General features: G+C 32.3%; 5 protein-coding genes across 5 annotated transcripts; 3 read left to right on the top strand and 2 right to left on the bottom strand.

The window, feature by feature from the left end:
- Positions 1–37671: 37671 nt before the first annotated feature.
- Positions 37672–38746, top strand: LOC112720834 (14 kDa proline-rich protein DC2.15). The gene has a single exon (XM_025771929.3). The coding sequence runs from the start codon at positions 37746–37748 to the stop codon at positions 38262–38264; it is 519 nt and encodes a 172-aa protein (XP_025627714.1). The 5' UTR covers positions 37672–37745; the 3' UTR covers positions 38265–38746.
- Positions 38747–50475: 11729 nt separating this feature from the next.
- On the bottom strand, positions 50476–52435 carry LOC112721346 (uncharacterized). The gene is made up of 6 exons (XM_025772414.1): positions 52169–52435; positions 51494–52088; positions 51142–51401; positions 50861–50932; positions 50651–50740; positions 50476–50562 (listed from the first exon to the last, which is right to left on the bottom strand). Exons 1-6 carry the CDS (start codon positions 52433–52435, stop codon positions 50476–50478), a joined length of 1371 nt encoding a protein of 456 aa, XP_025628199.1.
- Positions 52436–58419: 5984 nt separating this feature from the next.
- Positions 58420–59216, top strand: LOC112720833 (putative lipid-binding protein AIR1B). Its single transcript, XM_025771928.3, has one exon. It carries the CDS (start codon positions 58512–58514, stop codon positions 58959–58961), a length of 450 nt encoding a protein of 149 aa, XP_025627713.1. The 5' UTR covers positions 58420–58511; the 3' UTR covers positions 58962–59216.
- A 4118-nt stretch (positions 59217–63334) lies between these two features.
- Positions 63335–65831, bottom strand: LOC112721345 (uncharacterized). Its single transcript, XM_025772413.1, has 3 exons — positions 64058–65831; positions 63576–63947; positions 63335–63486 (listed from the first exon to the last, which is right to left on the bottom strand). Exons 1-3 carry the CDS (start codon positions 65829–65831, stop codon positions 63335–63337), a joined length of 2298 nt encoding a protein of 765 aa, XP_025628198.1.
- A 3126-nt stretch (positions 65832–68957) lies between these two features.
- LOC112720832 (lipid transfer protein EARLI 1) lies at positions 68958–69768 on the top strand. The gene has a single exon (XM_025771927.3). It carries the CDS (start codon positions 69070–69072, stop codon positions 69481–69483), a length of 414 nt encoding a protein of 137 aa, XP_025627712.1. The 5' UTR covers positions 68958–69069; the 3' UTR covers positions 69484–69768.
- Positions 69769–72089: the final 2321 nt, after the last annotated feature.

Raw genomic sequence — 72089 nt, 5'->3', positions numbered from 1 at the left:
GTAATCTCTGCCTAGTCAAGTCATCTAGTTCTTTGGTGAGCAAGGGAGGTTCATCCTCCCAAGTCTCATTACCAAATAACTTGGCATTTAGCTTCATGATTACTTCAAGGTACTTGGCAACTTGCTCTTCAGTAACATCTTCATCCTCTTCAGAGGAAGAATACTCATCAAAGCTCATGAATGACAGAAGTAAATTCAATGGAATCTCTATGGTCTCAGTGTGAGCCTCAGATTCCCATGGTTCCTCATTAGGGAACTCCTTGGAGGCCAGTGGACATCCATTGAGGTCTTCCTCAGTGGAAATCACTGCCTTTCCCTCCTCTATGCATTCGGCCATGTGGGACATGTGTATGGCCTTGCATTCTCTCTTTGGGTTCTCTTCTGTATTGCTTGGGAGAGTACTAGGAGGGAGTTTAGTAACTTTCTTACTCAGCTAACCCACTTGTGCCTCCAAATTTCTAATGGAGGATCTTGTTTCAGTCATGAAACTTTGAGTGGTTTTAATTATATTAGAGACTACAGTTGCTAAGTCAGAGTGGCTCTACTTAGAATTCTCTGTCTGTTGCTGAGCAGATGATGGAAAAGGCTTGCTATTGCTAAACCTATTTCTTCCACCATTACTGTTGTTGAAGCCTTGTTGAGGCCTCTGTTGGTCCTTCCATGAGAGATTTGGGTGATTTCTCCATGAAGGATTATAGGTGTTTCCATAGGGTTCTGCCATGTAATTCATCTCTTCCATTGCTGGGTTCTCAGGAAGAAGAAGCTTCTTTGGTACTGCCTGTTGCTACTTGCATGCCAGACAGACTCTGAGAAATCATATTGACTTGCTAAGTCAATATTTTATTCTGAGCCAATATGGCATTCAGAGTATCAATATCAAGAACTCCTTTCTTCTGATTTGTCCCATTATTCACAGGATTCCTTTCAGAAGTGTACATGAATTGGTTATTTGCAACCATTTCAATGAGTTCCTGAGCTTCTGCAAGCATCTTCTTCAGATGAAGAGATCCTCCAGCAGAGCTGTCCAATGACATCTTGGACAGTTCAGACAAACCATCATAGAAGATACCTATGATGCTCCATTCAAAAAGTATGTCAGAAGGACACCTTCTGATCAATTGCTTGTATCTTTCCCAAGCTTCATAGAGGGATTCACCTTTCTTCTGTCTGAAGGTCTGGACTTCCACTCTAAGCTTACTCAATTTTTGAGGTGGAAAGAACTTTGCCAAGAAGGTATTGACTAGCTTTTTCTAAGAGTTCAGGCTTTCTTTAGGTTGTGAGTCCAACCATGTCCTAGCTCTGTCTCTCACAGCAAAAGGGAAGAGCATAAGTCTGTAGACCTCAGGGTCAACCCCATTGGTCTTAACAGTATCACATATTTGCAAGAATTTAGCTAAGAACTGATGAGGATCTTCTAATGGAATTCCATGAAACTTACAATAATTCTGTTGCATTAGAGAAACTAATTGAGGCTTAAGCTCAAAGTTGTTTGCTCCAATGGCAGGGATAGAGATGCTTCTCCCATAGAAATCGGGAGTAGGTGCAGTAAAGTCACCAAGCACCTTCCTTGCATTGTTGGCATTGTTGTTGTTTTCGGCTGCCATGGCTTCTTCTTGTTTGAAAATTTCTGTTAGGTCCTCTACAGAGAGTTGTACTTTAGCTTCTCTTAGCTTTCTCTTCAAGGTCCTTTCAGGTTCAGGATCAGCTTCAACAAGAATGCCTTTGTCCTTGCTCCTGCTCATATGAAAGAGAGGAGAAGAAAGTATGGAATCCTCTATGTCACAGTATAGAGATTCCTTGAGGTGTCAGAGGAAAAGAAGAATAGAAGGAGGAGGTAGAGAGGAGGCAATTCGAACTTATAGAGAGAGAGTCCGAATTACTGATAGTGGAGGAGTGTTAGTCCTTAAATAGAAGGATGTGAGAAGAAGGGAAGAATTTTCGAAATTAAATTTAAAAATATTTTGAAATAATTAAAAGAAATTTTGAAAATTTGGTTGATGATTTTCAAAAATTAAAATTGAAAAAGTAATTAAGTGATTTTAAAAAAGATTTTGAAATTAGAAATCAAAAGATATGATTGAAAATTATTTTAAAAAAGATGTAATTGAGAAGATATGATTGAAAAAGATATGATTGAAAATCAAATAAAAAAAAGAAAGTTTTTAAAATCAAAGTTGATTACTTGACTAACAAGAAATTAGAAGATATGATTCTAGAATTTAAAATTTGATCCTTTCTTAATAGGCAAGTAACAACTTGAAAATTTTGAATTAAATCATTAATTGTAGCAAGGATTTTCGAAAATTAAAAAAGTGGAAAGAAATTGATTTTGAAAAGATATGACTGAAAAGATATGATTTGAAAAAGATTTGATTTTGAAAAAGTATGAAAATTTGAAAAAGATTTGAATCAAAAACAATATCTTCCTTCTTGTGCCATCCTGGCGTTAAACGCCAAGAATGGTATCCATTCTGGCGTTTAACACCCAAAATACTACCCTTTTGGGCGTTTAACGCCCAGCCAGGGTACCTGGCTGGCGTTTAAACGCTAGTTTTCCTTCCATACTGGGCTCTGAATCTTCAATTCTCTGTATTATTGACTTGAAAAGACATAATTTTGAAAATTTTTTTGAATTTTTTTTTATGATGATGAGAAACAATCAAAATGCAACTAATCATGGAAAACTAAGATCAAACAATGCATGCAAGACACCAAACTTAAAAATTCATATTAGAGACACTAACAAATTGAAATTGCATATGAAGAACAACAAAACACACAAAACAAGAGAATTTAAAGATCAGAGCAAGGAAATCATCAAGAACAACTTGAAGATTAATGAAGAACATAATTCATACAGTCGAAAAATGCAGGGAATTAAATAAAACATGCAGGACACCAAACTTAAAAATTGACATTAGACGTAAACAAGAAACACAAATTATTTTTGTTTTTAAGATTTTATAAAAAAAATTTGTAAATTTTTTTTTTCGAAAATTAATTGGAAGAAGATAAAGTAAGGAATTCAAAATTTTTAATGAGAATTCCAGGAATCATGCAATGTTAGTCTAAAACTTCGGTCCAGGAATTAGACATGGCTTACTAGCCAGCCAAGTCTTCAATGAAAGCTTCGGTCCAAAACACTAGACATGGCCAATGGCCAGCCAAGCTTTAGCAGATCATTACTTTCAATAGCAAGATTGGTAGAAATCATCAAGCTCTTGTGATGATAAGTTGAAACCTCGGTCCAAAAGATTAGACATGGCTTCACAGCCAGCCAGACTTCAACAGATCATCCAAACTCGAACAATCCCCGGCAACGGTGCCAAAAACTTGGTGCACAAAATTGTGATCATCAATAGCGCCAACAACTTGGTACGCACAATTGTAATCTCAACTCTTTGTCACAACTCCGCACAACTAACCAGCAAGTGTAATGGGTCGTCCAAGTAATAAACCTTACGTGAGTAAGGGTCGATCCCACGGAGATTGTCGGCTTGAAGCAAGCAATGGTCATCTTGTAAATCTTAGTCAGGCGGATTCAAATGGTTATGGAGAATTGATAATTAAAAGATGAATAAAATATAAAATAAGGTAGAGATACTTATGTAATTCATTGGTAAGAATTTCAGATAAGCGTATGAAGATGCTTTGTTCCTTCTGAACCTCTGCTTCCCTATTGCCCTCTTCCAATCATTCATACTCCTTTCCATGGCAAGCTTATGTTGGGTTTCACCGTTGTCAATGGCTACCTCCCGTCCTCTCAGTGAAAATGGTCCAAATGCGCTGTCACTGCACGGCTAATCATCTGTCGGTTCTCGATCATGTTGGAATAAGATCCGTTGATCCTTTTACGTCTATCACACGCCCAACACTCGCGAGTTTGAAGCTCGTCACAGTCATCCCTTCCCAGATCCTACTCAGAATACCACAGACAAGGTTTAGACTTTTCGGATCTCAGGAATGCTGCCAATAATTCTAGCCTATACCACGAAGACTTTGATCTCATGGAATGGAAGGCTCGGTTGTCAGGCGAGGCAACCATGCGTCATGAACCAGGAGGCTAAGAGATACGCACTCAAGCTATTGCAAGTAGAACGGAAGTGGTTGTCAGGCACGCGTTTATAGGTGAGAATGATGATAAGTGTCACGGATCATCACCTTCTTCAGGTTGAAGAACGAGTGTATATCTTAGAGAAAAAATAGGCTTGAGTTGAATAGAAAAATAATAGTACTTTGCATTAATTCATGAGGATCAGCAGAGCTCCACACCTTAATCTATGGTGTGTAGAAACTCCACCGTTGAAAATACATAAGAGCAAAAGGTCTAGGCATGGCCGTGAGGCCAGCCCCCCAAAACATGAACATACAAGTTCGAAAGATTATATGAGTAAAGTATGAAAATACAATAGCAAAAGGTCCTATTTATAGAAAACTAGTAGCCTAGGGTTTACAGAAATAGGTAATTAATGCAGAAATCTTCTTCCGGGCCCACTTGGTGTGTGCTTGGGCTGAGTATTGAAGCTTTCACATGTAGAGACTTTTCTTGGAGTTAAACGCCAGCTTTTGTGCCAGTTTGGGTGTTTAACTCCAGCTTTTATGCCAGTTCTGGCGTTTTAACGCCAGAATTTTTATGCTAACTTGGGACGCCGGTTTAGGCCATCAAATCTCGAGCAAAGTATGGACTATTATATATTGCTGGAAAGCCCATAATGTCTAATTTCCAACGAAATTGAGAGCGCGCCAATTGGGCTTCTTTAGCTCCAGAAAATTCACTTTGAGTGCAGGGAGGTCAGAATCCAATAGCATCTGCAGTCCTTTTTCAGCTTCTGAATCAGATTTTTGCTCAGGTCCCTCAATTTCAGCCAGAAAATACCTGAAATCACAGAAAAATACACAAACTCATAGTAAAGTCCAGAAATATGATTTTTATTTAAAAACTAATAAAAACATAATAAAAACTAACTAAAATATACTAAAAACATACTAAAAACAATGCCAAAAAGCGTACAAATTATCCGCTCATCACTAAGCCATGATTCTTTGCTTGCTTGAGGACAAGCAAGAGCTTAAGTTTGATCTTGTGATGCATGAGCATCTTAAGCACTTTATTGGCATTTATTATAGAAAAGTTATGACTTTTGCTTGATAATTATTAATTTTCAAGGTTATTTTATTAGTAGTTTGATTTTCTTGGTTTCATGATTCTTGTAGAAAAAAGTTAAGAAAAAAGAAGCATAAGAACAAGGAGGAACCAAGAATTGAAAATAAGTGCAAAGAGAATTCGTGAATACTGTCAACCATGACCTCCTCACATTTCAATGAGTCTAACGTGAGCTATAGAAGTCCAAATGACGCAATTCCAACGGTATTAGAAAGCCAACTTCTAGAGTTTCCAATAATATATAATAGTCTATGCTTTCTCTCTGGCATCACGGTGCTAAACGCCGTGACATTGGTGTTTAACGCCAAACCGCATCCAGCATCACCATTCCATGCGAGAGTCTCGGCGCCAAATGCTAGAAACTGATGCTAAATGCCAGATAGGCAGCAAGGAGTGCGTGAATTGCATCAAAAGTGGTGCTAAATGCCACTAACCCGACATTTAGCGGCAGTGACCAGATTTGCAGCCCAAGATCCAATTTTCTTACATTAATACGGAGGATTTCTTTTGGATTTTTAAACAATTAGGTTTTACTATAAAAAGGGAGAGATTGGCTCTTTTTTTTTTCCTTTTTCTCCCCCCTTTCTACACACTCCCTCTTCCATTCTCTCATTCATTAGTTTTAGATTTTATGCATTAGATTAGGATTTCAATTTTTTGCACTATAAGGATTTCAATTTTCTGTATTATGGGGAACTAAACCTCCATTGTTAAGGTTAGGAGCTTTGTTTACTTTAATAGATTAATAATTATATATTCTTCTACTCTTGATTAATGCATTGATTATTGTTTAAGAATTGATTTCGTTCTTCATCCTACGGATCAGTGAGTATTGGAAAATAACTCTAATCTAACTTGAATTCTGTTGAATCTTGGAAAAGCTATATCATTAGAATTACGGCTTGAAACCACTTTCTCACAAATTCTTAATTATCTGGGTTTAATGTAGTATGTGATATATAACTGCATCATTCTTGGGATTATAGGGTTTGTGTGGCTTTTAAATCAGAAATTGGACTTAACCCTCTAATACAACTGATTGATCAAGGAATTGACGGTTGATTGGATTAGAGGAGATTGGGTTGCCTAGGAAAAAGGAATTCAAGCACCTAGGGTTTGCCATAAACTCAATCTTTGCATGATCAAAGTAGATAGCAATAATTTTTAATCCTAAAATTTGAATATCTCTGACACCTTAACTATCTTTAACATATTATTTTTCTTAACCTATTTTAGTTTGATTTTATTTATTTCTTTGTTTTCATGTTATTTACTATTGAAACACTTAATTTTGGTTGTCTGACTAGAATAATCAATTGACCATTGTTTGTTTAATCCGTGAATCTTTGTGAGATCGACATTCACTCACTGTGAGTTTATTACTTGGTACGACCTAGTGCATTTGCCAGTAAGTTGTGGTTTGAAATTTCACACCAACGAACCACCATCCACACAACAATTTCATCTGGTTAATCAAGTTTTTATCTGGGAATATATCAATTTAATTCATTATATTCCCCAATATATTCAAAGATTAAAAATGGATTATTCAACTCCATATAAAGGTTACAAAGGGTTATAAACATACCAGAAAGGCTAAACAGTTGAAATTCAATATTTTGTAAAATTCTGCATAGTGGTGCGTACGCGCACCTCGTGCATACGTACGAAACCAGGCACTGCCCATTTGGATTTGTCAAACGATGTGTACACTCGCATGGTGCATACGTGCAACTCTTTCTTCATGCATACGCATGAGGGCTACCGGCTACGTACACGCAAAAAACTTGTCACTGCCCCCTTCAAAGTGATGTGTATGCACGATAGGTGTGTACGTACAGAACTTGGGTATGCCCTAATTTTGCAGAATCTGTACATTTTTAGTTTTAAACACCAATCTTTAAACTTTCATAACTTTTGCTGCAAATTTAATTTTTCCTCTATTCTTCGATGGTTTGAAAGTATTCATTTCTAGTTTTGATTCAAGATAAGTTTCATTAAATTCTGAGCTCCGAGTACCAAGTTATGGCCTATCAAATTTGGTCAAAATTCTAATTTTACCCAAAATTCTGCATAATTCAGTTTCTTGCCATATCCCAAACCCTTATCTTTTAACACTCATATGAATCAAACCTTATTCATTATTAACACTCCACCCATTCATCAAATACTCCATTCTTCCCCAAACTTAAGTCTTTACTATCAAAACCACATCATTTCTCTTTAAAAATCAAAACCCACAATTTAATCATCCAAACCAATTTCATACCTCAATAACACATCACAACATATCATTACCACCAAACTTACCATCACTTATCCAATTGTAGCCTCCGCCCCAATTTTCATTCAATAGCCATTAATCAATCAAATTCACACATTCCAACAATCATTCTCATCCAAAACTCAAAACCAATAAAATTCTCATCAATATCTCAACTTTACCTCCTCATTAATTCTCTTTTCATATATCTCCCAAACAAACATAAATCAACAATCCAATTTTATACTTCATTAATAACAATCCAATCTCATCAATATACCATAACAATTTAACACATACCAAAGCACATAATTCAATCCATCAAGACCTCCGGCCACAAATTCACTCAACAATTAACAATTAACTAACTTCAACATTGACCCTAAGCCAATGCCATCAACAACACCAACCATATCAATTCAACACTATCTTAAGGTCATCTAGTCTAGGTTTTCACATAACATTTATATGATGTTTACTTGGAACCAAAATTTGTACCTTTGTTGATAGCAATTTCCAACCTCGTGAACCTTTCTCCGGTCACCCAAGCCTCCACCAAATCCTCACCAATCGATCCACGCAATCAACCTGAACCAAAATCAAGCCAAGCAATCTATTCCACTCCAAATTCAAGCCAAACAATCCTATTCAATCTAATTATATCCAATTTTAATTATTTATACTAGGATTTTCACACAAAATTGAGAAAAATAGGGAGAAATAGTTCCCTTACCTTGTTCTACATTATCTTGAGTCAAAATCCCGCTAAAAGTTAAGATTGAGCTTCCCCTAAAATATCAAAATCACAAACTTCAATAACCACTCTAACCAAAATGCGATTTTAGTGGGAAAAAGGAAAATAGGATAGAATTTTCGTGAGTACTCATCGCAAAAGCTATATAGATCATGTTTGTGAGAAAAGTGGATTTGAAGATGGAAGTAAATAGTGACAATTGGGGTTTCCTCTTTTTCTCTCTCTCACTCTCATGCTTCCTCTATTTCTTTTTCCAAATGCGGGTAAAAATTAGGGATTGAGTCACTTTTAAAGCTAGTTAAATGAGGGATATTTTCGTTCTTTCGTCCATTAGCTCTATCTAAGGCCAAATTTTTAAGGATAAGTGTTTTGTTTTGGGAGGATCTAGAGAGTTTGGTTCAAGGCATACTTTTGGGAGATAAGATTTTCTTAAGAGGAGATTTAAATGGCCATGTTGGGAGAGAAGTGACTGGATATGGGAGTATTCACGGAGGCCATGGTTTCGGGGTGATCAATGCCGAGGGTAAAACTATTTTGGACTTTTTCTCAACCTTTGATCTTCTCATCGCAAATACATGTTTTAAAAAGAGAGACGAACATCTTATAACCTATAAGAGTGGCATGACAAGCTCTCAAATTGACTTCTTCTTGTTGAGGAGAGTCGACCGGAAATTTTACATTAACTGTAAAATTATCCCGGGAGAGAGTTTGACAACACAACATAGGGTGCTCGTCATGGATTTTCGTGTTGAGCAAAAGTTGAGGAAAAGACATCATACGAAGAACCCAAGGATGAGGTGGTGGCGGATGAAAGGTGAGGAACAAAGAAGCTTCCTAAGACGGGTAGGAGAAGAGGCAAAGTGGGATTGGAATGGAAGCGCGGAAGAGATGTGGAGGGAGATGGCAGAAGTTATTAGAAGAACAACAAAAGAAAGTTTTGGTGAATCTAAAGGAATAGGACCAAGAGACAAGGAGTCCTGGTGATGGAATGCGAGTATACAAGAAAAGATAAAGATAAAAAGGGAATGCTTTAAAGAGTGGTCTTTATGCCGCAATGCAGATAATTGGAAAAAATATAAGGCAGCTAAGAAAGAGCAAAAGTGGCTGTAAGTGAAGCAAGAACAAGAGCATATGAGGGTCTCCACTAGTCTTTGGGCACAAAAGAAGGAGAAAAAGGTATATATAGAATCTCAATGAGCCGAGGAAGAAGAACGAGAGATTTGGATCAGGTTAAGTGCATAAAGGATAAGGATGGAGAGGTATTGGCTCAAGAGGAGAAGATTAATGAAAGGTGGAAGAGCTACTTCTACGAGTTATTTAATGAGGGACAGAAGACTCTTCCGAACCTTGGTCGATTATGCACAAGGGAAGAAGATCAAAACTTTGACTACTATCGAAGGATTCGAGACTTCGAGGTAAAAGAGGCTCTAAAGTAGATGAAAAATGGCAGGGCAGTAGGACCTGATAATATTCCGATTGAGGTTTGGAAGGGTCTTGGAGAAAAAGGCATCAACTGGTTAACCATGCTTTTTAATAAGATTTTAAGGTCAAAGAAGATGTCTGATGAGTGGAGAAAGAGCACCTTGGTACTTATCTACAAGAATAACGGGGATATACAAAGTTGCGGAAACTATAGAGGGATTAAGCTTATGAGTCATACTATGAAGTTATGGGAAAGGGTGATAGAACGGAGGTTGAGAAAAGAGACACAAGTAACAGAGAACCAATTTGGATTTATGCCAGGCAGATCTACCACTGAAGCGATATACCTATTAAAAAGGATGATGGAGAGGTATCGTACTAATAAAAGGGATTTACATATGGTGTTTATTGATTTGGAAAAAGCGTATGATAGGGTACCAAGGGAGGTCTTATGGAAGGTTTTAGAAAAGAGGAGAGTAAGGATCGCATATATTCGGGCAATTAAAGACATGTATGATGGGGCCACAACTAGTGTGAAGACTCAAGGTGGTGTGACAGAGGAATTCCCTATTGGTATAGGATTACACCAGGGATCATCCTTAAATCCATACCTTTTCACATTAGTCTTGGAAGTACTCACAGAGCACATCCAAGAGCCTGTGCGATGGTGCATACTTTTTGCCGATGATATCGTCCTTATGGGAGAGTCAAGGGAAGACCTAAATAAGAAGTTGGAGTTATAGAGAGAAGCTCTAGAAGTGTATGGTCTGTGCATAAGCCGTAGCAAGACGGAATATATGGAGTGTAAGTTCAGTCTGAGAAGGGAAAACCCCAATATAGAGGTGAAGATTGGAAAAAATTAAACATCCTACGAAAAGTTAAAAGTTTTAAATATCTTGGGTGCATCATATAGGATAATGGAGAGATTGAACAAGATGTAAATCATAGGATCCAAGCAGGTTGGTCAAAATGGCGGAATGCATCTGGTTTTATATGCGACAAAAAAGTGCATTTAAAACTTAAAGGTAAATTCTATCGCACCGCTATAAGACCGGCTATGCTGTATGGTACAGAGTGTTGGGCGGCTAAAGGGGAGCACGAACATAAGCTGAGTGTGGCAGAGATGAAGATGTTGAGATGGATGAGTGGTCATACGCAATTGGATAAAATAAGGAATGAAGATATAAGGGAGAGAGTTGGAGTAGCACCCATTGTGGAAAAGATGGTTGAATCGCGTCTCAGGTGGTTTGGACATGTGAGAAGAAGACCGATAGAACATCCAGTCAGGAGGATGGATGAGATGGAAGATGGACAAAGGGCGAAAGGCAGAGGAAGACCTAAGAAGACCATCCATGAGGTGATCAAACGAGATCTACATGTAAACAGTCTTTCTATAGATATGATACATGACAGAGCACAATGGCATTGTTTGATTCATGTAGCCGACCCCACTTTGTGGAATAAGGCTTTGTTGTTGTTGTTGTCGTAAGTGTTTTGGTTTGTATTCTAAATATTTTTCTGATTATTTTTATATTTCTAAATATTTTAAATATTATTTTGGATAGTCCCAAACGTATACAGTTAATTACAACACTGATATATATTTTTCTGTAAATAATTATATTTTTGCACTCTAAATAATTTTCTGAGTTTAATTTTTATCTATAAATTTTTTAATTATGAATTCTAATTAATTTTTAACTCAAATCATACAATTTAAATCTCTTTTAATTAAATTTTAATTACATAATTAATTAGTTAATATTTTTTCGAATTTTATAATCTACACATAATGCAGACTGTCAACCCTTCCTTTCACCATCAATTGAAAACTGTAACAACTTGTGATGAGTAGCGTGTACTATTTGAAATGATTATAGACGCAAGCTGTTGGGTCAGAGAGATACAAAATATAGAGTTGGCCATCGTGCATGTGAAAGATATTCCCTTTGTATTCATGGTATGTTAGTTACAATTTATGCATATGTATATCTAGTAGAGGTCAAAGTCAAGATAAATCAATAATTTCGTTATGATAGAGATATATAGAGGGGTACACATATTATTTCTTTACATTAAAATAGCATATATTATTAAATAAAATTGTATGATTATACTACCGTAAATAGCGTTGTTGACATGAATATTATCTTGTAATTGTAGTTCAACTTATATATATAAATCAGATATTAAAAATGTATACTTTTTAGTTCTAACTTTGATGATTTAGATGATGCAAAAGTGTTTGGGTAGTGTGGTGTTTCATTGTTTGATGTTGTTACCTACTACTTTTTATCTTCAAGTTACACCTTGTACTTTTTATTTTTATTCCGCTTGACTGTGTCTCTGTTTATTGGATGCTCAATGCTTACTTGGCTGATTCACATTAATAAAGAGAAAACAATATAGAAATGAGTAAAAAGAAGAGTAAATCATATCGATTCACCAAATTTCAATTGTCCTTTAATCAATTGTTTAATAAAATTTTAAACACAATTAATGTCTATTTGAACTTCTTTTATCTGTAGAAATACATTTTGGATCTGTCCATTATATTATAAACAAAGTCCTAATCATAAAAATTTAGTAAAATTAAGCGAAGCTGTAGATATTATTGCGAACTAATCAATTAAAGAATTTAGTATTCAATTAACATTAAAAACTTATTTTATAATATTCACATGAAGTATTTTTTGAAATAAAAAATAACTCTACACAATAAGGTGGACCATAAAATAAAAGATAGAAACAAAAATAAAAATAAAAGAGTAAAATAATAACTCTAATTTTTTTGTTATCTCTGACATTATCATCAACAATAAAAAGAATCAAGACAACTCCATTTTTCATAGCGTTTAAAAGAGTCAATAACAACTACTACAATCTCTGTAGTTTTTTGTGAAAAATCGTTATTTTCTCTCCAGCCAAACACACCAATAGTGGAAAAGAATTCAATCAACCATTTCTTTCGCTAATCCTTGTTCAATGGCATTTCAAACCAACTTTTGAAGTACTCTTTTATTGTTTCTTGTATTATGCAAAGGCGTCTAGCATCAGTTATCTAAGCACAATATACTTGTCAGAAAAACTCACACATAATAAATAAGTGGTATATACTTTTAATTTCACAACACACATACAGTGTTATTTTGTTCAATTATACTCAATCTATTCAATCTGTACTTAGTATTAACTCTATTCACTAAGACAAACCAAGTAAATAATTCAACTCGTGGCAAAACCAATCCTCTCCATATATCTTTAGTGAATCTAAAACTTGACATGTCTTCCAGTACTATCTTTTCCTACAATACCTGTACAAAGGAGTGAGTAATAAAAATATAGTTTTTATCAAATTTTCACACCACAATATCATCTTTTTCTCTTACCAGTTTTGTCAATTGCAAGACACTATGTAGTTGATTTAATAGTTCTAGCTAACTCTATTGGTATAATTCTCTTCTCCAACCGAAGTTCCAAACCCACTCTATTCCATCCCAAAATTCACATTCCCTTATGATGGATCTTTTTTTGTTTGAAACCGAAAAAAGTCTTAAAAAGATGCCTTTCAAATTACTACTATGTAGCCATGTATTCTTCAAAAATCTAATATACTCACCATCTCTAAATTTTATTCACTATCTCTAAATTTTATTCACAATCCACTGATCATTTTTTTCCTCACCCATTGCTCCTTAATCTAAAATTGACAAATATCTTTTCATTAACCACCTCTAAGAGAAAGTATCTGAGTCAATAATATCTCATGAGCAAACAACAGTACATTTTTTCATAAAAGACCTCCACCTTAGAGAATCTCCACCACCACTTAAACAAAAGTGCAGAATTTTAAACTATAGCATCTCCCACTCCTAGACCTCCAAACTTTTTAAGAATCTATGCTATGTCCCATCTAATCTAAGTAATCCCAAATTTTTCATCCTCCTTATTACTGCAGAAAAATCTTTGTTGTAAAGTAATCAATTTTTCTACAACTACATTTGACATCTTATACAGACTCAAATAATAAATTGACACTATTGAGAACAAACTTAATGAGAACTAACTTATCTTCTCTATTTAAAATCTTCGCTTTCCATAGAAGCAATTTCTCTTCTACCTCGTTAATGACTGATAAAAAAATTCATATTAAAATAGCTCTCTTTTCTTGTAATATACTAAAATAATTAAAGATTTCACAACAGAATAATCAAATCTATTCCAAAAAAATAATCAACCTGTATTATAGCAACATGATTATAAACATATTTTTTTCTAGGGTGATCAAATTTTTGTGTGCATATAATATGATTGGACCTAATATAATATCTAATACTAATATTACTCACATAGGCAGATACAAGAGATCAGCTTCGGCAATTAGTGTCCATCTTTTTACCTTACTTCTCTCAATAACTCACTCATAATCTCAAACGTTCACGTAAAAAGGTTAAATTTTAGGTCCATTATTGTATCAATTTAATTCAATCCTTATGAATTGGAAGGTACCAGATTGTAGTAAGAACATAACAGGTGAACTAGTGAGGCAGCACAACGTATTCTTCAACCTTTTTCTTCTCCCTTTTTGTATAAATTAAAAGAGAGTCAAAACCTTAGGGCATTGAGATCTTTGGCCTTATGCATGCGCTAGCTGCCATTGATTTCTTAATTGAAATGAGGATAATTCGTTGTGGGACCCCCCTTTTTGCTAATCGAAGCCCGTGACTCCCTCATTAGTTGTTATATATATATATATATATATATATATATATATATATATATATCACCGTATTATTATTATTATTATTATTATTATTATTATTATTATTATTATTATTATTATTATTAGACAAATTAGGTATAATTTAAAAGCTAAATTTTAGTTAGTCAATTTTAACATTTAAGATTTAGAATTTAGAGTATATGATTAAGAATTTATGATATAAAGTCTAAATTTTAAAACAAACAAAAAAATTTTAAAAAGTTAACTAATATTAATTGAAAAAAAAAAAATTTAATATTACTCTTAAAATTTAAATTTGCTGCTATGTTAATGAGCAACGTGCCAATGTGCCATGGCCCAACACGCGTAGAAAACTTTCATTTGCTTTTAATTGTTATTAGCAATGCCAATCACATTCACAACCTAATCCGATCCGGATAGATTTCTTTTGAGTAAACTTAAGCTCAATAATTTAGAGGGTTCAGGTACAACTTAAAATTATAAAGAGCTGACGGATATATTTACTTTAATGTTTTTAATTCTTATATATATATATATATATATATATATATATATATATATATATATATATATATATATATATATATAGGACGTAATATTATTAGAACAAGAGTCACAATATTCACCTTTATTTTTTCAAAAAAAAAAAAAACTTAAGTTAAGAGAAATATTGTGCTTTATTTTTAAGCTAGCATTACCTAGATTGAAATGAAAAGTATTTTTATAAATAGTCTATTTTTTATATTGTCTATCTAAATAAAAGATAATTTTTCCTTACAAAATAATATAAGATCCAACAAAAAATTTAAATAATAATATATTTTGTTTGATGACTATCATATATAAAGATGGTTGGAGTAATTTTTATGAGTAGATAATATCTAAAATCCATGGATGAATTTACATGTTTGACAAAATTATTTAGTGTAACGTGTGTTTATCTATTAACAATCATCTTCACCTAAAGATTATATGACCATCTTCATATAGCTAGTCAACTTATTTTAGAGCTAGTTTGAACACATATTAAAAGACTTTATTAAAAATGTAACTATTTATGCGATTTTATCTATTATTAGTATAAATTTTTGAAATAAATAACTTTATAACATGGTGTTAAAGTTTTTATATATGACTATAAAGTATAAAGTTTGATATTATATATTATTAGAGATATAATTATTTATGTATCTCTTCTTATATATCAATTTAAATTTTTGAAAGTAACATATCATGACATAGTATCAGAATTTCTATGATCAAAAAGCCTAGAATTCAATTCTTATTATCGCCCTAAAAAAATAGTATAAGACACATAAAAAAAACTTATAATAAATTCAAACAAACATAAAAGAATCTTTTGTTTGAAGGGGGTATAATAATAAAAATATAATCATTGATCAATCTTTCTTTGTCAACTTAAAATTTTAAGAGAAATTAGATCATGATATATATATATGAGACAAACTAGAAAAATAGATTTATCTATCATGTGCCTAGGAAACATATTAAGATTATAAAAAAAAAAAAAAACATTTATTAAAAATAGAGAAAATTATACTTTCCTCTCCTACGAGATAATAAAATGACATTCTCGTCCATTCTATTTATAAAATATACATTTCCCTCTCTTATAACTTTTAAAAAACCTCATCTCTAATCTATTTTAAATTTTTTGTGTTAACTAATATTAACTTTATCTATTTTTCAAAAAAAATTATTTTTTACAAAAATATCCTTTAACAAAAATTATATTTTTTATCATTAAATTTTACTTACCAAAATACCATTTAATAAATTATTATTTATTGATTAAATTGTATTTTTATCAAAATATTTTTTAAAAAATTTCATAATTAAATTATTTTTTTTCTAAAATATCCTTCAATAATTTTTTAATTATTAAATTATGATTTTACCAAAATTTTTATTAATAATTTTTTTATATTTTACTATTAATTTTTCGATATCAATGTATATTATTTTAACATTAAAAAAAATCTTATCATTATTAACATGTATAAAAATTAATATATATTGATATTGAAAAATAATCTTACTAAGATTTTTTAATATTAAAATAATATAAATTGATATAAAAAAATTAATAGTAAAATATAAAAAAATTGTTAACAAAAATTTTGGTAAAATTATAATTTAATAATTAAAAAATTATTGAAAAGTATCTTAAAAAAAATAATTTAATTATTAAATTTTTTTAAAAAATATTTTGATAAAAATACAATTTAATTAATAAAAAAATAATTTATTAAAGGGTATTTTGGTAAGCAAAATTTAATGACAAAAAAATAAAATTTTTGTTAAAGGGTATTTTTATAAAAAATAATTTATTTTTTTAAAATGGATAAAGTTAATATTAGTTAATACAAAAAACTTAAAATAGATTAAAGAAGAGGTTTTTTAAAATTATAAGAGAGAAAAATGTACATTTTATAAATAGAAACTAAGAGAGTAGAATGTCATTTTAGCATCTCGCAAGAAAAAAGAGTAAAATTTTCTCTTAAAAATATAAAAAATTTAAATTTTTAATATATTTATTTTGTATTCATTAAATAAAAATATTTAACTCCTACGTTAAACCCAAAAAAAAAAAAAAGCTAATGCACAATAATCACACTCCAAGTAAAAAAAAGGCTCCTGAGTGAGATAAAAAAGTGTGTTAAAGTTTTAACTATCTATGTATTTCTTTTCGTTGGTATAAGTAGTTTTGTGATAGATTTGTGTAGAGAAAATTCTATGGGATTACATATAAACATTAAAAAGATTGAAATGTATTTCATATGACGTGATTTGAATAATCCTTCTTTTTGTTATGAGCTGTCCGTTCATAAAAGGTTGTAAATATTTCTTTAGTATTTATTTATTACACATTGTTCCTGTCAGCCTGTCTCGTAAGTTAATTAGTGCCAAAACACTTACACATTGTTTGGATCTGTGGAAAATGAAAGGATAGAAAACCTTTGAACGGAAAATGAATGAAAACTTGATTTTACCTCGTTTGGATAGAAGAGAAAAGGGGATGGAAAAGAAAAAAGTTGCATGGGACCCGTTTAATTTTTTTTCACCCCTGACCTGCGAAGAAAACTAGAGAAGGAAGGAGAATATAGCAAAATGACTTATATACCCTTTGAGTTGTTTATTATTGTATAGTTTTTGACAAAAAAAATAGAGTTAGTTTTTTTTGTTATATCATTTAAAAATCATTGAACAAGAAAGACAATAAAAAAATATTTATAAAAATAATATATTAAAATGTTGAACGTTAAATTGAATAACTCATTTTTTTTTTTGAAAAAATAACTTAAATACATTAGTAATGTATAATTTATATATAATATAAAAGGGTATTAACGTAAATTTACTCTACTTTCATTTTCTCTCTTCTTATTTTTCTTTTCATTCAAACAAATAAAAAATTTATCTCTTTTTTCTTTTCATTCATTTTCCCTTCATCCAAACAACATACAAAAAAATCTATTTTTCCTTCTATTTTCTTTCCTCTCATTTTCTTTCCTCTCATTTTCTTTCCTTTCATTTTCCATCCTATATCCAAACACACTCTTACAGCAATTACTTTAGGAAAAAGTCTAGAGTCAGGAACTTTTTCAAATTTTGATCAGCATGTAACTAGTAAGAAAAAGTGAGTTATTGGATAAAATATCACATTAATCTCACACTATTAAAATAATAATCATTATTGATGACTATTTGATGGCTACAAATACCAAGAGTTACTGACTTCTAGCACTCTTCATTACTTTATTCCTTTTAACTTAAATGCTACTTTTATTTTTTTTACGTTAACTAGAAATTAATGTATTTAAATATAATATTTTGTTAAAACTAAAAATTGAAAGAAATAATTAATTTATGAAGAAAAAAGAGTAAATATAAAAGAAAAAAACAGTTGTCCAAAAAAGATTGTAAGACGTAATAACTTAGCATTAAAAATAATAAACATTTAAATTGATGTTCAAAAAATTTAGACTAAATACTTTAATTTATAATAAATTTTTATTCTTTAAAATTTTTTGAGAATTATTATCTTTGGATAGATTGGTTTTTCTATTGCTTTCAATCAAATTTTTAATATACATGCAAATAAACAAATTTTTAATAAATTTTATTATAAGATAATTAGATTCTAAAAATATATATTCTAAGACAAATTAAACCCTTTTTAAAACGATAGAAGATATTATATATTCGACTAAAGTAATTTTTTTACAAAAATAAAAATTTATTGCAAAACAAAGTGTTAGTCCAAAATTTCTCGTGGGACAAAAATCACAAAACATAGCGTTCGATCAAATCAACGCGGTGCCCCTAATTTCAGTGCCTTCCGGGATTCAGTTTGTTATAGACTTCTATTAGTAGGCTCCTAATATATACAACGATTCCTATATATTTGATTATTTGTTTCTTTACCAATGCGTAAGATATATTATCATGATGATAATGAAAACAAGGAACCAAGTGAGAACCAACAAAATGATGATAATAATGTAGTTGTGGTTCCACCTGTCCATGCTTCCAGATTTCCAGTTACATTAAACGGAGTTTGATGCATATATATTACCTATCATGAAAGGAACTGGTCAATTAAAAATAATTAATTAACATTAACCCTAAAGGATTGAACTAATTTCAGTACTATACCGAAACAAACACTATCTTCGATATGAGGTCACTACTAAACTTTTAATCAAGATTTTTTAAGTTTAATTTCCGTAATATATAGGATGTGACAAGAACGAATTTGATCACGGATCATATTACTTAAGATGAAAATTACATCTTATAATATCTCAAGATAAGGTTGACCTATATATGGTAATTAAGAGTATCATATTACTTAAAAATAAAGTCTAAAATCTTTTATAATTTCTTGGGTAAACTCTGAAGCTAAGAGCTAGTTTTCGCGGTAGAATTACCTTCACGCAAGTTGTGGTTCATATAAGAAAAAAAATTAAAGATAAATGTCATTGTATTCATATTGTTGGAAAGGTTTTGGCTTCAAAATTATTAGAAAGGATTATTATTGATTGTCTCTATTATTATTATACTTCTGTTGAGAAGATTATTTAATTTAGAGTTTTAACTTTTGAAAAGATTTCTATAACGTATTTGCTTTATTTTTATCCATGGATATCGAAGAGTCATGTGTTTTTTTTTTTTTTTTTTGGGACCCAATTATGAAAATTTATTAATGAGTGATGTGCATTATATATTCAACAATGCTAGGGAATCAAAAGGGTATTAGCCAAAAATCAGCCAAAATATCTTTTGGTGAATCTAAAATCTCTACGAGTTAATATATATGGATGTTTCTTCTGCTAAGTATCAGAATGTTTCTTTTTCATACTAAATGGATGTTCTTTTATATATTTTTCGAATTTTTTTGTATTCTAAATGTGAATGTCTCTATTTCTTTAAGAATTTCATATTTTTACTTTTCCTTATACAACAATGCTAGGGGACCAAAAGGATATTAGCCAAAAATCAGACAAAATATCTTTGGGTGAATCCAAAATCTCTACGAATTAATATATATGGATGTTTCTTCTGCTAAGTATCAGAATATTTCTTTTTCATCCTAAATGGATGTTCTTTTATATATTTTTCGAATTTTTTTGTATTCTAAATGTGAATGTCTCTATTTCTTTAAGAATTTCATATTTTTTTTTTAATTTTATAGACATTTAATTATTTTTGCTAAAATATAACTGGATATTTCTTTTGTTAAGTATTAGGATGCTTTTTTTCATATTAAATGAATGTTTTTTTTATATTTCTGTAATTCTGTAGTTTGCAGTCTCTTTAATCATCAAAACGGCACCTAATATCCCAAAATGCAGAGAACAACATCGTGATGATGCTGTTACCGTGCAACTACTGTGAAAGCCATTGGCAATTCAAACTTCACATGATCACCTGCATCATAGTACCCTCCACTCAATTTCACCTTCAAAAGCAAGAAAAGAAAAGAAACTACTAGGCCATTTGTGTTGACGTGGAATCTAGTTTCTCGAAAGATGAACTCCAAATCTTTATCTTGAGATTCTGGTTTGTCAAAGTCAAAAGATTTGACTTTCTACTTGGAAAAATGACTATCAAATGGTACCAAAATGAGTGGCGCGTTTTTACCTGCAACCACCGTTTACGTGTTACCATAGATGACGTTCTCCATTGAAATCTGTGCATAACCAAACCAAACCAAATTACCGATATCTCTCTCTCATTCGTTGCAGTGTAGCTCTCATATCTGCAAATGGCCAATGCTCTACTTGTAATTGTCAGTGATAGAAGAGGAGTGGGTTGCGGTGGGGAGGAAAAGAGAGCCTGACAGTGAGAGAGAGATCTGTGTGTGTGATTGTTGGAGGTGGGTAGGTTAATGTGAGAGAGAAGAGGAAGGTTTTTATAAGTTTTAATTAGGTTTACTTAATCAATTTTAAATTTTTTAAATTTTGAATTTAAAAATTTAAAATTAATTATTAATATAAATTAATGTGGTTTTGTTTAGTTTTTGGCTGGTAACCTCTTGGTTACATATACTTTTCCTTATATATTTGATTGGGAGATAGAAATTGACTTAGTTACTCTCAGCACGTTAATCATCAGCTTAATTATATAACACCCTAAGTTTTATCCTATCTTGAGGGTCTTTAAAATAAGGTACCACACTCGACAAAGAAAAAGAATGACTTAATGGTTACGCAAGGAGGGAGAAAGTGCACGCATAGAGGAAAATGAGTAGCATTAAAACGTTGGAAATGAATAAATATGAAATAATATCTTAACCACGAGTATGGTTCAAAATAAAATACTTAGAGGAAATTATAGCAAGAAAAGAAACTAATTACGTCCTAACTAATCTCGTCGAAGAGGCTCCCATACTTGTATCCTATCCTATCCTTGATCAGGACCCTTCAGTTATTCACGAATCGAGGTACCAGGGGTCTTCCTCCAACACCTTTTTGCGCAGTGAAGATCTGGTTCCATTGTGTGGGATGAAACAAAACTCGACGGGGTGCCGAAGTGGGGAATAGGGCACGTATTCCACCTTTGGACTTCCGCAAGGGTTCAACTCCTCCTCTGGATCCTCCTCCATGGTGTCTTCCTCCTGGCCAGGGTTGTCGGATTCCTCTCCCTCGGTCTCGGAGTCTGACTCGAGGTGTATCACCTTAGATGACCGATTCCTAGATGCTGAAGCATTCCTATCTAGGAAGGTTACGACGGGCAGTTGGGGTTCTTCTTCCACGAACTCTTGACCTAAGTAGATAGTTTGGAGCACGATAGTAGTGGTCGCAACTACCGACGCGTGCTTCGAGGGGTCATACTCAGAAGTTACCTTCGGGGACATTGCGTCGTCTCTATCCGCTGTGCCATGTTCCTCTGGAGACAGTATGGGAAAAGAAAAGGAATGAGAACCTAACGTCTCAGTAGGAGTGCTATGCAACACCTCCATATCCATCTCCAGTCCACGTGCGGGATTTTTAAAAAGGGGCGTATGATATGGCATGTAATATGAACCTCTTGTAAAGCGTAAAACATATAGGTAAAAAGGAAAGAACATAGAAAGAAAATAAAAGGATAACATCTTAAGTAACATCAACATAATCATAAATAAATCTTAAAAAAAACATAAAAATCAAACTTTCATTCATGCTTTCTCCTTTCTTAACTTATAACTTTTATGGAAGGTATTGAGCTCAAACCGGTATAAAAGGTGGGAGTCCCCTTCCCTTACCGAAGGTTCTTATCCCAAACATTTTGGCGATCACCTTCCCTTACCGAAGGATCATCTCGATCGATCACCTTCCCTTACCGAAGGATCATATCGATACCTTGTCTTTGGGGGTCACCTTCCCTTACCAAAGGATCATTCCCTCAGTTCAATTTACAATCAATGTTATTTTAAACATACATAAAAGAGGGTCATACAAGAAGCATTCATGAAGATGGATAAAATTAGGATATACTAAATAATTAAATGTAATATGGTAAAAAGGTATGTACTCTCAACATTAAAGGAACATAAATGATATAATGATGTGAAAAGTCATGTAAATGCACAGGATAAAATTAGGATATACTAAATAATTAAATAAAACATGGTAGAAAGGTATGTACTCTCAACATTAAAAAAACATTAATGATATAATGATATGAAAAGTCATGTAAATGCATTGGATAAAATTAGGATATACTAAATAATTAAATGTAACATGGTAAAAGGTATGTACTCTCAACATTAAAGAAACATTAATGATATAATGATATAAAAAGTCATGTAAATGCATCGGATAAAATTAGGACATACTAAATAATTAAACAAAACATGGTAGAAAGGTATGTACTCATGAGTCAAGAGATTATGAATGACAAAAATAGATAGACATGGTCAATATGGATAAGGGATGAGAAAAAGGTACTTAATGTCATGAGACGCATGAAAGATAGTAACCATGCATGAATGGAAGAAAAATAACTAGAGCATACTACATGCGAACATAAAGTGAGAAAGGCATAATTTCCTACTCTTTTTCCTAACGCTTCTTCGAGCTTGCCTCTTGTGTTTGCACACGGAATATTATTTCTTTGTAGAGAGAGAAGGGAGAGGATTAATATTTGAGAGGAGTGATTTTCTACCTATGGGTGTGATAAACCACTATTTTATGGTTTATATTGTGTTTAATTGTGTGGTTTTATCATGATCTTTACCCACTTATTCATATGATTAGCATGCATTTATATTTCCTTCCTAAATTTGTTACATGATTGAAAACTTGCTTCCTATAGACTTTTAATTATGTATTTTATCTCTCCTTTATTCCATTCGATGCCGTGATATGTGCGTTAAGTGTTTCAGGCTTTATAAGGCATGAATGAGTTGGAGATTAGAAAGGAAGCTTGCAAAAATGGAAGGAACAAAAGAAATTGAGGAGATGACCAGCGAGAAGCGACGCAGCCGCATGGATGACGCGACCGCGCGAAAGAGAGGAAATCACAGTGACGCGGCCGCATGGATGACGCGACATGGAATAGCACGAGTGACGCGGCCACATGGACGACGCGCCCGCGTGGCAAAGCGAAATGCCGAATGACGCGTCCGCTTGAATGACGCGTCCGCGTGACATGCGCGATCTGCATAATCTGCAGAATCGCTGGGGGCGATTTCGGGCCCTATTTTGACCCAGTTTTCGGCCCAGAAAAGCATACCAGAGCCAGAGAACATGCAGAAACTAAAAACAACATTCATTCCGCGTAGTTTTTAGTTTTTAGATATAGTTTTTCTCTCCTCTAGGTTTTCTCTCTACACATTCATAGTTTTTAGGATTTGTTATTTTTATTGTTTTTGCATTGGGATATTAAGAAGAGTTATTGCCTCATCAAGACTTCGACATTCTAGTTCGTTCTCTTTACTTGTCTCTTACTCTTCCATGTTCCTTAATTTATTTAATTTTACTATTGGATTATTTTAGCATTTATTGATACAAGAATTACTTTTATTTTCAATTAATCTTTTGATCATTATTTATCATGTCTTTCTTTAATTCCCTTTCTTATGTTATGAATTTTACATTTACAATGAGCGAGTAGTTCCCTAACTTGATGGGGAGTTGATTGAAAGGAACCCTTGAGTTGGAATGCTCAAGAGAAAGATTGTAATTGGGTTTATTGTTGGATTGCTCTCTAGTCACTAACACCAATCCTCCCAAGAGCGGATTGAAACTTGTGGATAGAAACAGCATTCCAGCTTGTTTGACTTTCCCTTACTTAGTAAGGGACAACTAAACATAATAACCCTCAATTGTCAATTAATCTTGAGAGTACTCCAACAAGAATAGGGCTTCCAGCTAATCAACTCCCAGTCAAGGCTTTTATTTAATTTTATATAAATTCTCTAATTTAATTTTCTGCCATTCAACTCAACCCTTTTGAAAATATCTGATTAATAAAATAGCACACTTTTCTGCAACTCGTTGGGAGACGACCTGGGATTCATACTCCCAGTATTTTAATTTTAATTTTTGTGATACCCTTTCTAAATTGATAAACGAATTTCTGGTTGGTTGAGGACTATACTTGCAACGCATATTTTATAATCATTCTTAACTCGTCAATTTTCGCAACATCAGGGTGCTCCCCTATTTATATACATTTGGGGATAGGGTGGTTGGGATATTTTAAATTTCAAACGGAGGGTGGTTATTAGGTTCCTATCCATAAATTCAAAATTCTAAGCTTATCTCCTAACTGATTTTCAAATTTCGAATTTAATTTTGTTTCTAGAAGGGGTGGTTGTTACAGATTATATATAATATAATTCATGATTTTCATAATTAATATAATTACATGAAAAATTATACATTAATATAAAGGTTGTGCAGCAACAACAACAATTCTATCAACAATTCAATTTCTCTACAAATTTTTAATCAAATACCTTTGAATCCCATTCAAAACAAGCTTGGAGAAAACAACGATAAAACATGACAGCAACAAACACATGCTGCCATTAGAGGCCAACCATTAGAAGCACATCTCACTAAAGATAAAATTTCATAACAATATGCAAATCAACATCACCATATTACTGGTATTGAATCTCCTCGATACAAACAATGGATCCAAAATTATCAGAATTTGATTTCTTAGTTGTTAGCATTCATATATTCAACTTTCACACACAAGATAATAGGTTGTTCTTATAGCTATCAAATATGGAAGAAGATCGAGTCATACTTTACAAAATTAACAAAATTCAGAGCCAAACAACTAAAGACACAACCCAAGATGATAAAAAAAAAGGACTTACAGCTTCAGAATACATTACCAAGATCAAGACTGCTACTAACTCATTGGCTACATTCAGAAAATCTCTCAAACCAAAAAAACAAATTGAAGCAATTCTAGATAGATTGGCTATATAGCATGACATTATTTTCATAGATTTAATCAAAAAATACTTCTTACATCTAAACCTCGATTTACATCATCAAGAATGAACAATTTCAATTCTGCATCATCTTTATTAGCATCATCACAATCTGGTTCCACAACCTTTACATCTCCACCTTCAACACCATCATATCATAATCATTATACTTATGTTGTTGTACCATCATCCATTGCTGATGCTTCTTGGTACTCAAATTCAGGTGCGTCACACCATGTGACACCCAATCAATCAAACATGCTCACTAGTACAGATTATACTTGTCCAGATCAAGTACAAATTGGCAATGGAACTGGGCTCCTTATTAATTATATCGGTAACCCGTTACCATATTCTTTTGATTCACAAAGATGGTTTTGTTTACAAAAACTGATTCATAGCCCTGATATTACTAAAAACTTGATAAGTGTCTCAGAATTTGCAGAAGGCAGTAATGTGTATTTTCAATTTCAAGCATTCTATTATATTCTTAAATATAAATTCACTCACAAAGTACTTTTGCAAGGATATAGGAAAGGAGGTTTTTATCAATTCAGTAATATAGTAGTTCTTCACTTTGAAAAAAAATTGCCTTTTGTACATTCTGTTCAATACTTTTCCTTCGACTTATGGCACAACAGACTTGGACACTCAGTGACTAAAATGGTAAAATTGGTTCTTTCTTAGTGTAATACTCATGTGAATAATGGTTTGAATAAAAGTTCAGATTTGTTACCTACTATGTGTGAAAACTATGCTCATGCTAGGATGCATAAAATTCCTTTTTCCTGAAACAATTACTGAATTTATTTGTCTTTTAGACTAGGCTTGGAAGGGAGACGGAGACTAAGAGACTAAGCTAGGAGATGGAGACTAAGAGACTGAAACTTAATTAAGTTTCTATATTGTGTTTGGTATAAAATATTTCTACAAGAAAAATATTGAGAACTGTCGGATTTAACGTTGCACATTAGCATCGGCTTTACTGACGATTTTCGTTTCCAACAGTAAATTCGCCGGTAATACTTGCAGAAAAAATGGGGAAATAAGCGCAAAATTTAGCGTGAAATTTATCGTCAAAACAATCCGCCAATACACCCATTTTAGTGAAACGCTGCATTTTGGTGACCCGCAACAAGTTACCATCGGATTTATCCGCCAGTAAATCTGATTATAATGAGCCCTAAAATTCAAAGCGCAAACCCTTTCCCCCTTCAAATAGAAACCTACTCTCTCTCTCTCTCTCTCTCTCTCTCTCTCTCTCTCTCTCTCTCTTTCTCTCTCTCTCTCTCTATCCACCTCCTCTCCTCGCCGTGCCGTCAACCCCACCGCCGCCTGCTCCTCCTGTCGCTGTCTCCCTCCTCTCCTTGCACTGACCCTTCTCCGCGACGTTTTCATTGCAGCCACCATTACAAACCTAGCCTTCATTGCTGCCGCACTTCTTGTCACCGTTGACATCTCACCGTTAGTCCAGCATGCTTCATCATCCACCGCTAGGTCCAGCTTCGTCGTCGTCTGCCAAGTCCAGGTTGGTTAATTTTTCTTGCTTAATTTTTTGTTTTTAACCTGCTTTTCATAAAAAAATGTAATTTAGTTAATGTAGTTTGTAATGTATTCATAATGATTTAGCTAAAAAAATTAGTTAATTTTGTGTGTGTTTGTGAGCTCTGATGATTTCTTATTATGCTATGTATATAATGTAATTGACTAATTTCATGGTTATCATTTTATGATGAGACTTGAATTTGTCAGTTTGTTAAATAGGAGACTTAAATTTGTTGAATCGAAATCTTGCTAATTATTGATTTAGTTATGCTGCTGACTACTAATTTTGTGTACGTTTGCTAATTTTGAATTTCTTGAATGGGAAGTTTGTTTGTAAGACCCCAAATTTTTAAAAAATAAAATATGAGCTATTTGAGATTTGAACTTTGTTTTATGAATAATAAGAAAAAATATTTTGAATAAAAATCCGAACTCTAATCTTAAATATTTTGATCTTAGGTGGGCCAAATGGGCTAAATATTGTATCGGGCCTTCACCTAGGCCCAAGGCCCAAGCCCATGACCTATATAAATCTCTCATTCACTCCAAAACACACTCATTTTACAAAGAGAGGGAGTGAGGCACGAAGAAGATATGAGAGTAAGGGAGAAATCCTTGTTCACTATTTATCACCACACTAAAATCTACATATCTTTCAATCCATAGTTTTGATTGACGACCCCAGCTACACATTCATATTGGCTCCCTCTTCGATTTCTTCTAGCTATTGTGGTAAGAAACTTCAAAATCCATGCCCCATTTCCTGTTTCTTCATTGAAAATGCGTTTTGGGTATGTGGTGTTGAGATTTTTGTGAGTTTGATATTTAGAGAAAGTTTAACTACCAATTTTAGAGGTGTTTTAAGCCAAGATTATGTGGTATAAGGTAAGAGAACACTCTTCCTTTCAATTTCCCCTATATGTGCGATCCCTAGTTGAACTATGTGCAAAATTTGATGTAATTAGTGTTACTTGAGTGCTTAGATTGTTTTGGTGTGGAATTGGATGCTTGGTTTGGCATGTGGAGCTTTGGTTGAGGCTCAAGTTAGATTGTGAAGGAAATTCAAGGGGTTGAAAATTGCCATCAACAAGGTATTATGAGTTTTTCTTAAAACTGTTTTATTACTAAGAATTGTTATAAATCGATAACGATATGGAAATTATATTTTTGGTGATTATGCGAGTCTCATGAATTAGTATGTATGATTGTTGATTGCTTGAATGATGAATTAGTGTGAATGTTGTGTTTGATGGTAGTTGAGGATGTGTTTGATTAGTAAATGAATGTTGTGATTTTGATTACCTTGTGATGAGCTACGAAATTTAGTTGAATGGTGTTTGATGTGAGAGTTGGGCATAAGGCCATGATATGGTGAAATATTTCCTATTTGGTAAGTCACGGTAAGTGGTGTATTTGTCATGAGTGATTTGTTGTCGGAATGATGAGAATTGATTGTATGAATTGATTGTTAGTTTGGTTATTGGTGGGATAATGTTGGAAAATAAATGATTAGGGTTTTGATGGATTAGATTTGGTTGTTGGGTTTCAAATGGCTAGGGAATGAATTGTAATTTGTAATTGTGTAAAGGTGATGCCTAGGAAATGGTTTTGGGGTGGTTAGTTTTGAAATGAAATGACTTGGAGATTTTTTGAAAAATGACATTTTGCAGATTTTGGTAAAAATGGATTTTGATCAAATTTATCTTAAATTAAAGATAATGTGGAGATCTTTAAAACAATTTAAAAAATGAAGAAAAATAAATTTTTTTAGAGAAAATTATAAACGATTGAAAACTTGGATAAAAATCTAAAATATGAGATTATGCAGAAAACCAGAAAATTTGGGCGTGCCTAGACACATGGTTGTGCGTGCGCACCCATCAGAGCGAGTTTACAAGCTTGTGCCCTTGCACAGTATGGTGCATACGCACTCATTGGGAATGACAGTCTGATCTGTGCATAGACACAGTTGTGTGCATGGGCACACACCCTGTTTGCTTCAGAAAAACTTTAGTTTTGACTATTTAGTCTTTCCAATAAGCTTGTAAACCCCTTGTAATCCCTAAATTAAGTCTGATAACTCATGTTCATGCTCTAGATAAAGTTTGGTTAAGTCCAATGAATTAAATTAAATTATTCTCTGATAAACTCTTGGTTAAACCGGATGTTATTGTTGTGAAGATGGTGGTTCGTCCCACCCGCGGTCAGTACGATGGTGTTATCCCACTCACGAGGTAACCTAAGCTTGATAAATTAACAACAATTTGGGGTTAACGAATTTAGTAACTTATGAAATAGCTAAAAGACATTGATGTTGACTATTTATGGCGTGAATGGCTAAATTGGCAAGGACAGAGGTTTGTCCCACTTGCAAGGCAAGGTCGTGGGTTTCGTCTCGCTTGTGAGTTGATTTGGCACCTGCACTGGGCAAGGACGGTGGTCCCATCTCGCGTTTCCATGGTTGCAATGTGATGTAAGGACGGAGATTTTATCCCACTCACAAGTTGGGGAGGTTGAAGATTCTCTCTGGTTATACCTTCATATATATGAAATGAATTTTATAATTAATTATGAATATGATGAGTTTAATGATGATAATGATTATGATTGAAAAGTGTTGCGGGCACTATATCCCAAGAGTGTGCTGGGCACTATATCCCTGATGGATGGTAATTGTGATTATGATGAGATTATGATCGAAGTGTGATGGGTACTATATCCCAAGAGTGAGTTGGACACTATATCCCTGATGAATGCTGATTTTGATCATGATGAGATTTGATTGAGAAGTGATTATATTAAGTTGCGATTTTGTTTGTGATCTTGGTTGTATATGATCTGTTCCCTTTTATTGCATCGTACTCTCTCTGTTTAAGGAGTGTGTCGGGAACTATATCCCAAGAGTATGGCAGACACTATTTTCTAAGTGTGACGGACACTATAACCCAAGAGTGTGGGAGCACTATATCCTAAGATTCTGGCGGGCACTATAACCCAAGAGTGTGAGAGCACTATATACTGGAAATTGTGACGGACACTATATCCCAAGAGTGTGGCAGGCACTATATCCCAAGAGTGTGTGAGCACTATGTCCTAGAAAAGATATCGAGCACTATATTCCAAGAGTGTGGCGGACACTATATCCCAAGAGTGTGGCCGGCACTTTATCCCAAGATTGTGGAAGTGTAATAGAGAGACAATGTACGGATTAGCTACCAGATGTGTTGAGTTCTGGTAGTATAACTGACACATGAGCTCCTGGTCAGTAGGACAGGCATGCATCATACTGCATTTTTTTGCATTTGCTTGGGTTTGCATAATTACTTGGCTTGCCTAATTGACATCCTATTAATTGCTAATTGTACTACTTAACATACTTGCTCTCTATGTGCGATTGTTTGACTATCCGTGTGATTGTGACTCATTAGTTTGAATTATAGTAATTTGAGTACAATTGATTATATATTAGGGGCCAAAGGCCGTGAAGATTTATATATTTGGGTCGGAGGCTGTGATTTGATTATGCTTTGGGTTGGAGGCCATGACTAATTGGGCTAGAGGCCATAATTTGGTAAGTTGGTAAAGGTTGATATGCACATTGACTTGTGGTAGGTTGTATGTTGATTGATTTTGCTTGGGCCAAACACTGAGATTGATTATATGATAGGCCGGAGGCTGCGATTGATTTGTATTTAGGGTTTAGTAAAGTATGAAAAATCAAACTGGTTCAACATAGACTTAATGAACCTATGCTTGGAACAGATTGGTCATTCATACAGTTTAAGTAACTTTTAAGATTTTATAATGGAAATATGAATTTGGGTTTTGAATAAGTAACTATTGGTTTTTAAAATGATTCATAAGACGAGCGATGATCATTGCGGTTGAAAATAACTTTCTTTTTTACATATCCTCTTATGACAATTCTAAAATTTCTCTGGTAAGACCGTGTGGTTAGGTTCTTACCTCCCTACAGCCTTATCTTTTCAGAAAAACAGACAAGAAATTCGACGAAGATTTTGTTGACTAATCGATTGTACTTAATTGTTGTATTATCTTCGATATTTTCCTCGCCTTTATTTTTGTTATTTATTTTTTTTATAGAAGGATAGGAGTTATGATTTTATGATATGTTTGTATAGTACTTGATTATATTATTCTTATATATATAACAATGCTATTATGATTTGTATGTGTATAAATATATAAAAAGAGAAAAAAATGTACTTCCAGTTTTCAAAGAAAAATCCGATAAGGTTTTCAATTAAAGGCTCCTACTTATCATTATAAATATAGCAAAGTAGTCGTAATGTTCTCGCTATCAAAGTGGTGTAGCCGGAAGCATGACATTCTGGTAATAAGGATGTTACATTGTTAATTTTTATATGTTTGCTATTTAGTTCTGCTTTACGTAATTTCATATCTTGAATCTTCCAATGGTTCTAGTTCCATGAAAGGCTGAATAATATTATGAAAATATATCTACATGAGAGAAATTTGAATGACAACAGTAAAATATAAGTTAATAATTGTTATTTTTAGTTAACATGAGAGAGATTTGAATGATAAAAAACTTATTTTATATTAAGAAAAAATTAGGATAAGACTCGAGATATAAACATGAAAATTTAGTTATAATGTTAGTATATTCATTATTTGCTGTGTGTGTGTGTTTTTAATATATAAATTATGAAATTAAAATGAAATTTTTCTTAACTATAATTTTTAGTTGGCCATTAAGAATAAATAGTTGAACTTTCATTTTGCACAAATCTAATCTTATACAAATCCAATAATATTTTATAGGTCATTACAAGTTTACATAATAACTTGTTAGTCACATCTCTGCAGATTGAATTGCTAAGTTGTATTAGTCCATGGCACAATCCCACTCATTCAATCAAATTATGACGTGTGGGCAGAAGTCGGCTAATTAAGAAATCAATATAAAGAATGCATTGAAAGTATAGTTCTTAACCAGCTGAGATCCGCCTTGTCAATTTAAAAAAGTTTTCATGAAATTTAGAAATAAAAATACTGGGAGTATGAGTCCCAGGTCGTCTCCCAACGAGTTGCAGGAAAGGGTGCTAACTTATTAATCAGGAATTTTCGAAAGAGTTTAAGTTTGGGTAATGAGCAATAATTATAAATGAAAGCAATAAAACTAAGAATTATTATTGATATAAAAAGGCCTTGACTGGGGGAATGATTAATTAGAAGTTCTATCCTTGTTGGGATCTCTTAAGTGTAGTATCAAAAAGGTTGTTGTTTTCACTTAGTTAACCCTTACTAAATAAAGGAAAGTCAAGTGATTGAGCTAATCCTTATTCGCAAATCCTAGTCCTCTCCCTTGGGAAGGTCTAGCGTTAGTGAATACAAAACTAGCCAACAATTTCCAATTTAATCAACACTCAAGCCTTCCAACTCAAGTGTTTCCTTTTAATCAACCCCCATGTCAAGTATGGAGTCTACTCCATTGACATGAATATAATACTCAGAAAAATATAAGAAGACATAATAAATAAATTAAAATAAAAGAGAGACTGAAAATTAATTAAAAGTAAAAGTGATCCTCTTCACTAGCAATTCATGAAAATAATCCAATTAGAATTCTAAATAAAATAAATAAGGATATGGAAGAGTAAGGGACAAGTAAACAAACTAGAATAATGTTTTCAACGAAGGTAATGACTCTTCAATATCCAAAAGTATGAAATAATGAATGTAAAGTGAACCTAGAGGGAGAGTAATCCTCTCTAAATTCATATCTAAAAACCTAAAACTATCCTAATGTATCTAAAATTGTATATCTATTATGTCTAAGATGTGTGTGTTGAGTCTCTGCATGTTTCCTGGCTTTATTCTGTGTTTCTGGGCCGAAAACTAGGTCAAAACGCGGCCCGAAATCGCCTCCCAGCATTTTCTGTTAATTCTGTAGATCACGCAAGTCACGCGTACGCGTCGTCCACGCGTTCGTGTCATTCAGTGATTTTCCTTGTCACGCATACGCGTCGTCCACGCGTTCGCGTCGCTGTGATTTTCTCCATTCCACGCGTTTGCGTGGGCCTTGCACTCGCGTCAGTGTTCGCTGGTCATCTCCTTAGTTTCTTGTGTTCCTTCCATTTTTGCAAGCTTCCTCTCCATTCTCCAAGCCATTCTTGCCCTATGAAGCCTGAAACATTTAACACACGGATCACGGCATCGAATGGTATAAAGGAGAATTAAAATATACTAATTAAAGATCTTTAGGAAGTAAGTTTTCAATCATAAAACAATATTACGAAGGAATTATAAAATCATGCAATTAGTATGAATAAGTTGGTGAAGATTTGATGAAACCATTCAATTAAACACAAGATAAACCATAAAATAGTGGTTTATCAAATTCATACTTAAAGTTTTGTATATTGCTTTTGCATTGAATTTATACATGCCGCATTTTATTGTGCTTGATTATGTTAACTTGACTCTAATTAAGAATAAATAGTTCAATCTATTTCATACTTAAAATTTTGCATATTACTTTTGTCATTGAATTTATGCATGTCACATCTTATCGCTATAGATTTGAATCATGAAAGCTCCTTATTTAGTTGAGTTTAATTCTTATGAAATTAATTGAGTGTTGACTGATGCTGTGGAATGAGATTGGTTAAATTTATGGGAACTATAAAGGTAGATATATATCTAATTTTATGGGAGGTTATGTCCAATTTTTTCAGGAAGTTTTGTTGAATGATTCATGTAGTATATATGTTGATTAGTGTTAATAATATATTCTCTTTGCAGACATGATGATAGGTAGTAGAGGTAGATCGAGTGGGTCTCGTGATTGCGGGAGAGGGAGGGTTTCCACCGAATCCCAGGGACTGTTTAATCATCGCCTTCTACCCCGATTACCCTGTCGATCCTTATGACATCATAGGCGGGTCCAGCAGACTAGTAGTTCATCATGGTCCGAAACCTGAACTACGTGCCTCCTTTTGCTATGCCCCCTACAGATCCAGCGACAAATAATAAGTGAGCACATACTATTTTTTAATTTTAAGTTTGTTAATCTTAAGTTTATGTGTTTCTATGTGTTTGTTAATCTTAGATTTTTTTTTTCTAATAGGTTTGCACAAAACAATAATGTACACCACCCATAATCTAACTACACAAAAATCCCTGCTCAGATCAAAAAACGATGATTTCAGAAGTGAGCGGTAAGAATCCAATCATATTAAATTAATTTTTTTCCTTCTTTTATATTTTTTTCCTTCTTCTATTGTATTTTTGTGTGTGTTTAATTTGTTTTTTAGTTGTCACTTCTCCCCAAATTTTCTCCTTTTTTTTTTAATCTTTTCCTTCCAAGTTCACTATACAGAATTACAGATCAGTTGTTTAATTCAGATGGTAAGCATTATAAATTCATTTTCTTTTAGTTTCAAAATTAACAACTTAAGGGAAAATGTCATTGGGATTTTAGATTAAGTCAGTTAGTTAGTTATTCGAATAATTAATTAGTTATCATCAACTGCCACGTGTAGGTATTGGCAGAGTTAGTTAGGAGCTTAAACTTGTATTTAAGCTTAGCATCTCACTTCGCTAATTTAGTTTTCAGTGTATTCTAGTTTCACTGTAAGCAATGCATGAATAATAAACTCTCCCCTTCAAACACTCTTTGATCTCTGTTTCATTCTCTCTAATCTTCCACGCTCTTCTCTTCTTCTTGATCAAGATATTTCAACATTAGCATATATTTAAAATTTTATGAAAAAGAAAAAAATAAACAACAAAAACAGAAGAAAAAAAATAGAAGACTTGGATACCAAACAAACTTGATCATTAATTATTTGTTGTCTATTATTCTTGGAAATGAAGAGTCAAATGCCATTTCTAATGGTATCATGTATTCTTTTTTACAAATAGAGAATTTTTACTCTAAATTACTTTACATTCATTCATTTATCTTTATGTTATATTACATTTTCATTTTTTTAATTAAATATTTGTGACGATGAATCAATGTGAAATAAGAATCATTATTCTTTGACAAATGAATATAGGAGGTTCTCTTTATGAATGGTTGGTTCAAAATTTTTTGTTTTTCCCAAAGTTCTGAAAACGGGATTGAATTAGTCAGTCGAACTTATCAGACTAAAAAAATCGTTCATAAATTCAGTCCGGTCTATAAGATAAACTACCAATTTAAAAAATATTTGAATATCTCACATTTTACATATATTAAAACCCATTCATATTAATATTTTTATAATTATTGAACAAGTGAGTCTACCTTAAAAAATATAATTATATGAAACTTAAATAATAATAACGAAATTACTATTGTTGAATGGGATTCTTGTATCACTGCAAAAAAAAAGTAGTATTTGTTATAAAAAAAATTTGTAACTATGAAAAATGTCAAATTTATTACGATAAAATTCTGTAACAAAAAAAAAATTGTTACCATATGTTCTATTACAAAAGGTTTCTGTAAACAAAAAATGAAATTGTTATAATATAAAATAATATTTTGTACCAATATTTTTAATACAAAAATTAAAATTTGTTACATAATTAATAATAAATATAACAAATAAATTCTTTTTTATAACAATTTAGATTTTTTATGCTATAATATTTTGTTACAAAATACCACTTACTTTAATTTTGCATTTTTATTCTTTAGTTACAAATTTTGCAACATTTAATTAAATAATTAATATATCAATTAATTTTCTAAATACACTAGCTCAGCATTTATATAATTATAATCACATAGATAATTAAAATATCTTACATTTAATATAAATTTTTGTAATAAAATAAATTCAACAAATTCAACTAAACACAACTTTTTTTCTATCATAATATTTGTATCATATAAAATTTATAATTCTTGACTCTTCTAACATGTTTTAGTCAATATACAGTTTAGCATGTTACCATCAATTTTGTACCCTTGCAAATATAAATAATAAAAATTAAAATTAAAAAATAACATATAACACTATCTTCATGAGAGTAAAAATTAAGTTAGAACCTACAAGTCAAAGTTACCTAATTCTTTGATAATCTATTTTCAAAATTCAAAACTAGCCAATTAATAAGGATATAAATTATTAAGAATTGACAATTCAATACATAAACTAAGGCTAATTAATCATACTTCAATCACAACTTGGTGAACAAATTCATTAAATTATATTATATAAGATTTAATTACTCTTTTGGTCTTTATAGTTTCACCAAATTTTCAATTAGATCCTTATACTTTTTTTATTTTCAATTAGTTTCACCAAATTTTCAAAATTACCTACACTGCTTTTAATTTTATAATTAGGTACTTTTCAGGTCGAAAATATTAAAATTAACATAATATTTCTCCCAAAATACATGCGATCAAAGATCTAATTAGATTTTTAATTATGAATACCTTCAATTTGCGAAAAAATATTCAGTCAACTCTAACTTTTTATACACTAAAAAGGATCTAATTATAAAATTAAAAGCAATGTAAGGACCCAATTAAAAAAAAGTATAGGAACCTAATTATAAATTTGGTAAAACTATAGGAATTAACAGAATAATTAAACCATTATATAATTATATATTATATTTTCTAATTAATATATATGATCTAAAAATTCAATTATTATTTTTATAATTATTTAATTTTTATTTTTATTTTTATTTTATATTCAATCTTTCTTAAATTAACTATTTTTAATGGTACAAAATTATTAACATAAACATTAAATTTTTTATTAAACATCTATAAAAAATTAACAAAAATACTTTCATTAATCATAAAATAAATATTTTAATCATAAATTAAAAATAAATATTTTATGATTGGGAAAAAGTTTTTTGTTTATTTTTTATAGATGTTTAATAAAATTTAATGTTTATTTTAATAATTTTGTACAATTAAAAATAGTTAATCATAAAATATTTTACTTAGTTATTTATGATTAATTAAATATTCATAGATGTTTAATTAAATTTTTGTGATTAAAATATTTATAATTAGTAAAAGTATTTTTATTTAATTTTTATAGATGTTTAATAAAATTTAATATTTATATTAATAATTTCATACAATTAAAAATAATTAATTTAATAAATAATGATTATAAAATAAAAATAAAATTAAATAAATATAAAAATAATATTTAATTTAATTTTTAGATTATATATATATATATTAATTAGGAAATAGAATAATATTAAAAAAAGTATAACATATAACAAGAAATAATTGAATCTAGTGATAGTAAAGTTGTTCTCCCTCCATCAAGTTTCCTGTTAAAAAAAATCCTAGTCAAAAGTTGACAAAAAAAATCAGTTGCCACCTTGATATATATTTGAAAAGGATAACAATTTAATAATAAAAAAAAAAGTTAAAACAGTAATATATCAGTTAAAAAAGAAAGTCAAAAATATTGTCATCACTCAAAATTCTCTATATGGATAATCTACTGAATGGTCGATATGTCGTACAATATTACATCAATTCATCACAAGAATCCAACACCTAACCTCACGTTAATAACACACGGGTTAATTATTACTTAAAAACCAAAAGTAACTATTGAAAATTTCCCTTCACTCCTGTGGCAAAAGAGAAGTGCTAGGGGCAGTAGATTTTGTGAGTTGTAGCCATCAATTAGCCATCAATAATATATTTAATGGTGTGAGATTTCATCTAATGGTGGAGAATCACTCATTTTCTTTTTGCTGGCTAAATACTGGCCAAATTAATTTGCTGCCCCTAGACTTTCCCGTGAAAAAATGATGAGAAGACACTATATATAAACCCTTCATTGGAGGCAAATAGCTCATCAGCCACCTTCACAAATTCTTAAGCTCAACTGCTCACTTAACTACAAGATTTTCCAAAACATGGCCTTCAAACCATGTTCCTCTAATAATATTGCTCTTTTCTTCACACTCAACCTCCTCTTCTTTGCACTTGTCTCTGGATGTGGCTACAAATGCCCTAACCCTAAACCTAAGCCGAATCCAAACCCTAACCCTAATAATCCAAATCCCAACCCCAACAACCCAAATAATCCCAATCCTAACCCCAATAATCCAAACCCCAATCCCAACCCCAACAATCCAAACCCTAACCCTAACCCAAACAACCCTAACAATAACATGACATGCCCACGCGACGCGCTCAAATTGGGCATATGCGCCAATGTGCTGAGCGGTTTGTTGAACATAACTTTGGGTCAGCCGCCGGTGACCCCCTGCTGCTCCCTCCTCAGCGGTCTCGTCGATCTCGAAGCCGCAATTTGCCTTTGCACGGCGCTTAGAGGAAACATCCTTGGCATTAACATCAACCTTCCAATCTCCCTTAGCCTGCTTCTGAATGTCTGCTCAAGGCAAGTGCCACGTGGCTTCCAGTGTTCCTAAGCACAAATAATAACTATTATACTTATGTGAGAAGGTGAAAACTCAGGTGCAGTCAACTTCATGTAAAGTGGAAAACTGAGAGTCGTTAAATAATTTGACTGATTTGACTAAATTTTAATCTAACGGCTCTCAACTATCAACTTTATGTGAAATCGACTGCACCTAAGTTTCCACCAAGAATTACACTAAAATAATTTAATTAATGAATAAGTAATCGCTAAAAATAATAAATTCAAATTAGCATTTCTCTACTTATGTATCATATCATGTCCTTGACATACACAATAGTATTTACTTGGTGATGTATTTATGGTAGTGTGGTGTGGTGTGTATTAATTATTCTTATTATTGTATTACGACGTTGTACGTGCATGGATGGTTAACCTTTCGTTATCATCACTTCATTTCAGTACTTTCCAGTCATTGTATCATGAACACTGAATAAATTTCCTCCAGTCATCATTGTGTTGGAGGGACCCAAATGTTTGATGTACTTTAATTTATAGTATTGTTATTTAATAAAATGATTGAAGAATGTTACGTATAATATCAAAGATAGTTGTGACAAAATTGCTGAATCAAGATATTCTCTTTAGTTACTTAAATAGTTTGAGTTTGATGAGTGTTGATAAAAACCATTTTGTTTGAAGTCTTTAAATTTTATCCGTAAAACTTCTGTCAAGTCAACTTAAGTTAGTTCAATTGTTAAAATAGAATCTAAATGTCAAGTTGTGGAAATTACTTATAACAAACGTTTAAGTTATTAGATAGATTTAAATGACTGATTAAGTTGTGTAAGACATTTCTGTACTTAAAGCGTGATTGTATATAGGTTTATTTTTTGCCTTATGATAAAATTCTTTGAAAATAACGCAGATCAAATAATTTTAGAATTTTTCGTCAAATAAATTTGATATTATATTAAATTACATATTTTAAATGTTTAAATTGTTTAGTAAAAATTGAAATAAATAAATAAATATATATATATATATATAAAACAAAAAGTGTTTAGATGAAAGTTTGGCAGTGGAATTTTAAAGACCTTTCTGTTAAGTAATATTCTTTTAAAAGATTTTTAATAAAATAAAAGTAATTTGATATTTAAATATTTTATATAAAAATATATTTTGTCTATTTATCATGTTAAAATATTTTTTAAAGTCAAAAATACCTTTTTAAAAAATAAAATTGTAACTTTTGGAAAAAAATTTTTATTTTTTTAATTTTTCTAATTTTTTTTAGTTAAACTCTTTTTTTCTTAAATTTATTTAAAAAATTTTAAAATATTTTATATTAAAAATTTTTTTCTGATAATTTAATGACGACATCTAAACATACACTAATTCTCAAACAAATTAAAATATTTACAATCCAATAAAAACTTAATTTCCAATATTTTTTTTTTAAAATATAACATGCATAATGTTATATTTTTAAAATAAAATTGATTTAATATGAATGAATATTCATGAACGTTATATTTTTTAAATAAATATTGTTTTAATTAATATGAATGTTATATCATCCCGCGAAAATTGAAATTATCCAATATATAACAATCCGAATATTTCAATTAACTTTTACTTATTGGATTAACACTATTTTTTGGACTGAAATGGGACCCTGAATTACAACATGGAGTAAAACGATATGTAATAGAAAAAAAAAAAAATCCTAACTAATAAGCTAAAACAAAAGAGCACAAAAGTTTTCTTCAAATTAAACTTTTACTCGAATAAATTTATATACTTTGAAGGTTATTGAGGTATTAAATGAAGAAATGTCAGACGTAGGGTTTATGGCCTGAAACATAATTTTAATTAATTATATAATCAGTTATATATGTATAGAATATATATTAAAAAAAATTTAATTTTAATACATATTAAGATATTTATTATTTACATTATTAATATAAAAAAATAATTATTTTTATTAATGTGATATTATATAATTAAACGTACCGTATACATATAAAAATATTTTATACAAATATATATATAGCACATTAAAATTAAATTCTACTAAACATATAAAAATTTGTATTAAAAATTATGAAACAATAATATACATTACACACAAATATATAATAAATAAGTTGACAACTGATTTTTGGTATTCATAAAATAATTTTGTTCATCATATCACTAGGCTTCTTGTTGATGAACCTCCGTTACAAGAATTACAAATACTCTGATAAAAAATGGACATATAGAAGAGCAAATTGGTTGTATTTTTCTCCATCTGTCTAAAACAAATGGTTTATTTTAAAAATTTAATCTTGATTCATTCACAATATAATTATATTTTTGTAATTATTTAATTGATCTATTTTTTAGATAATTATTCACATAATAAATGTGAAAAGTAAATGTTTTTGTTGACGTAACAATATATAACTAATGGACATGCAAATATTTTTTACGTTAATAGTGTATTAACATTATATTCTTACTTTAAATGTATAAATAAATTTTTACATAAATTAAAAAATAACGTTGTTACATATTACAAGTTAAATGAACCTAACTCAACAACTTGCATTGTGTATAGAAAACAATTAAGTGAAATTTTTATTTTTAGAATTGATACTATATTAGAAATTAAGTGAAATCCTAAATATATAATAGCTAAAAGAGAAGACCGTTGCCTTGAATTTATAAAGCTAAGGATAGAAAAACATTCAAGTTTAGATAACATGGGTTGATATTACATAACAAGTGGTGGGTCTAGGAAAAATTGAAGTGTTAGCTTTATGGCGAGTTTTTTTTTTTTTTTTTTTGTCACTGCTAGCTATGTGGCGAGTATGTATTTGGCTGAGAGAGTTAGAGGTCGATTTGTAGAAATATCCAACACGCTTCATCATATGGAAACATTCAAATGAACCCGTGACTAATGTTTGATTGATTTTATTTCATAATTGCATGTATGTGTATTATTTTATTTCGCATTTGTATTATGTTTTCATTATTGAATAATTTTTAAAACTAATCTATATTAGCTGTCTGGGCCAACTCATCAATCCATTTGGCCAGTGAACTGAGCTGTTCTTAATTAGTTTTATCATATATAATATCACGGAGAGGAATATAACTAATCATCATGTATAGGTTGAATCTTATATGAACACTTACTTTAGCTATGACATCCCGCAAGAAATGATTTTTAGTCACGGAGTTGGGTACTCTAGTAAAACTGCTCATTTTAAAAGTTAAATTATTAGGTGGATACATATAAATAATCATGTATTTTAGATGACTTCTGATACAAAGTTTCTTTTAGATTTAAAATATGAATTATATAAGGGTCTTTTTTATCTTCTATTAGAATTTTTTTTTTCTAAAAAAATTGAGATAACAAGAATCAAATATTAAATTTTTTTAGTCATAAAATTAAAATTTTAATATTATATTATAAAATTACTTATTCAAAAATTTTAAAATATTAAACAGATATGTATAAATAATTATTTATTTAACGGGTACAAATATTTAGAATTTGACTCCGACAAAATATACTTTAAATTTTTAAAATATTCAAAAAGTTTCAAGATTTTCTTAACATTTAATTTGAGTTAACTATATCCTTAATATTTAAAATATATTTTAATTTACTGTTATCATCAATTTTTAACAATTAACTATTAGTCAAATTCTATTATTGTAATTTTACTCCTATTTTAATCCGAACTTCTCCGTCCTTCCCCATCCTTTAGGGACGGCAAATAGGTTTGGCCGTCCCACTCCACTCTGCCTTGCCAAAAATTTATTATTTGGCAGACTAGCACATCCCGTTTTGTCCCACCTTGTGAGGTAGTCCTAAATTTCTATTGTCAACAGATTTTTTTATTACTGTAACCCTAGTCGACCTAAACTTTGCAAGTTGCACTAGTGGCTATCATACTTATGTTATATCTATATCCTGTTTTTATTGTTCTTCCTTAATGTTTTACTTTATCTTCGCTTTCCGAACACGCTTTATCTTCCTTCTTAGATACGCGAGTGTTTTTGTTTGTGATTTTTTACTCCTTTTTAGGCTTCTCATTAAATAATTCTATTCATTTATATATGTATTATAAATCCACCTTGAGTCGTACCACCTTATTATCATTGATTTATGACTCGAGTATAACGATTTGAACATTAGGATGTTACACTTGTGATGTGGCTGTGTCAAGGAGAGGCTTGGATAATTAGATCCGAGGGGTATTTTATCACCCGGTAACTTGGGCTAACTAGCCCGGGATTATCGATTAAAAGTCCATTAAGAGTTGCCTTTGTGACAAAATACTAAGAGTTAAAATCCCGCAAAGATCTTTTTCCTAACCCAGATAAGAAGTGAACTGACTTCAAGTCATACAAATTTAAAAGAATTCTTATAATATAAATCAAATTTCGGTTTTGAAAATTTCTAAATCTTAAGTATGCAAGATCTATGTAGGATAAGAGAAGGCAAATGTAACCACAAGAATTATCATAAATTTCACTTTTGTTTCCAATCTTAAAAGCTTTTTAAATCTTTTTCATTGAGCTAAGTTCCGTTTATCTTTTTTTATACTTGAGGACAAGTAAAGTCTTAAGTTTAATGTTATGATGACACGTCATCTTAAACGATTTTTAGGGTACTTTTTTTATTTATTTTCTTAGGTTTTTAATCAATTAATTGCTGATCTCTTTGAATATCTTAGCTCCTAATGGCATCCATGATGATCTTTTTGCATCCGAAGTGGGTATTGTTACAAGACAAAATGCTCCTTTGGATGTAGAGAAATGGAGTCAAGTTGGAGATGATGTCAAGCAAAAAATATGCAACATTATTTTAGTAATACATATTTATATTTTTGGCTATTATATATTTTAAATCTTTATTTGTACTAACTAACTTTGACCAATCTTATGTAGGAAAAGTTTGATATAGCAGATACACAAATAATACGTAAAATGATTTTAGCTAAGGCTAATATCTGTTATTGAAGTTAGTGCTCAAGATTGTGTGAACACTATGAGTTGTATCAAACTGATGAGGAGCGCCTTCAAAATTCACCGAACAATGTTCTTCTAGAGACATGGGAGAATTCAGTGTGCTACTTTGGAGGTTCTTCTTTTTAGGTTTGAATTTTTTATTGTGACAATTATTAAGGTGTTCTTATATTATTTTGCTATTTTAGGTCAATGATATAATTATTACTTAACTCCTTTTGTCTTTTATGAGTTTGGTATTTTATAGGAAAAAAGTTTAAGAAATAAAGATAATAGAAAGCATCATGTTGTACCACATATTGTTGGTCGAAGAACATTTCAAGTTATTAAATGTGATCAGGTAAATAGTCTTGAAGTAGTCTTTAATTTGGTGTTATATTTTTTTCTATGTCACGTTTGCACTTAACTATATGTGATATTTTAAACTTTAAAAAATTTGCAGCGCCATCCTAGAACTAGTGTCGAGCCTGATATTCAAGAATTGTGGCAAATTACTCATCAAAAGAATAATGGAGAATAGGTCAATGAAAAAGCTAAACAAATTGATGTAACATTACTAACCTTTTCCTTTTGCTGTTGTATGGAAGTTAAATTTTATCTTCATTTTCGAATCACAAATTGGATTGTGCAGGATGATATTAGCTGTATGATCAATGAATCCTACGATTCTAAAAATTCTATCACTCAAAATGAAGCTTTTTTATTTGTGAGAGGTGAGAAAAGTGGTGCAAATTATGGCATAAAGGCTTCGAAATCTAAGTTAAGGATTCAACCACAACTTGAAGAGGCAATGCAAGACCATGAGGAGCTAACAAAGGTCATTTAGCTTTAATTGTAGATTGTTCATGCTGAGATATATACGTCGGTTGTTCGTGTAGTACTCAAGTTGGTTTTCTATCTCTAACTTTAAGTTTTATGCTAGACTTACTTTTGCTAGAAAAAAGTTTTAGAATGAAAGTGGGAGAAGGTTTCCTAGTGTGCCTTCTCGAAACCCTTGTCTGCTGAAAACTTGCGAAGTAATAAGGCATTATGCACTAGAACGGCTAGGATTTGATGTTTTATTGAATGCGTGCTTGTTTTAATTTATGCCTACAATTGTTTTCTCTAAAAAAATTGATAAATTTTTTTAGTAGATGTCTCTGAATTAAGAAAAAACTCTGCCAATTTTTTGTTAAAATTATTTAAAAATATTTTTGGTTTGTGAAAAAAAAAGAAAATTACAGTTGGTGGAGGATTCTAATTATAGAAGAAACTCTGCCAAAATTTCTAAAAAGTTTAATAAGTTATGTTATTGGTTGAATTCTAGGTTGTTTATTGCAAAATAATTTCAAGACATCGTATATGGATATATGATAGGAATAATGTTCAACACGAAAAAGGGGTTAAAACCTATGTTTTTTGAGGGGGTTGATCAGTTTGTTGTGTATGTCTTCAACATGGAACTGTTTAAGTCTCAAAAGGTATCTACTATATTTAGGTGTCTGTGATATAAGTGTCGACTGACTAAGTGGTTAAGACCTTCGGATATAACCATTCACCTTTATCGTAATGCGTTCAAGGATGGGTATTGATATAGATGAAACCCGAAGAAGTTGTGACCAGATTTCACCCTACGTGATGTGAGTTTTTTAAGAATTCATTAATATTTCAATTCGTAAGACAATTTTTTCATCTAATCAAAATTTCAATAATATGAAATTTCTTATTTATGATATTGCATCCTAGGGTATTCCAAGAAATAAATCCTGATACATCAGTTAATAATTTTTCACATTGGTTCAGAGAATATGTCCAAGTGAATCTAATTGACACAATAAAATGAGAACTAGTTGCACTTAGTTGGGGCCTAATAAATAAGGGAACAAGCTTCCCAATCTAAAATGTTAATGGATATATGTTTCATTTTTTACAATGGTCAGTGAAAAAAGAAATAGATAACACGATAGTCTGGGTTCATGGGGATGCACAAAGTGGTCATTTTTATTGGTATGATGTGTTGCACAATATAATTTAATTAGGGTATTTCTATCGCACTACGTATAAGGTGTGTGTATTTAAATATGAATGGTATAATCCAAGTCTGTAACTAGGAACATGAAAGCACAATTGTTAAAATATCACAAAGTAAATGTGACTAGAAAATGTAGATATTACAATATTTTTATTCTACCTCAAAATACATGGCAAGTATACTATTTTCTTTTTTTGGGGTCATGCAAGTCTAGTTGGGTAGTTGTGGTTAAGACTAAGTTAAAATGTCACATCAAGTCTGATGGTGTGGTGCAAGACCGCATTTGAGCCGTACAAGAATTGTCTATGGGTTCGGGTCATTCTTTGCCAACAACATCTGCACCTCTACCTTGAGGGTTTCATTTGCCTCAACCACCAGCTTTGTTAATCCCAAGGAGATCGATTTGTGGGAGTAGGTTCACAAGCTCACCCAAAGCCTTCAAGACTAAGGTCACCAGTTACATCTATCTAAGAGGTATAACGAGAACCTAGCAAGCATGGCAGCGAGAGATGCTTGTGAGGCAGAGACGAAGTCCCTGAGATAGGAGCTCAAGCGGAAGATAGAGTAGATTTGGTGGATGCGGCAACAGATGAAAATGTCTATGAGCAGATGCACGCGTGAAGCCAAAGTTACTGGCAAAATTTATCCAAGGGTAACCTCCTCCAATTTTTCACCACCCATTTAATGGAACCCACCGCTAATTTTGCCAAAAATTAGTGGCGGATTACAAAATCCAACAGTAATCAGTTACCAGCAAAATTTTTATTGTCGGATTATGTCCAACAGTAATAAATTTAGCAGTGAATTTTTTTTATAATTCCACCGATAAATCCGATAATATTTAAGAAAGTATTATCAAAATCAAACTTCTCAATTCACTAATTTTGAGTTAAAGTAATACTAATGATGATTCTTACAAACAAAGGCCTCACCACAACTCTGTATAATTTTTTGAAATTAATACCCTCAAGTTGGTGAAATCCTTTGGCAACTAAGCATGCTTTCTACCTCAAGATTTTGCCTTTTGAATTCTTTTTGATATTATAGACCTACTTGTAACCAACAATAATTGCATTGTGTGGAGGATCAAAAAGAGACCAGGTTCCACACTTAGTTAAGGTTTCAAATTTCTTGTCCATGGCTTATTTATAATGTTGACAGATAACAACTTGTTTAGCATTTTTTGATATCTGAGTAAGTAAACCTAAATAATTAGAAACAACCATCAAATTTCTATGTTTTAAGACACCAAACTTTGATCTAATTGTCATAAGTGAATGTTAGGTGGAAGAGAGGTAGTGTTGTTGTCAGTGAGTGTGATAGGAAGAAGGTTAATCTCAATTCCAAAGATAGGAATAGTACTAGTTACTGTTAAAGTATCTGTATTGGTAGGAGTTGTTAAATTACCACTACTTGAGTCAAGAGATTGAGAAAGGGAGATTTATAAGTGAGGAAGTTGGAGTGATAGGTGAATGAGAGACTATAATTGTTGGTGTATAGAGTTGTTTGTTGGGTGATGGAGATAAATGGTTATCAAATTAGGAAGGTATATCAGACTTTCTAGATTAGCTAACAAAGGGATTTCGCCAAAGTTTTCATGATTGAATGATTGAGAAGATTTTGAGTTAGAGAAACAAGAGCTACTCGATATCTAAAATAGAAAAATAATTTCATCAAACAATACATTTCTAGAGATAAAAATCTTTCCCTTTTTGTTGAAACATTTTATTACTAGAAACATAGCCTAGAAATACATGCATCTCATATTTGAAATCAAATTTCCTCTGTTATAGGATCTTAACAAGGGATAACATGTACATCAAAAAACTCTCAAAGACATATAATCAGGTTGCTTATGAAAAAAGCCTCATAAAGACTTTTGAAATTTAATTTTGCTATAGGCAATCTATTTATCAGATAGCATGCAATAGTGAAGGCAATATCCCAATATTCTAAAAGTATAGATGTAGCAGTTAAAAAAGACAATCCAGTCTTAGTTATATGTATATGCTTCCTCTCTACACTTTTTTGTCGTTGGTGAGTGTAGGGGCAAGATAAGCGATGAGAAATTCTATGTTCTTGTATTAAAGATTGAAAGAATTTCATACTAGTTTGATTCTCTATGAGATTCTTATAATTTTGAAAAGTTATCAATGGATAAGATTTGTTGACAAGAAGAAAAATGCATGAAAGTTTTATGAATGCATCAAGAAAGCATATATAGTATTTGAAACCAACTTTTGATGTAAACGGGGCTAATCTGTAAATATCTATATAAACTAACTCTAAAGGACAATTGATGCATTTTTGCCGCACTGCAAAATTCACAAACTTGGTAAGATAAGTTAGACTTTGAGAATGGAATGTGACATTGACTTATCACTTTCTGAACATTTCCTAAATTACTATGAGTTGACAAATGTATTGTGTGTTGATGCATGGGTTTGAATAGAAATTTTGGTACTAAGTATGTGAAATTTGGTAGGAATTTGTTAGAATAGTGGAATTTAAGGATTTGATACGTGAAGTGGATGATTTTGAGTTAAAATGTATGAATCGAGTAAGTTCGAATTTGGTTTATTTTTAATATGTGAATTGGAGTAGTTTGGGATCATTTTGTTGAGTTAAAAACTATTTTGGCTTGTGAACTTTTAGAAAAGTTGATAAATTCTATTTTTGGTTAAAATTGATTTTTGGCCAACTTCGGTGGACTATAATTCAGTCCTCGAAGTTGGAAATTTTATAAAATTGGAGTTTTATGAAAATTTATTTATCGATCTTTCCAACGGTTCAAGAGTGGTTGAAAAATAAATTTTGTAAAAATGTTATGAATGTTTGAAATTTGGGTTGAAAAACTGGTTTCTGCAGCATATCATCATTTTTGAAGTTTTGATATGTCATGTGTACGCCCATTGTGCGTATGCGGGAGTTGGTCACTACTCACACCCATGCGTACGCTAACATGGTCTGCGTAAGCGACACATGTCATGCATACGCGAGCGAGCTCCATTGCCCAAATTTCTCGCGTACGCGACGGTAGTCCGTGTACGCGACTATGCTAATTTTTACCCTCATGCGTACACATGTCCACCCAATTTTGCAAAATTTGAATTTTTGAGTTTTTAACCATTCTATTAGCCTTCTAAACTTCTATAAACCCCGATAAGAATCTAGAGTCAATGTAATTAAAGATAGAGGAGTTAGAGACGAGATATAAAGAGTTCAGTTAGTGGATTGGGGGAAAATAAACAAGATGTGAAGTGATGCATGATGAGGATGAATGTGATGATGAGTGATAATTGATTATGATGACAAATAATGATGTTGAATGAATTTAATTACTATTGAATATGAATTGAAATGAGATAAAAGGGGAGATTGTTAATGAGAATGATAATGAAATTGATAATGGCATTGATATAGAAATTGATTATGATTGAGATATACCTACCTGGGTAGATGCAGTACCGTTGTTTCACTTGCTCCGGATTATGGTTTGAGTCTCCTAGGGTAGATGCAGTGGTTCTCCCCCACTTTCTCCTAGTTGAGAATGATATGTGATATAAAAATGGGTAAATACCCTTTCCGGTCCCTGAACATTTTAAAGTGGGACATATCGCACCTTTATCATCCAGAAATCCCTACCCGATCCTCAACCAACCACATAATTTAACAAATCGACCCCTATGACCGGTTGCTTCCAGGTTACCCGGTTGACGTGTCAGGTAGATGCTGAGGTGTCAAGTGAGTGTGCCACGTGTAACCAAGATTTGTTGCAGGGACTCAAAACCCCCTCCCTGCAACTCAAACGACGTCGTTGTGTTTGGCCAATAATCCCCCATTCTTGAATGATTGAAAAGGTTTAGGGTTTGCATCTTCTGGCTATCTGAGAGGACCTGCAAGGGTGGGCATGGCGAGTGCAAATTCTGGTGCCTCATGGAGTTGTGAGAGAAGATGCGGTGGGGCTGACGAGAGTTGGGGCAGTAGAATGAGTGCCGATGGAAGCATTCTGGAAGGAGCGTCGAGAAGGATGAAGAAGAAGTTTGTTTCTCCAGTGTGCAATTGCGGATCATATGCCATTTTGTTCGAATCTGGAACTTCAAAAAACCCTAAGAGGCATTTCTTTGGTTGTTGCTATTTTAAGGTAAATTTTTCGGATATCGTTTTGTGTTTGGGTTGCTGTGTTATTTTGGTTTCTTGTTGGAGCTGAACAGTATGCATGTTTGATGTAGAAGAACAGAGGACATTGCAAATACTTTGCCTGGCTAGATGAGTATGTTGCCTCTTTTTGTATTGATGAGGTGCTACAAGATGCAGTATCGGACCCAACGAAAAAGATGGAAGAAAGAATTGCAGAGATAGAGAAGAAGATGGATGAGGTCAAAACCGATGAAATTAACAGTGGTGCTCTTAGCAGATGGAAAGTGTTTGGGTTGATCTTGTTGGGCATTGTAATAGGAAAGGGATGTAGTATTGTAACAGCTGCACAATGTTAACATGCCTTTGACATTGTAAATTTAGTGTTTAGTAAAGGGTTCAATGTCTGGATATATTGAAAGAATTGAATATGAAAGTGTAATGAACTATGTTTCTGGAATAAGAGTTTGTTTTGTCAGTTATGAGTATTTTCTGCATTTCATGATTTGTGTGTAATTGATTGACAGAATCATGGTAAACCAAATTGAAAACATTGTAAAAATGCAACCTCTTCACAAGGGTTAAGCATTGTCATTTCACAAATCCAAGTTACAGCTTGGTAACACAGATGGTACAGCAGACAAACATAACAAAATAAACCACACACACTTTGTGAGTCCAAGTAGTTTTCCCAAAAAACATGTCCCTAAACATATGCAGTTTTCAGAATTCTGGTGCAGCATCCAAAAAAAACATAAACAGCAAAGCAAAAACATGTCCCTAAACATTGCAAATTCCTAGTTAACTAAGTCTGCTTTGGTGGCCTGAAATTTGGGGTTGGAATGAACTTCAATATGTCTGAAGAGGTTCCTCCACTTGATGCAGCAACTGTTTCCTTGGTGATGGCCCCAATATTTTCTGCTGCAGAAACTGGTTGGTGGCTTGTTTGTGGAGACAGAGGAGCTGGTGGCCTAAAGGTCTTTAGCTTGGGCCTGAGTCTGGCACTTGGCTGGGCTGGTGGTGCAGGGTTGGGCTGGGATGGTGGTGCAGGAGTGGGCTGTGCTGTTGGTGCAAGCCCTTTCTAGGCTGGTGGGGCAGGACTAGGCTGGGCTGGTTGTGCAGAAATTGTCTGTGTAGGACTTGGCTGGGCTGCTTCACCTTGAGATTCCTATTCAACAACAACCCAAATAATTCAGTTAGTAGGCAAAAAAACATGAGTTAACATCTTAGACTGCATAGTATACTCTAACATATACCACTGGAGGGGCAGATTGAGAGATTGGAATTTCCTCTGGTGGAGCATGTGGCCTCTTGGACACCTTTTTCTTTTGCTTCTTTAGCTTGGCCTAATCCAGGAGTACAATAATAATATGGCATTCATTTCAGCAACAAACATAAACAAAACCAATGAAGCCAGTAAACCTAAAGAACGAAAAGCATAGCAAACACAAGTTCAGATATCTAACCCTAATTTCCTCTAAAGTAGGGTTCTGCCTCTGATGCATGGGTTTGTCTTGAGATTGGCCAGAACTACCACCCTGAACAGTGAGTAAAGAGTTCAGTTAACTTTGGTAGTATTCCATGGCTGCAGATAGAAAATCAAGTTGTGAAAAAAATTATTCCATACCTTGACAGTTCTCCTCCTTTTAGGTTGCCAGTTAGGATTTTTAGGTGCTCCCTTACATGTTTTGAAGTAGTGGCCAGCCTCTCCGCATTTGCTACAGGTAACCTAGAAGGTCCTTCTAACCTTGCTGCCATCAGATGGAGCTGGAGGGGTAGCTGATTCCTTTCTCCTCTTAACTGGTCTACCAACAGGTCTCACTATTTTTGGTGGATCTGCCTTCAGTTGTTCAGTTGGTTCCCAAAACTCCTCACTGGGTACTGGGTTGATACAGATATCATATGTCTTCCTTATTGCCTCCATAGTGAGAAATGGAGACACGAAGTCTTCAGCTGCCTTTACCCTCACTCTGGATATGGCTGCAACAGCATAAACACAAGGTACACCTACATTACAGAATTTAGCAATTATAGCATCTGTCATATATCAATAACCTGGCCAAAAAAATTTGAAACTGTTTAACATACTTTCAACTTACCTGTGAGCTGCCATAAGTTACATGTGCATGTTTGATTTTTCAGGTTAACCCCCAACTTGTGTGTATTCCTGGATACCTCAAACACAACCCTGTCATTGTCACCACACCATTGAGCATTCCACTTGTGACTTTCTGGCTTAATCCACTTGTCCAATTTCATTTGTTGTACTGGAGCCAGCTTTCCTTTATATGTCCCTAGGATCCTCTTGTGTCTAGCCATTTTGTTCATAACTTGGACCCTTAACTCCTCGCACAGTGTCAGGATTGGTTTCTCCCTAGCCTCCACGATCACTGCATTCCAAGACTCACACATATTGTTTGTCACAGCAGCGTTCTTAGGATAGTGACTAAAAAAAGCCCTACACCAGACCTTAGGGTCAAACTTATTCATGTACTCCCAAGCTCCATTACTCACACTTTTCAATCTATCCATAGCAGCCTTGAACTGAACTGGAGTTGTGCTCCTAGCTGCTTCCCAAACACAACCCTTAACTTGTTTGTCCCTAAACCTCTTCTCACAGTTTTTCCACATATGGAGCACACAGTTCCTATGATTAGCATTTGGCATCACCTCTTGGACTGCCCGAACAAGACCCTGCAGTTGAGCATTTCACATATTTAATCTAACATAAAGCTGAAAAATGCATAATGCTATATGATAATTATGAAACTTACTTTCTGTTGATCAGACATCAAATGCCATCCAAATAGCATGCTTGAGCCGAAATCCTCCTGAAGGCAGGTCAGGAACCATTTCCAATTATCAGTGTTCTCAATCCTGGTTACACCAAATGCGATCACGAAGACATGATTATTTGCATCCTGGGTCACTGCATAAAGCAATTGGCCTCCATAGTAACCCTTCAGAAAACACCCATCCAAACCTATCAGAGGCCTGCACCCATTCTTGAAGCCTTTTTTTGCAAGCATCAAAACTGACATACAATCTTTGAAACAAGTTTGGCCCTTGTGGCTGAGGTAAGGTGTTCATGTGTGCTGTGCTCCCGGGATTGCTTTTGTGTATCTCATTCAGATAATCCCTAAGCTTCCAAATTGAGCCCCTTCACTGCCCAACACAGTCTCCCTAGCCTGCTTGATTGCTCGTGTAATCATCTTCCGATTCAGTTGAACGTTGTAGTCTTCTTTCATATGCTGCATTGCCTCCCTAGGTGTCAACTTTGGTTGCGTCTTTAGTCTTAGCCCCAATTTCTCAGCCACCCTTTTTTTATCAGCAAGGTTGCTGCCATAATCACGGCCACATGTGTGCTGATTGTGGAATGTCTTCACCTCAAAAGACTTGGTAACCGAGTTCTTCGACACAAAAATCAGCCAAGGACAATCTTCCTCAGCACAGGCTGCTCTGACTCTCCCCGGCTCATTCTTTAGGTACATGCAATTCCTTCCATCTTGCACAAAGACATCCTTAAGTGCCCTTTTAAATTGCTCCATAGTTGCAAACTGCATCCCTAAACTAAATTGCACCTCTCCAAATGTTTTGCCCTCATTAAAATCTGGCCAAGAAGGGCCCCTCTCATCATCAGATGACACTGGGGTCACAAAACCCTCAGACTCATACTCATAAACAATATCCTCACCATCAAGGAATTCCTCACCAGCCTCACTTGCAACCCCCTTCTGCCCCACATGTCCCTCACTAGCTGGGCCTTCCATATTACCCAGATCCGGCCCAACACAGCCTCTACTACCTGGGCCTTGGCCCAACCATTCCTCTCCACTGCTAGGCCCACTCTCCCTCTCTGTATTCAGGACATGCTTCATCCTCCTCTTACCAGTGTATCTTCTGGAGGCCCTTCTCTTTGCCATGGTGTTAGGTGAGCAAGACTTCCCAATTTTCTTCTTTTTTCTTTTTACCTCAACAGCCTCCTCAGAACTGTCAGTTTCATACCCAGGAAGAGGGGGCTTGTAAACTTCATCTTCAGCACTCTCATATGAATCGTAGGAGGAGGAAGAAGATTTTGAAGAATCTGTTACCGCCAAGACTTCCTCATCTTCAGATACTCATTCCTCCTCCACAGGCTCATCCTCAGTAACCTCAGGGATATCCACTCCATGCTCAAAGTAAAGGTGGAACTCCTTCAGATTATTTCTCATGGTGAAGTCACACATATTGTTAATCTCCTTATCACCATAGAGCACATGCAGACCATCCTCGAACTCAATAACAGTTGGGTCGTGCCAGTAGATTTCTCTGTATGTCAAGTACCCCAAACCCTTGAAAAGTTCTTCCAAATCTTTCTTGTTTACGAAATCAATATCCATTGGAGGAAACTTCTCTACCTTCCCGTCCAAGTAATGTAGCTTACCATTAGTTCTAACAAGCTTTCCGCCATGGTAAAACACAGGGATCACAAACATAGACATCTGCAATATTTAGAAACAGTTTCACGGTAATGCACAACAATGCCACCATCATTATCATCACTATAACTACTACATACAAATTTCATTACCCGGATTACTGATTACGTTTATCAACCCCTAGCATTATCAAACCCTAACTAAAAATAGTGTTTCTTCTTAACCACTTTATCCATTAATCATACTAATAATCTCGAACGTAAAGCTCCTCACATCACACCCCGCATAGAAGTGCATGGAAAAAAACTACATTCTTAACTAACACTGTAAAAAATCGAAAAACTGAACTAACCTTTCAATGCAGTCTCACACACTGAACGTCTATGCCCTACCCACGTTCGTCGCAGATTTGATTCTCCCACACTTCCGTTCTTGCGTGGTGCAGAGGTTCTGGAGGGAAACAATGCAGGAAGATCAAGTGTTAGGGCTTTTTAGTGAATCAATGAAAATAAGAGGGAGTATACAGTAAATGTACTTCGAAGGAATAGGGGATTATTGGCCAAACACAACGACGCCGTTTGAGTTGCAGGGAGGGGGTTTTGAGTCCCTGCAACAAATCTTGGTTACACGTGGCACACTCACTTGACACCTCAGCATCTACCTGACACGTCAACTGGGTAACCTGGAAGCAACCGGTCACAGGGGTCGATTTGTTCAATTATGTGGTTGGTCGAGGATCGGGTAGGGATTTCTAGATGATAAAGGTGCGATATGTCCCACTTTAAAATGTTCACGGGCCGGAAAGGGCATTTACCCTATAAAAATTTATCTGAGTCACGACTTTCTCTGGGTAGATGCAGTGGGTCAGCTCCACTTGCTCCAGGTTGAGATATAGATTCTGTTGACCCTTCGTCGCAAATTGTGACTGGACACTTTAACTCCCCAAATTCCCCCAATGAAATGAAAATTGATTGATGAATGATTGTGAATATATGCATATACTCTTGGGAATGCACGTTTAGGAACTGTCCATGGTTCGCTACCGGACATGTCGGGTTTGGCTATATAACCGACAAATGAGACTCATCAGTCATAGGGCAGGCATACATCATTCTCATATGTTTGATTTGTTTGAGTTTGATTGATTGTAACTGGTTTGACTAATTGTATATGCTACATGATTATATGCTAATTGCTTTACTTGAATTAACTTGTGTATTACTTGTTTGCATTGTTTGTGTTTGCTCACCTAAGAAGTCTCTCATGCTGGTGTTGGTTGACGCTAAGGACTGATTCTGATTCTAGTCTGTTTGGAGAGTTGTTAAAAGACGGGAAATGTTGAATCAGATTTAGAATCCTCTTATGATAGTTGCCAAATTATGGATTAGAGAAAACTTAGGATGGATATGATGATGCATGGAGTATTAGATTGCTTAGTGAGTTTCTATTGCCTTATGCAGTATCTATTCGGCATTTTTACTGTACTGAAGACCCATGGGTTGGGGATTCTCATTCCATAAATATCTCTTATTTTTCAAATGCAGGTCTTGGTGCTCAAGAGTGAGCTGTGATTCATATGGGAGATGGCAAAATTTTTCTGGACTCCTGTTTTATATTTTGTTTAGGATCTCTCCTTATTTATCTTGAAAAACTTATATGTATGTAATTTTATTTTGAAAACTCACCTATAAAGGCCTTGATGTATATTTTGGGAGAGATAGGAAATTAAATGTTGTTGTCAACTTATTTTTATTACTGTAACCCTAGTCGACTTAAACTTCGCAAGTCAGGACTAGTAGCTATCATATTTATGTTTATATACATATCCTGTCTTTATTCTATTCTTCCTTAATGTTTTATTTTATTTCCACTTCCTGATAGCGCTTTATTATTTTCATCGATACGCGAGCATTTCTATTTGTGATATTTCTCTTGTTTAATAATTTCTTTCAATTATATATGTATTATAAATCCACCTTGAGTCGTACCACCTTATTATAATTGACTTATGACTCGAGCATAAGGATTTAAATATTAGGGTGTTATGCAACTAAAATCCCAACAATGAAGTTTGTAGTAAATTTTGCAAGAAATGAAATTCACAACGAATTCTGCAACAAAATTCGTAACTAAAATCGCAGCGAAATTTGCAAAAAATGAAATTCGTAGCTAACTCTAACAAAATATTTGCAACTAAAATCGCAACAATGAAATTCGCAGCAAAATTTATGGGAAATAAAATTTGCAACTAATTCTGCAATAAAATTTTTGTAACTAAAACTGCAACAAAAGCTGCAACAATGTAATTTGCAACAAAATTCACAAAAAAATTAATTTGCAGCTAAATGTGCAACAATTTTTTCACATCTAAATCCGCAAAAAATGAATTCGCAATAAAATTTGCATAAAAGTAAAATCACAATTTTACAACTAAATTCGTAAATTTTGTTGTTGCAAATTTTGCTACAAATTTGACATAACTCAAATTTATTGTCAAAATTATCTATAAATTTTGCTGCAAATATTTATTTGCAAATTTTTTAAGTATTTTTCGCTTTCTATATATTATTCCGAATGATAAATTCACATTAAATTTGTAATAAATTTTTGCAAAAAAAAAATAACAAATAATATCTACATCTATTTTACTATTTTTTAGTAGTGACTTTCCTTTGAGTGTAGTCATTGGAGTGAGATAGTGGAAGCTAAGGTCCAAATTTCAAGCAAATTACAGTAATAGAATCAGAATTTATGTCAAGGTACCGAGGGGGCAAGGCATCGTTAATTTCCTACCCCCAACGAGTAACGCTTATAATAGAAACACGCAATATTCCACGTGCAATGCATATTGCAAATTGCAAATCGTAAATGTTGCCATTCAATGAGTCAGAGGATCCCAATTGATCAATCTTACGGTGGAATCGGGTTCCTTGATAGATGCAAAAACATTGAAATTATGGATCCACAAGTTCATCATGTAGTCACAAGAGTCCAAAACCTTATTACCTGATAATACTATCTGCCAGCTAAAACTTTCACGTTCACACATGTTCACTTCATTAGCTTAATTTGTCTTAAAGTCCATTTAACTATTTTCAGCATACAGTTTGCATGGTTATGAATATGCAGTTTGTAAAAATAAACATGGATCTGAGCATCAAGAGAAGATAGAGTTATAATGTTACTTTTGCTCTTTTTTTTTTTTTTTTTTAAGATTTATATGACAAACATACAATGACAGAAAAGGATATAAAGTAATTAATAGGTTCGTCATAAAACTATTTCTTTTAAAATTTAAATTCATAAAAAAAACATACGATAAATAATTATATTTTTAATATGTTTCTTTAACTGAAAATTTTTTTAAAATTTGCTTGAATATGTGCATAATTTTTTTTTAAATATGTCTTGTACTAAATATTTTTTGTTAGAATCTAAAAGAGATTGAACTCTATAAACCTTTTAATCATATAAATTCTAATACAGTATCATTGAATTACTCTAAAAGTTAACTTAATAGGAAAAGATAGATAAATAATTATTTATTTATATTTTTAATACACTTTTTTATACCAAAACCGTTTTTGGATTTGCGTGAACTTTTTGTATTAATTTTTTTATTTATCTTTTTTTTTTGTTGAGAATAACAAAATTCGAAATTTGAATTCTAAATTCTTTGATTATAAAAATTTTGATATTATATCATAAAACTACTCCTACAAATTTAAATGAATAAAAAGAGACATGTAATGATTATATTTTTATCATGGCCGTTATTTCTTAATTTTCTTGATAGCACTCATTAGTTTTTATATCTTATTTTTAATATAACTTTTTTCTTACTGTGTGTGCTTACAGTAGTAAGTCTATATTATATAAAATGATTATCGTATTTTTTATATCAAAATACATCTATGTATAAGGTAAAACAGTGTATTATATATAATAATTAAAGAAATGAAGTATTATTAGAGATATAGTTATTATTTATGTGTCTTATTTTCTACACTTAATATTTTATAAAAGAAATAATTTTATGATATGATATTAAACAAAAGACATATATAAAATTTATATAAATCTAAAACTAACTCTTGCATGAGTGAATACGTTAAAAATATGATCATTCTATATATATTATATATGTAAAGTTTAAACAAATTTTTCTCTTTCACTAAATAAAATGTAAAATATATTTTATGTTCATATCATGTATGTTATGTCAAATAATAAAGAAATTATATCGATTTACTAAGACAAAAATAAATATTAAAATATTTCTTATAAAGTCCCTATTCCGATCTTTAATTTATTTGAAATAATAATAATAAGGGGAATGCTAGGGGGACAATGACTTTGTTGAACAATATGAACAACCACCAATCAAATAAAAACACACTATACCTCCAAATTAACCCTCTAAATTTTAATATTAAAATAACCATCCGTACACTAGTAAAATGAACATCCGATACATCTATTGTTTACATTGTTTAATATTTTCATTATTTACCTATACTTTTCCTAATAATAATTGTACGTCCACTCATCAATATTTAAAGTTAGAACAACTCATCACCCTCGCACTATATAAACAACCGTTCACTCCAAGTATTTCCCATCTTCAACAAACACTAATATCTTAATTAAGCTCAAGCACTTGTGAGTGAGTTACATAACTAATTATTAAGTTGAAGAGATGGCTTCCAAAACCACTTCCCTTGCTCTTTTCCTCACACTCAACATCCTCTTCTTTGCACTTGTTTCCGCTAACAATGCACCATGCCCTCCTCCACCAAAGCACAATAAGCACCACCACAAGGGTGGATCGGGTGGATCTGGTGGATCCGGATCCACCCCATCCACACCTTCCGGCGGGGGTGGCACTGCAGCCTGCCCACGTGACGCACTCAAACTCGGCGTGTGCGCCAACGTGCTCAACGGTCTGTTGAATGTGACTTTGGGGCAGCCACCGGTGGCCCCTTGCTGCTCCCTCCTAAACGGCCTCGTCGACCTCGAAGCCGCCGCGTGCCTCTGCACCGCCCTTAGGGCAAATGTTTTGGGCCTCAACCTCAACCTTCCCATCTCCCTTAGCTTGCTCCTCAATGTTTGCTCAAGGAAAGTGCCACGTGGCTTCCAATGCAACTAAGCAATGATGCAAAATATATTTATGGTATTAGTTGTTGTTTTAATTTCCATTATTATTGTTTTCGTTTTCTTAATTTTTCATTATTAATTGGTGTGTGATTCTTGTACGTGCATGGAGAGATTAACTTCTCGTTATTGTCCCTTCAATTCATTGTATGCTTTATCTTTAGAGTGTAAGGGTCTCTCTGAAGCTGTTGAGCTATAGTGTACTTTATTTGATTGAGAAATGATTATATATTCCAATAACTTTTTGTTATTTTAATCTCTCTTTTCTATTATCAGCAAGCTAATAAATTATTTTCGCTTTCTTACTTTTTTCAACAACTAACAAGATAAAATTAAATCAGAAAAAATAAAATAGAAAGGGAGAATAAAAAAAGAAAATAAAAACAAGCATAATGTTAATAAACCCCGGTATGGGCCCGTGAGAAGATTCTTGTATGGGACATGTCTAATCATTTTTTTTAATGGGCAAATCTAATACAACATAAATTAAGTGGACCTTGTTGGATTTTTATAATGGCAAATGTTTTGGTAACAAAAATAATTAGCCAAACATAATTTGAATTTATTTTATTTTATATTTATTAATTATTATAATAATTAATGAATGTTAGATAAGAAAAATTTTAGTTATTTTTTATTTTTTAATATTATTATTTTATAATTAAAAAAATATATAACACAATATATTAAATGATCAATAATTAAACTTTAATCATGTTGTAATATAAGAAGCTAGAATTCTAGAAATAAATATGTCGCATAGTAAAACCAAAACTAATTAATTAAATAAAGGTCATCAAGGCCAAAAATGGTAAAGACAAAGAAACGGCCATTAAATTTGCTGTCTCCTACGAGTTGCTTATATATTAGGGTTATAATTAGTATATCAATGAGAAAAATAAAAAAGTTATTTTTTAACTATTTATTCTCTCTATGCTACATATATAACTATTTATTTTGAAAAAATAAAAAAGTTATTATCAAAATTCTGAAAATTAAATCGGTGAAACTAAAAATATAATAATTTAAAAATTCAACTAATATTCAATTAGAATTAAATCGGATATAATAAAATAATATATTTATATATAAAATATACGTATTTTTTAAGAAAATAAATTTTTATATTTTTATTATTTTAAACTGATTAACTATTAAAAAAGAAGACCAATACCACCAGTTTGTTATTTTTTGACCTACCTTTTTAATTTTTAACTAACTGACAATCAATTTTTATTTTAAATCAGATTGGTTAGTTGTCCTCTAGTGGAGTAGTGGTTCCAGTTAACCACTTCGAAGCGATCCGGTGCTCAAAACTTCGTTCTTATGGTAGGAGTGAATCAATCATCCAAAAACTAAAAATGAAATAAATAAATAAAAACTAATAATTTACCCCACATGGCCACATACATACCAGTTGGGGAAGAATAAAGATCAAACTACGACTCTATTTGCCTATTGCTATAATGTATGGTCAAAGGTAAATTAAATTTATTTCTCTTATTATTTATATAAATTTCAGGAGAAGTTATATTCATTATTGGTTTCGTTGACGTTTGTTGTGACAAGTTTGTCTTTTCAATGGTATGAATTTCCATACAGCTTCAATTCCATACATATATGGTTACTAGATAGCCATTAAAATATATTAACCTTGTGCATTTGAGATGTGCCCTTATATACCAAAATTCCTTTTAGTTGTTATTTAATATGACAATTAATCAAAGCAAATAGACATGTTTTTTCCCATGGAATATGTCTTTTTGATAGTATGAGGATATATTTAGGTTAATGTATACAATAATAATTTATTCAGGATACAGAAACTTCTGATCTTATTAAGAATTTTAATAACATTGAGTATATGTATAGTTGGCAGATTAAAAAAAAATTGTAACAAAATTATTTCATTTGGGTTCATAATAATAAATATAATTTTGTTAATTTATACACCAATTAAAAAATACAAAATCATATCACCCAAAATCTCAAATCCCAGAACTAAATAGAAACTGATATACCATGTCGCCTTTATTATATAAGGTTTAATTACTCTATTGGTCCTATAGTTTCGTGAAATTTTTAATTAGGTCTCTATACATTTTTTTTAATTGGGTTCCTGCACCAAAAATTTTTTTTCAATTAAGTCCCTCTTAGTAGTAATTGGTTTAATTTTATAAGGACCCAACTAAAAAAAAGAATTGATACAGGGACCTAAATAAAAGAAAAAAAAGTATAGAGACCCAATTAAAAAAAATTTTGGTACAAGAACTCAATTAAAAGAAAAAAAAAATATAGAGACTTAATTAAAAATTTTGTAAAATTATAGGACCAGCAGAAAAATTAAACTTTTATATAATTATATTGTATTTTTTTATTGTATACTCAATCAACATTGCATATTGTATGGAGGGTAAAGCCGAACGATTCTTAATAAATATTATATAAAAATGTGATAGATATTATAAATTAAAAGTAACATTTTTAACAATGGAAAATACTATATAGTATATATACAAAGAAAATGTTTTGTGCAATAAACAAAGTGAATCATATTTCACACATCTGATCTCTTTTATTTTTCAATAATTTTTTCTTTTGTAAAACAAAAAAGCATGGTGTGTGATACATGATTCACTTTATTCATTATTGCACAAAGATTTTCTTTCTACATATATATTGCATTACACTAAAATTAAATGTGCAGTTTAAACACACATGCCCCGATTGATTTTATTTTATTTATTTTTAAAATTAGCTTTTTAATTTATTTGACACAAAATTGTTCAATATTATATGTAATTAATTCTTTTTACTTACAAATTTCTAATTTCATTCCTTCATTTAAAATTAAATATATGTCTATAAATAAAATTTAATATTTTAAATAATTTTTTTACTTTTAATATTAAAAAGTTTTTCTACAACATTCTTACTTTTTAAAAAGAAAAAAATTAACTGCGATAATTGAATAAACATTAAGTACATATATCCTTTTATTTATATATTAAAACATTTTATTTATTTATATAATTTTAATCATTACTAAATTTGTTTATTTCTTTTTTTAACTAATTTTTATAGTTTTAAACACGTATTTTAAGACGGGAAATTAACTATATACATTTATTGTTATTGTTATTTATCATAACATATCTAGAAGCAGAGGTTCCAGGGCATCGTTAATTTCTTACACTTATAAATCATGCATGGGACCTCTCTTCTCTTCCACATGCAAAAAGTTGCGTCCGAGTAAGTCCGTAGTTCTTCTATAGCACATTATTTTATTATAATAAACCATTTATGAAATCGAAATAATTACTTATTACAGGTTTTTTTAATTTTATTAGTTTAAATTTAAGAAAAATAAGTTTATAATATAATATTAGAATTTATCTAATTTAATATTATTATTGAATCACTTAACTGCCTGCAAATATTTACACTCTAAATGATCATTTTTAAGCGTGAAAATAATTGTTTAACAAGAATTTCAAAAAAAAAAATATTTATTTACTATTTTTTTGGTTTAGACTTGCAAGCAAATTGTCTAGGGTTTGAGCAATCTGCACCAGTTATTTAAATATTGTGCATATATGTGAAATTCTCTCTCTCTCTCTCTCTCTCTCTCTCTCTCTCTCTCTCTCTCTCTCTCTCTCTCTCTCTCTCTCTCCAACAATCTGCAACGTCTACCACTCTCCACAATCGTTGTAACGATTCTATTTTGTCGTTTCAGATATACGATGATCTTGGTTGAACTTTTTTTTTTTTCATAATTCATTCTTCTTTTTCTTATGTTATTTTTCAAATTTGTAAACCTCCTAATTCATTCTTCTTTGTCTTCAAATCTTTAAGGCCTCCTAATTCATTCATTCATTCATTTTTTTCTTAGTTTTTCAACCAGATTGCTAAACTCTAGACGAGTTAAGCTAGATCGATCAGACCCTAAGCAGCCAATCAACTTCCAAGATAAAAAAAAAATTGAATTTAGTAAATAAAACCTTTATATTTTCCAAGGTTGCGAGAACCGGACCGGTCATCGAACCGGTCAAGTGACTGGTTTAATGGTTCAATGGTTCAACCGTGGTTGAACCGGTTTAATTAAATAGAGAGCGAAATTATAAAAAATTGAATACATAATTTTAAAAAGTTAAATTCAATAATTTTTAAACTAATAAGATTCAAAATTTAACAATTTCACAAAATGAACAATACATAATTTATCATTAAAAGGCCATAAACAACTTCAAATGACAATATTCAAAACGCACATAAATGACAAATGACAAAGTAACAAACACAATGTTTTGCAACCAAAAGAAACAATGTTCAACAAACAATACTTTAACTAAACAAAGACACTACTCATCAGAAGTCATAATCATCATTAAGTGTTCCGATGTCTCCATCATAAACAGGTAAGCCAAAGCCAGCATCTTCAGAAATATCACCAAAAGAAGTATTTGAGGATTCAATTACAACATCAGGCATATCCACTTCAACTTCCATGTCTCCACCATCTAATAAAATAGAAAGAAAACTCAATAAGAAATCAATGTTAATGACATGTATCTTTATGGAAGGAAACAAAGTTTGCTATGTCACTCACCATTAGGATACGAAGGCATAGCATTATCAGTGTATATTAAACTTTCAATGCCTTCAACATCTCCATTAGTAAATTCAGGATCATCCTCATCTGCCATTACCCAAAAATCTACTGTGTCAATGCTTTGAATGTCAATTGGGTCATAATTCCTCTTCTTTCGATGCAACCTAGATTGAAGGCGTAGGTTATAGGTGACATAAACAATGTCACTTAACCTTTGATGCTCTAATCGGTTCCTCCTCTTTGAATGGATTTGTTCAAAAAGGCTCCAGTTCCTCTCACATCCAGATGAAGAAGAGGTTTGATGAAGAAGACGAACTGCCATTTTTTGCAAATTAGGAGCACTCCCACCATGTAGCCTCCACCATTCACCTATATAGATATAAAAATCAAATACTTTTTAATGTTTACTAATTATCACCCAACATAATAAACTTTGAAACTAAACTGAACTTGGATATGAAATAAGTCAAATAACTTACCAGGTTCGAGTCTTGATGCCGCTCTCTTAGCACTTTCCCTCCCAAAACTTTCTTTACAATCTCGATACAGCTGTATCTCTTGCATTGCAGCAACTGAGTCATCACAAAGTGTTTCAACATCAAGCAAATCAAGTAAAGATCTCAAAACATTTGCCTTCTCAACAAAACCCTCACTGTAGAAAATGCCCGGATTTAAAAAGTACGCTGCCGCATGGAGATCACGCTTCAAATGCTTATCCCACCTCATTTTCAAGATACTCGTGTATGGCGTATAAGCAGCTTTCCGATTTTTGAACATGGTCTTGATAGCCTTTTTTGCTCTTTGCATGCCTTCATACACGATTCCCAAAGAGGGTTTTTCATCAGCATCAACAAGCCTCAACAACTTAATAAGAGGACCAACAATTTTCACAGTGGTAAAACAGTCTTGCCAAAACTTACTATCCAAGACAATTGAGCTAACCATCTTTCCATTAGCACTTTTGGATAACTTATGAGAAGTAAAATATTGGTCTACCATCAATGTCTGCAAATCTACCTTGTGATCATATATACTTTTCAAAGTAATGAAAACAGTGGCAAAACGTGTGACTCCTGGTCGAACAATTTCTGTCCAACTTTTTCTTTTTCTAAGCCAAGACAATAAGATCATATGATTGTAGACAAACACAGTCACTTTTGAAGCACGGGAAGCAAGGTTAAATATATGAGGAATACTTGCAATATCTTTCAATATAAGATTGATACAATGGGCAGCACAGGGAGACCAAAATATATTTGGGTATTTTTCATGAATAAATTTTCCAGCAGATACATAATTAGCAGCATTATCAGTGACCACATGCACAATGTTACTAGGCCCAACCCACTCAATAACATCAGCAAACAAATTAAACAATGCATTGGCAGTTTTTATCACATCAGAAGCATCAACAGTCTTAACAAACGACATACCAGCAGGACAATAAACTAGAAAGTTAATTAAAGTTCGTTGCCTTTGATCAGTCCACCCATCTGCCATCAGTGTACAACCCGTGCTTTTCCATGAGCTCCTATACTTTTCAACCAGCAACTGACACTCTCTCTTAAGATCAGCCAGCAAATGAACTCTCATTTCATCATATGAAGGTCCCTTAAAACCAGGTCCAATTGCAGCAACACCATCCAATGCAGGTTGAAAGTAAGGTGATTGAATTGCATTGAAAGGAATACGTGCATCAACAATCCATTTGGCAAGTCCCAACTTAGCCATGTGCACAATTTCTTTGCTAGCCAAAACACTTCTCAAAGTTGGTTGAGATCCTGGAGTAGTTCTTTCTTTAAAGTAACTTCCAATTTGTGTAGCTACTACAGCTCTTCTCTTTCCTTTGTCTCCCGTTGTTGTAGGAACAGCAGCTTGTATAGGGTTAGGCGATTCAGCCTCTTGTGCATGTGCTTCCCCACCATAAGCCTCCTCCTCAAATTTTCTTTTCTCCATCTTATTTTTCTTGTTTTCCATCAGAATCCTTTTGAATTGAAGTTCAACTTCTTCAGTTACTTTGCTACATACTTTGATTTGTCCAGGAATTTTCACAAGATGATATTTCATCCTATATATCCCCCCTCCATTATAAGTGTTCAAACAAAAAATACACGTATATTGTGCCTTATTATTTTTATCATATTTCACAGTGAAATATTCCCAAGCCGGGTCAGATTTTCCTCGAGAGGAAGCTGTCTGAGATTCTTGTCCAGCATTATGTTGTTGTTGTTGATCATTTTGTGACTGTTCCATCTAAATTCAGAATGCCAGCAATCCAGAATCTAGAAATATATCAATTCATAGTTCATAGTTCATACAATTTATAATTTTATATGCATTCAATAGAGCAGAATCGCAAAATAAAAAAAATAAACAGAGCAGACTTGACAAGATTAAAAAAAAATAAAAATTGAAGAACAGAGCAGAACATAATTTTCAATTTCAACATGCATCAATTTTATTCCCAAATCCAACATACAAATATACAACAAATTCATGTGGAATAAACAGACTTGACAAGATTAAAAAAAAAAAATTGAAGAACATAGCAGAACATAATTTTCAATTTCAACATGCATCAATTTTATTCCCAAATCCAACATACAAGTATACAACAAATTCATGTGGAATAAACAGACTTGACAAGATTAAAAAAAAAATTGAAGAACAGAGCAGAACATAATTTTCAATTTCAACATGCATCAATTTTATTCCCAAATCCAACATACAAGTATACAACAAATTCATGTGGAATAAACAGACTTGACAAGATTAAAAAAAAAATAAAAATTGAAGAACAGAGCAGAACATAATTTTCAATTTCAACATGCATCAATTTTATTCCCAAATCCAATATACAAGTATACAACAAATTCATGTGGAATAAACAGACTTGACAAGATTAAAAAAAAAAATAAAAATTGAAGAACAGAGCAGAACATAATTTTCAATTTCAACATGCATCAATTTTATTCCCAAATCCAACATACAAGTATACAACAAATTCATGTGGAATAAACAGACTTGACAAGATTAAAAAAAAAATAAAAATTGAAGAACAGAGCAGAACATAATTTTCAATTTCAACATGCATCAATTTTATTCCCAAATCCAACATACAAGTATACAACAAATTCATGTGGAATAAACAGAGCAGACTTGACAAGATTAAAAAAAATAAAAATTGAAGAACAGACCAGAACATAATTTTCAATTTCAACATGCATCAATTTTATTCCCAAATCCAACATACAAGTATACAACAAATTCATTCCACATTTGATTAATCATATAAAAAAAATAGAAGAACAGAAGCAAAAAAAAATTGAAACAGTATACATACACTGAACAAATACTAGAAACCCAGATCTTACCTCAAGAGAAGAACGAAGAAAAGCCAGAAAACAACACAGCACGAACAGAAGCCACAAACCCAGAAACCAAGAAGCCAGAAACGGAGAAACCCAGAAACCCAGAAGCCAAACGGAGAAACCCAGAAACCCAGGTGCGCGACGGTGCGCGAACGTCGGCGACAGTGCGCGAACGTCGGCGACGGTGCCTGAACGTAGCCGAACGTCGGGTGTTCTTCATGGCGCCCTAAGATTCGTTGTGTGCAGAAGCTGCTTCAATTTCGGAGAGTGGAGAATAGATTGGGAGTGGAGCTGATGGTTGGGAGTGGCAATGGAGGTTTCTTCAATCTTCACTCTTCAATCTTCAGCAATGTTCTTCGAATGTTTTGGAGAATAGGGTTTAGGGATTTTGCCTTTGGATTTTCAATTTTAGGAGTGGCAGCCTGCAAGTTACGCGTTATTCATCTTTGTTTTTTTTTTTTTTTTTTTTTACAAACGACGTCGTTTTACTAGCAGAAGGAAAAACCGACGCCTATAAAAACCGGACCGGTTCGCTCGGTTCACCGGTTAACCACCGGTTTGATCGGTTTTTTACAAAGCGGTTTTAGAGGTGGACCGGACCGGTTAGGAGACCGGTTTCCGGTTAACCGGGTTGAACCGGCCGGTCCGGTCCGGTTTTCAGAACATTGATATTTTCTATTAGGATATAATTTTTTTTTAATTATTTTTAGAAATAATTTTCGTGAAGCAGTGTATAATAAATTTTACATCTCTCAAGAATAAAGTCTCTAGAGATTTATAAATGTGAAGCATTTTTGATCCTATAGGCTAGTTTTTGAAAATGATTTAGGCCACCTAATCTCTATTTTAACATGGTAACAGAACATCTATAATTAAAAGTCTAGAATTTGATTCTTATTAAAAATGTTAACAAAAATTCAGCATAAGACAAATAAAAAAAAAAAAGAAGAGATTTTTATATGCAGAGAAGTATTAGAGATATAATCTCCATGTACTTCCTTTTTGAGCACTTTTTATAATATCTATTTCAAACGCATTTTTAAATTTTATTTGTTCTTTAATTTTACAAGGAAAAAATGGAGAAAGGTTTAGAGTATAAAGTAGGTTAAATTTTACACTACAATCCCTTCTTTTAAATCAAATAACACAAACACTCTTTAAAAAGTACTGATTAGCATTTAGCAAAATACACATAAAAAGGTTAAGTATATTCTTAAGGGTTAATTACTCTCTTGATTTTTATAATTTTATACTTTTATACTTTTTTTTTTCAATTAGATCCTATATTACTTTTAATTTTATAAGTAGATCTTTTCTAGTATAAAAAATATTAAAATTAATTGAATATTTTTTAAAAAAATTAAAAGAATCTAGAATTAAAAATATAATTAAATTTTTTATCACATATTTTTTTAGAGAAATATTTCTCTAAAAAAAATGACTTAATTATATATTAATATTCTGTTAATATTAATATTTTTAACATAAAAATAATTTAAAGATTTAATTAAAAAAATATAAAAACTTAATTATAAATTTAACAAAATTATAAAGGTGAATAGAATAGTTAAACCTATTTATAAAGAATAAGATACGGGTATCTTTATTTATGATTATATAATATAAGTTAAACTTGCTTGTTGATTATGTACATATATTATTTTCCACTAATGAGACAGACAAGTATGGTCTAGAGAACGTTACTAACCCACAAGTTCATATATGTGTAGTCCCCACATCCTCTCTTATTATTTTCCAATAATAAGTCACAAATGGCCAAAACCTTAATGTATACGTGATTACTCTGCCAGCTACAACTCTCATGTTCACACATGGCCAATTTGATTACCCTAATTTGTCCCAAACTCGTTTTATATTTATTTTTAAAAATAACAACAATAATCATTGTACCTTCACACAATAATACTTAACAAGTTAGAAAACAACTGATCACCCTACACTTTGGTGCACTCAAATTGGGTACCACCACCACCACTATAAAACCCGTTCCATTGAATAATAACTTACACACTTTTCTCTTAATTAAGAACTAGCAATAGCTAATTAGGGCACTTAATTTACGAGTTGTTAGTTTAATATAACGAATTCTAGAGTTTGAGATGGCTTCCAACAAAGCTAGTTCCTCCATTGCTCTTTTCGTCACACTCAATGTTCTCTTCTTTGCACTTGTCTCCGGATGTGGAAACAAATGCAATAGTCCCGGTTCCAATCCAAATCCTAACCCTAACCCTAACCCTAGTCCTTCAAGTGGCGGATCATGCTCACGTGATGCGCTCAAACTAGGCGTGTGCGCCAATGTGCTCAACGGTTTGTTGAATGTGACTTTGGGACAGCCACCAGTTACCCCTTGCTGCTCCCTCCTCGCCGGCCTCGTTGACCTTGAAGCCGCCGCGTGCCTCTGCACCGCTCTTAGGGCAAATGTTTTGGGCATCAATCTCAACCTTCCCATCTCACTTAGCTTGCTCCTTAATGTTTGCTCAAGGAAAGTGCCACATGGCTTCCAATGCAACTAATGAAAAGCTTTGAGGGCAAATGATGCATCAAATTAAAGGTCATGATATTTAATTTGTTACATTTGTGAGTTTTCACTGTATTTCTCAATTCTATGTTGTGCGTGTGTAAGAGTGTACGTGCATGGATAATTAACTAATGGTTATTATCTATTCAATTCATTGTGTGTTTCACTTAAAATAATAGCTCCAAAGCTATTGTTGAGCTAGTGTTATTTATTTGATTGAGAAATAACAATGATTATATGTAATTTATTTGTTAATGTATGAATTTTTTTTCTCTTTTTATTTTTTATTTTTTTGGTCTTCCAAGCAATGTGCTACAAGAGATATAGAGTAAACCAAAATTAATAATGATATAATAAAGAAACAAATTATTTAAACTTAATTGAAGGTGACATAATAGCTGAAATCCAGAATTAGACAACATAGGGACAATAGTTAATTAAGGTATTAAGATCCATGCATCAATATAAACAAATTCAAGAGGTCCATTGAATTGAAAATTATTACTTAAAGTAAATGTACAAGTTGATGCATATATATTAGTAAAATAATATAATAATGTTCATAAACAACAGAATCAACAGGTACAACAGCATTATTCAAGTTCCAAGAGTTCAGAATGAAGATACAATTTGCTTAGAACAATGGTCTAATCCCCTGCTAATTACAATTCAACATGATGATGGTGTTCCTTGAAGGAGGGCCGCATGAGTTATCTGAAACTTAATGATAAGATTATACTATTTACAAAACTAGCTTTTTAAAAAGAGAAAGTATAGAAACCTAACTTTCAGTTGTTTAACATAAGTCAATTTTAGGGTTTAGGTTATGATTTAGAATTTAGGATTAGGTATTTATGATTTAATGTATAAAATTTTAAAATAAATAAAAAATTTAAAAAAATTAGTTGATGGTGGTCGAACAAAATTAATTTCTTAATATTACTCTTTTTAAAATTATTAAATATTTAAAAAAATTTTCTGACAATTTACAAAAACTTACAAAATCTTTTACTTTAAATAATAAAATTTATCAATATATAAAGTTACATTGCAAGATACACAGAAAATTGTAACAGCAAATTAGCGACAATTATTTGAATTGCCACGAATTAGTAAAATAGCGGCAATTCTCATAGTGTTGTCAGGCTTCGTTCCAAGTGGATCTGGTTAGCGGCGATTTTCAGTCCTAACTGCAGCAAATAACTTATTTGTGGTGGAGGGGGGAGTTTATTAAAATTTTGGGTAAACAAAGTGATGGCGCCATCCTTCACGTTTGCGTGCGAACCCCAGATGAGCAAAGGCGCTAATCACCATCTTTGAGATACTCCGCCGCCGTGACTCTTCTCTTCGTCAGTTCTAGCCGCTACGTCTGTGTCATCATTTTTTCTCGTCACCCGTCTGCTCCCTCCGCTGTGTAGCTCCCGCGCGTGAAAGGAAAGTGAAAAGGGTCGTCCAAGTCTTCTCCATCCGCCATGCACGTCTGCATTGTCGTCAGCGTCCTACCCAACTATCTGTCCTAGTGCCATCATCGGCAGCCTTCCCTCCTTGCACTGTCCTATTGTGTATTGCCGATCGCTCGTCTCTCCTCTTTTTGGTTTGTTCTTTTTTCTTAGATTGTCCCAATTTAATTTGTCTGGTTGTTGATCGATTAATTTTTGCATCAATTTTATTCCTGTGTCTTCTGAATTTTGGTACGAATAAGGTTGATTAATTTTGCTCTAATTTGCCTTCTCCAATTTACACGATGAGATAAAATTAAGTAAAATCACTCTTGTCCTCAAATAATGTTTCAAGAAAACTTTGCCTGTCATCCATATTTCAACATGTATTATTCTGACTCTTCGAAGCCCTATTCAGACGTTCTCTAGAAAGATCCCACGCGCTTAGGTTGCGTTTGGTTGATGTCTTAAAATAATAAAGACATAGACACAAATACACATGAGTACATAGACATAAAAGACACTCAATTTTTCATCTTGTTTGGTAACTTAGATACAATAGAATATACAACTCAAAATTTTACTAAAATGTCAATTTTATCCCCATCATTCTTCTCTATCACTATTTTTGTCCAATCCCTTCTTTCAGAGTTATCATCAACATCAATACCACTATAATCTTCAACCAAATACAAAAGCAACAATATGTCAATCTAAATTAAATTTAATAAAATCAACAAAAATTTTAATTTGTTGCATATCTGTAAAATAAAATATACAGATAATTTTTTTAATAAAGGGATAATAGAAGAAGAAAAGATCAGAGACGTTCTTTCTAAAAAGGATGAACGACGTTGGTAGAGAGAGGATGTGGAGGGAAGTGCCATCAAAACTTGAAGCCGCCGGCGAATCTGGATGACGATGGATCTAGACTCCCGTAGCCCAAACCCTTCGAGAGAGAAGGAGGAGCAGAAGCAGCGGTTCTTGATGGAGGAGCAATGGCAATCGACGGCAAAAAAAAATGAATTCAGAACATTCATCTACATAATAAAATTAATTACAAAATCAGAACATTCATCTACATAATCCCATAACAAAACAAGATTTACAATATATATTCTGAAAAAATTTAAAAATAAAAATAAAGAAGTACAAGAAGATA

The sequence above is a fragment of the Arachis hypogaea genome, chromosome 11 (assembly GCF_003086295.3).
Source record: "Arachis hypogaea cultivar Tifrunner chromosome 11, arahy.Tifrunner.gnm2.J5K5, whole genome shotgun sequence".
In the NCBI taxonomy this organism is placed as follows: Eukaryota; Viridiplantae; Streptophyta; class Magnoliopsida; order Fabales; family Fabaceae; genus Arachis; species Arachis hypogaea.
The sequence above is the reverse complement of the archived record's forward strand: the minus strand, read 5'-3'. Positions and strand labels throughout refer to the sequence as shown.

What these genes read in the sequence shown, in the direction of transcription:
- LOC112720834 (XM_025771929.3), top strand. Translation starts at nt 37,746, where the DNA reads ATGGCCTTCAAACCATGTTCCTCTAATAATATTGCTCTTTTCTTCACA.
- LOC112721346 (XM_025772414.1), bottom strand. Translation starts at nt 52,435, where the DNA reads ATGTCAGTTTTGATGCTTGCAAAAAAAGGCTTCAAGAATGGGTGCAGG. An exon ending in TGATGTCTGATCAACAGAAA is followed by an intron (nt 52,089 to 52,168) that starts GTAAGTTTCATA and finishes GCTCAACTGCAG; the next exon opens with GGTCTTGTTCGGGCAGTCCA. An exon ending in CTCCATCTGATGGCAGCAAG is followed by an intron (nt 50,933 to 51,141) that starts GTTAGAAGGACC and finishes CTCACTGTTCAG; the next exon opens with GGTGGTAGTTCTGGCCAATC.
- LOC112720832 (XM_025771927.3), top strand. Translation starts at nt 69,070, where the DNA reads ATGGCTTCCAACAAAGCTAGTTCCTCCATTGCTCTTTTCGTCACACTC.
- LOC112721345 (XM_025772413.1), bottom strand. Translation starts at nt 65,831, where the DNA reads ATGGAACAGTCACAAAATGATCAACAACAACAACATAATGCTGGACAA. An exon ending in GGCATCAAGACTCGAACCTG is followed by an intron (nt 63,948 to 64,057) that starts GTAAGTTATTTG and finishes ATATCTATATAG; the next exon opens with GTGAATGGTGGAGGCTACAT. An exon ending in TATGCCTTCGTATCCTAATG is followed by an intron (nt 63,487 to 63,575) that starts GTGAGTGACATA and finishes CTATTTTATTAG; the next exon opens with ATGGTGGAGACATGGAAGTT.
- LOC112720833 (XM_025771928.3), top strand. Translation starts at nt 58,512, where the DNA reads ATGGCTTCCAAAACCACTTCCCTTGCTCTTTTCCTCACACTCAACATC.